This window comes from Cibotium barometz, chromosome 15, assembly GCF_041138505.1.
Source record: "Cibotium barometz isolate CiBa-2024 chromosome 15, ASM4113850v1, whole genome shotgun sequence".
NCBI lineage: Eukaryota > Viridiplantae > Streptophyta > Polypodiopsida > Cyatheales > Cibotiaceae > Cibotium > Cibotium barometz.
The window spans coordinates 38,128,140-38,200,228 of NC_141060.1; the positions used below are offsets into that span (position 1 = coordinate 38,128,140).

General features: G+C 40.1%; 2 protein-coding genes across 8 annotated transcripts; one reads left to right on the plus strand and one right to left on the minus strand.

Moving 5' to 3' along the window:
• Nucleotides 1–2,439: 2,439 nt before the first annotated feature.
• On the minus strand, nt 2,440–31,264 carry LOC147631269 (DNA primase). Of its 7 annotated transcripts, none has more exons than XM_086809616.1 (14): nt 30,939–31,212; nt 30,257–30,361; nt 29,941–30,133; nt 29,353–29,505; nt 29,167–29,218; nt 24,344–24,518; nt 23,083–23,165; nt 4,484–4,696; nt 4,156–4,236; nt 3,886–4,045; nt 3,673–3,780; nt 3,520–3,585; nt 3,119–3,441; nt 2,563–2,803 (listed from the first exon to the last, which is right to left on the minus strand). In XM_086809616.1, the coding sequence occupies exons 1-14, from the start codon at nt 31,018–31,020 to the stop codon at nt 2,723–2,725; spliced, it is 1,875 nt and encodes a 624-aa protein (XP_086665742.1). In that variant the 5' UTR covers nt 31,021–31,212; the 3' UTR covers nt 2,563–2,722. The 7 variants fall into 7 exon arrangements, with proteins under 7 accessions (XP_086665746.1, XP_086665742.1, XP_086665744.1 ...); XM_086809618.1 differs by having other exon boundaries at nt 29,941–30,118; nt 30,939–31,150; XM_086809617.1 differs by having other exon boundaries at nt 29,941–30,118; nt 30,829–30,950.
• Nucleotides 31,265–66,119: 34,855 nt separating this feature from the next.
• LOC147631270 (uncharacterized) lies at nt 66,120–67,420 on the plus strand. Its single transcript, XM_086809168.1, has 2 exons — nt 66,120–66,552; nt 66,585–67,420. The coding sequence occupies exons 1-2, from the start codon at nt 66,123–66,125 to the stop codon at nt 67,418–67,420; spliced, it is 1,266 nt and encodes a 421-aa protein (XP_086665294.1). The 5' UTR covers nt 66,120–66,122.
• Nucleotides 67,421–72,089: the final 4,669 nt, after the last annotated feature.

The window sequence follows — 72,089 nt, forward strand, 5'->3', positions numbered from 1 at the left end:
GTATACTTAGCTTTTCTTTGCCAGGTTGGTCATTAAGCCAGAAGAAATATCTCATCACCATATCCTTAAGATATCCTAAGATATATCTCCATATAGCTTGCCTGCAAGCTTGATAATATAATCCACAATATCCATATGGAAAGAGTACTAAACCTGTGCACATAAAGCCAACTTCACACTTCCACGATAAAATTCTGTGAATTCATAAATCCTTAGATCAACAAGCTGTCTACTGCTCATGCTCTTGCTTCATAAGCTATGAAGCGGCTGGCCATGCTTAACAACAATGATGGTAAGTGTGGTCCCCACTTGAGATCTTTTCTCTTCCTTATTGATAGAAGGAAGCCTCTGCTTCCAAGAAAGCCTATGCTTTGATACCAATGTAACGCGGCGGCAGTGCTCGGGGAACTAGGGCCTTTGACACACTTGTTGATACCATCAATGCATATTAAAACATTTAAACATGGCCACAACCTTAACACATATCCATCATTACTTTGCATAAAACATAAAAGTTGGACAAAACATCCACAAATGCTGAAAATGGAGCTTGCACACGTGACACCGCATAGAGGCCGGAATGAGCCGACCCCCCCCCTTGAAGTATTTTATTACCCAAGGAGAATAATATCATGTACAAGCTTTGAGGGCCTTACTCTCCCCACAGGAGATGCCGGATTATCCATATAAAAATGCCATAACACAGCCCAACTCGAGGCAACCAAGCCGGAACATAGGCTGTAGAAATGCCGAGCCAACAATATAATCCATATACCTCCGTGTGGGTACTGATTCTTCCCCAAAAACCACGGGTCTTCATGCAATAGAGAGGGTACAACAAGTACAACTCTCCATTCAGCCAGTACAGCAAGTACAATGGCTGGTACAACCGATACAGTGGCTGGAATAGCAAGTACGATGGCTGATACAGCAAGTACAACAAGTACAAAAGCTGGTACAGCCGGTACAATGGGTAGTGCAGCAAGTATAGAAGCTGGTACAACCAATACAAGGGCTGGTACAACAAGTACAATGGCTAGTACAGCCGATACGGTGGCTGGTACAACAGGTACGGCAAGTACAAAAGCTGGTACAGGCGATACAATGGGTGGTATAGCAAGTACAAAAGTTGGTACAGTCAGTACAAGGGTTGGTACAACAGGTACAGCAAGTACAAATGCTAGTACAACAAGTACAATGGCTAGAAATCATAATAAATGATTAAATACCCTTGCCTTCAGTATTTCTTTGCGATGGAAGCCTCCAAAACAGTCCCCAACAGCCGGTATTCTTCATGGGCAGCCTTCAAGTGAGAGAGAAAGAGAGTGGCCATCATTAGGGCAACCTGTAACGGTGGTAGAGGCTAGTGTGGAGCAAGAGAGCCTCCATTAATGAAGAGAGAGGGCTCCAATTTATAGATTTGGGCCTCCCATGAGCTAAAATGGCAAGAGAAGGTTACGATGACAAGTGGAGAGCCACACAATAGCTGAAGTGACAAGTGTGAGGCTACTTGTCTCACTTTGATTCTTTTTCTAACAAGTGTCAGGCCACTTGTCTCACTTTGGTCCACTTTCTTGCCACATGTCCCAATCTAAGAGATGTGTCCTTCCATAATCTTTACCTCTAAAAATATCCCAACTGGTAGACATTCTGTCATAGGCACTTTGTGTGCGTAGTCTGTACTAGGGGAGAACTTGCAGCCTGTCCAAGGCTGTACGGCTGGTTTGCACAGAGAAAACAGCAGCACCAACTCTTGGTATCTGCTCAATTCCAGATGTAATGACGCGAACAAAATTTCCATCGGAGTCGGGCCAAAAATAGCAACTCTCCTAAATTTTAGGAGTGTGGTCCTTTGTATTCTAGGATAATCCCCCATTCCCAAAGCTTGTACTTTCCAAATATTTAAACATCCTGGAGTCCACCAGACCCCTTTCAAACTAGGAAATGTCCAGGCTGGTGACAGAGTGCCATTAGGTTCTTTATGCCTCATAAACTGGGTGGAAAACAGAGGGGATTCTCTATTGCTGTGTAGGGAGCTCTTCTATGGAGATAATCAGAAAGGAGGTTAAAGCCAGCTTATTGGGCAGGTTGCAGCTCATGTATGGAGGAAGGATCAAGGAGAAGCGTGAGGGGGATCAGCAGACAGCAGCAAGAAGCTGATTGAATGTTCGGGCAATAAAATGTGAGTAGCAGGAAGTGTGCCAAGTACCCCTCCATAGTGGGGCTGGGCTGTTCTAGGCTGGAGCATTGCCAGAATCGCTACCAGGAGTGGCCACCTTCGTGGGCTAGAAAATTGGTGAAAGAGAGACTGAGATTCCATGCAATGATGAGCTTTAGTTCACCACTGCATGTGGAGAGGCCGTGTGGCCATGGCATGGGCTTACATTGCGTGTATGTTTTTACGTGTTTATTTTGCAGGTTTAATTTATGACACGAAGTGCACATTGTCACAGAACACCTTTTGCAAAGGGAATTTGCAATCTTGTTTGTTTTTTCTGCAAATATTTACCACACGAATGCAATAGCAGACATTTTTTTCCCGCTCAACATGCGCCTCATCTCGAAGGCAAATGCGATCTGAAGATCGCTTTACTAATCCACCAGCTTTGATCAAAATGAGAGCCAAAAGCAATTGACACAGCAGCAAGCCAAGTCTGAGCTTTCATAAGAAAATGATACTTCTAATCTTACAAGTGTGAACAGTAAACTTTAGCAACATTGCTCAAAAGCCTTGGCTCTCCAACTCTTGCTCCACTAGTTCCCACCAATCATCATCCATTGGAAAACTCTCAGCAGGTCCACACTGCAAAAATCAAAAAGCAAAACGCAGACATTGGTTAATCGAGTGAGAATGCAAGATAAAAGGTCATCCCAACATCTTACTTTGAGTGTGACATAAGTAGCTTAACTGACTATCTAAGCTGATCCCAACAGGTGGTGCCTGCACATGTGTAATGGTCTTGCCTATGCCTATGTGCAGGATAGTGATTGAGAGCTCTTTCATATCTTGGATTTCAGGCATGAGCTCCAACTCTTACACTTACTCTTTGCTGCACAGCACGAATTAAAGCTTGGTGCTCAAAATTCCCAATAATGTTTCCTGGACCTTTCGACTTACCTGCTCATTGATGCTGTGTGTACTCAGCTTCTTGTCTGCAGTCTCCATTGAGTTGAATGCTTCCTCCCACCATGCATTTTCATTATCTTCCACTTTGCCACTCTCTCTCAAAGCAAGGTCTTTATCAAGGAGGACACAGTCAAAGTTCTGTGAGTCTTCATTTGTTATGGACAGGTGAGAAAATATCCCAGCCGAGCATTCTTCATGTCCCAAGGATTCCCATGATGCCTCTGCGCTGACATAGCAAGACTCAACCGACATGGAGAGTGGAAAATTCAGAGGGATTGTATGGCGGGGGATGGGCCGTAATGGTGACTTGTAACCTACATACATAACAAAATCAAAATCCTTGGCTAAGCATATAGGCCTTTCACTTTTAGAGTGCCAATTGACCACATTACCTCGACAGTCAGGATCATGACACTTTTGATAGTAGCCTGCTGTTCGAAAGTCCACAATATACATCACTACAAAATTCAACGGGGCTGAATTCTCAGTACCAAAAATATGATGAACCAGAAAAAATCAAAATGCCAGCTTCTGATAAATGCTACCATGGTTGCTTTTATGCTGCCTTCCAATGTTCTCACAGTAACGATTCCCAATGATATTGTATACGAGAACACCATACTCTGAGAACCAGTACCAGCTCCGTATCTTGCCTGGGCAGCAAAATAACAACTTCTAACTCCTCTTCAGCATTATTTCAAAAAAAATAGAGCCTGGAAGAAAGTACACATGTACATTGGTTATCCTTTGAACATGACCTGGAATGCCTTCAATACACGCGATTGACTCTATGAACATGTTGATTGCTGGAAAAGGTGACCTCCCAGAGATGCAGAACTCTGCAGCCTTAGGCATCCTGTTCGGAGCAAGTGAACCAGTAGCATAGCCTGCTGCCAAAGATCCTCCACGCCCGACCGACTTTGCAAGTCCAAGATGTGAACAAGACAAAACATGTAAACGTTGATACAGGCAGCCATGGAGAAGAGAATCAAGTATATCGACTTGTTCAGAATGTAGGTTGTTGATACCTCGGAGCCGAAAGTTAGAAATCTTTCGCATTCTGGTCCCACTCTACAAATCAGAGAATCTTCAAAAACCTCACGCTCGCTCTGTCCCCAAAAAAAGGATTGTTGGCATGCTGATAGAATTCAAGAAGCATTGAAACGCACGATGTTTTTCAAGCACAACCCTAGCAAAACACCCCCCAAATAGCTTCCTCTATGCATTTGGCTCTTCATTTCACCCAATGCATCTTTTTATCTCATCAAGGTGATCCTCATGTCCTCTCTGACTCAGCATTATCCTTTTGGATTAACACCAAACTTGGCCATCTGCCTCTAAAATGAGCAAACTTACCAATTCTTTACAATTGAACCGCCCAGAGGGCAGGAGTCGTGATGTCTTCCCAGCCTTCGATGAGAATGGGAGGCGGAAGCTTCGGTTTCGAGAGTAGACAGCCTGATCTACAAAAAGCTGGGAATGGCAATCTCCACGAGAGTGGCCTTTCAAAACATAGAGCTCATTGACTCCTTCATCACTGTTCCGAAGCCTGTCTAGCCTGTTGCATAACTGAAGTGGAAGAAGAAAACTCAGTTCCAAAAACCAGCACTATTTGTAACCCCACAAACATACAGAGGACACGCTGAGAACTGCAGGGGCATATTAGACTTCTTTATTCATCCACATTGAGATTATCTACATACTCATGCATCTGGCTATTTGTTTATTTCTGGAGAGTCTTTTTCCAATCCCTCCAAGATTCTCATGAAATCAGAGGCCTTTCCTTCCAATAAGTAAAAGTGTTTTCCCACTGTTTTTGAACGGAGTAGTAGCTTCCAATTTGGGACAGCTATGAATGTATAATTTGTTTTTCTTAATGAGACACTGGTTTCACTATAAAAAAGAGTGTGTGTGTGTGTGTGTGTGTGTGTGTGTGTGTGTGTGTCACACACACACACACATATATATATATACACGTACACATACATACACATACACATACACATACATACATACATACATGTAAGTATGTATGTATGTGTACGTGTATATATATACATACATACATGCATGCATGCATGCATGTATGTATGTATGTATGTATGTATGTATACATACATACACACACACACACACACACACTACACATTAGTCAAGCAGGCATGAAAACGGCATGCAAATTCAATTTGCAAGCAAGCACATAAAGATGCTAAGCAATGCAATATTGGTATGGACAACCCTATTCATGAGACTATATCAAAATAGGCATGTTCCAGGCAAGTACATGAGGTACCAGAACCAATTAAACACCAATCCTCCACACATTTCCGGGCAAGTACTCACAAGCACAAGTTCCAACAGAAAGCCAAGTCCATAATATCACATGAGTGGCATCAAACCCGGCATATGCAATTGCCATGGATGCCAGTTCAATGTATATACATAATGAGAAAATACGGGTGGATCAGTTGAAAACTTGGGTGGCGAAATGGTGACCTCTCTCAAGCTTCTAAACAGTTATCCGCAATTGAAAAGCATCGAAGTACATCTAAAGCAAGTATGGGCAATCTTTAAAGACCTCTTCGTGTACTCATTTAACATCAATGAAAAGATAGTTCTTGAACTTTACAAGGTGTTTTCTTGAACTTCACAAGATAACACCTGACAACTTTGCCTACAACAAGCTTACTTCCTTGTGATACACAATCTGTTCTAACTCCAAAATCTCCTCAAGTTTATTAACTTCTAGTGAATCCTCAATAAGAGGTTCAACAGGCTTCGACCCTACATACTTGCGAAGGAGACTCACATAAGAAGCATTGTGTATATGCCAATGACTAGGCAATGCCAACCTGAAAGCCACTTTATTGATCTTCTCGATCACTCGAAAGGCCCATAGTACTTGGTTTTGCAAGCCTTGATTTCTCCAATTTCAACAATACCCAATCTTTCTCTTTGTCATCAAATTGCTTTCTATGCTTATCAACAACCTTTTTATGTTTGTTGTGTGACCTTGCAATGACTGTCCACACTTGAGCACAGGCAATATCCAAGTCTCTTACATGCTCAATTAGAAAATTATCTCATCCTTTGTGCGAAGGATGGGTGGAAAAACCACCCTTATCGTAAACAATCTCAAACGAGATCTTTCCCGTAGATAAATGCACCGTGTTGTTGTATGCAAATTCCACAAGCAGTAAGTCTTCTCCCAAGAAGACTTTTGATCCGCCCATACAATCTCAAGAGATTGAACACGGCTAAATTTGCAACCTCACTCTGTCCATCTGTTTGAGAGTGATAAGCTGATGAGAAGTCCAATTTGGTACCCATATTCTCAAATAAGGCCCACCAAAAGAGACTTATAGTCCTCGGATCTCTATCCCCTACAATGGATTTCAACATTCCATGATTCTTGAACACTTGTGCCAGATATATTTTAACCACATGCTCAACTTTGATGGTCTTCTTGACTGGCAAGAAGTGAGCTTGCTTGCTAAACCTGTATACAATTGTCCAAATAGCATAATTACCATGTTGGGATCGTGGCAAGTCCATAATAAAATGCATTGTAATACTTTCCCATGGATGTGTGGGAATAGGCAATGGCTAAAGCAATCCTAGTGTCTTTTGCCTATCAAATTTCACCTTCTAACAAGTGATACATGTACCTCTATGCCCTTCAACATACTTGGCCAAAAGAAATACCGCTCAATCATGTGCGTAGTAGGCATTATGTCTCTATGACCAACATATGGAAGAGTATGACACTCATCCAAAATCTTTTGCCTCATGTCGAAAACCACACATTGACAATTATCTTTCATAAGATAACTCTCTTTGATCAAATATGAGGCATGTGTATGACCAACCATCAAATCAACCCAAAGAGTGACAAAATCAACATCCGTATGATACAAATCACACATGGCAGACAAGTCTCCATGAGAGACAGTCGAGATAGCTGCTACATACCGTTTTCGTGACAATATATCTACCACTACATTCTTCTTTCTTGAGGTGTGCAAGATCTGAAAATGAAACATAGATGGAAAATTGGCCATCTTCATATGCTTCTATGACAATTTAGTTTAAGTAAGAAAAATCTCTAACTCTGGTAATCTATCTTCATAGTGAAATCAACCCCAAGAAGGTAATGTTTCCATATGGTTAATGCATAAATTATAACCAAGAGTCTTTTCTCATAAATGCCAAGAGAGAGCTCTGCATCATGCAATCTACGGCTCTCATAAACAACGGCATGTCTCTCTTGATTTAGAACAACTCCTATGCAATTTCCAAATGCATCACATTCCACATTGAATGGCTTTTACAAATCTGAAATGATCAACACTAGACCAGTTGCATCTTTCAATTTGAGGAATGCATCTCTCACCACATCAATCTATTTAAATATTGTCTCCTTCTTTGTCAAATCCTACAAAGGAGAAGCAATCCATGCAAAGTGCCGAATGAACCTACAATAGTAGGTGTGACCACGATACATTTGTAGTCTTGCTTTGTACACGGGTTGTAATCTCAATTGAAACCTTCTCTTCCTTTCCGTCTTTGGAACATGCATAAATGGAGACATCTCCAAACGCACTTTCCAAAACTTTTGCATATATGCATTCACCGTTTCTCCCTCATTCTGCTTCACCCAATCCCACTTCATTGTTATCTCATTTAATGCATTGGAAGGCAAGAACTGGACATAGAACCTCTCCTTGAACTATTCACATGATCTAACAAGATTCGGTGAGAGCTTGTCAGTAAACCACCAATGAGCAACAGTACCTTTCATGAACATGCTTACATACCGGATCATGGACTTCTGAGCGAAATCCTCATCACTAAAAGCAATATCAAACTGGGTAATAAAATCAAGTGCCTTTGATGCATCACATATTTGTCTCCGGCTTTAAAGTCACGAGACTTTGATGTATTAGCATGCATCTCAACATGTTTTCTTGCACGTATGTCCATTGGGACAGCCCTTATGATTGGCATCATTGTAGGAACAAAAGGTGATGCATTAGACATAGAAACATGCCCTGTAAGCATGAGGCATGGCTGGCCTCTCAACACATTGATGCATTTTCACCCATAACTTCTCTCAGTACATTAAAATAAGTCCAACCTGGCGTGTATTTACTTATAAATTATTAATTGTTGGCCCTCCAACTTTAGTAAGTGTGTACACATACACTTTATAAACCTTATAAACCATATAATCCAAGGACTTCCATCGCGAAGACTTCCGCTGTCACATCGACTCTACTTGCAATTGGTAAGCTTTTATGCTTAAATATGGAAGCAAGTAGCAAGAGGGAGAAACCGGATTACAAGATCACATACCCTGTGTAGTGTTCTCTTGTCCTACGTGCTCTCTTGCAGATTGTTGCTTCCATGTGTTGGTGGAACAATAAAGAACAGATGGCAATGAACATGGACACTTAAGAGGGTAGTGTGAGTTGCAAGTCTACATCAACAACCACTTGTTTGCAATATTGTATTCATATGCATTGGTATGGAAATCTGATCAAAAATGCCCATGACACTATGTATTTGATTCTCTCAAGATCAATATACTTTATTTGAGGGAGGGATCGACCGTTCCAGCTCATTGTGTGTCTCTTGTCAATTCAGCAAATTACTTCTTGTATTGAGCATGTGTCCATCAAATCTTAGTGTATATAAGTGTATTAATTACCATTGTGTGTAACCAAGTTACATCGATATCAGAGTATACGGTTCTCTTTCACTTCTATCGTGAGAGACGATCACCGTGAACACTAGCTATCTTTACACTTGGAACATTATGCACAACCATACAGTGAATGTTGGAGATGCTAACACAAGAGACAAGGACAATGAATTGCATGCCTCCAATGCTTTACGCGATGAACAAACTCATGTGGTGCATAATAGGAAACGTGAATTTGTGGGACAACCGTCTCGTGGGTGGCAAAGAGAAGATGCAAGAAGAAGAGTCCATAGTCTTGAGGGTTGAACTTACCCGTATACAAGCTCTCCTCCATGCACAGCAAGAAGAATTGCATCTCTATGGCCACGAGGATCCATTAGTATATAACCGTTTGAAAGCCAAGAAAACTAAATCTTATATGGATCATGCAATGGCAATGATTGCTCAAGAGTTGCACATGCAACCGAAGGATGCAGCACATGCATACTTGGCTCGTACCGAGAATGCCTATGCAAAAATAGCAACCATCCCACTTATCTTGGAATCCCCACAGGTGCCCAAACAAGCACTAATGTCTAAGAGGATGAATCCCCATGCTATGGGAGAGGAACAATCAGTGACTTCACACCATGCAAGAATACCTTATGTAGCCGTGAAAGACACAATGTTTATGACAATGGTCAAAATGTATGTCAAATGCCAGTGCCGGTTCAAAATGTGCATGCACAACACATGCAACATGGGCTACAATTTTCCATTGGTGCACGTATTCTGCGTATCACTCATGCCTTCGAGTGTCCTCATGAGGGAGAAGCTATAGCTGAAAATGTACCAATGCATGTTGAGGAGCCAGCCGTGCCTCATGCTTACAGGGCACATGTATCTATGCCTTATGCATCACCTTTTGCTCCTAAAATGATGCTAGTCATAGGGACTGTCCCAATGCACAAACATGGGAGAAAACATGTTGAGATGTAGGCACGTGCATCAAAGTCTCATGACTTCAAAGCCGGAGACAAATCTGTGAAGTTTGACGCATATCATGAAAAATATAATGCATCAAAGGCACTTGCTTTTATTGCCTAGTTTCATATTACTTTCAGTGATAAGGATTTCACTCAGAAATCCATGATCCGACATGTAAGCATGTTCATGAAAGGTATTATTGCACATTGGTGGCTCACCGAGAAGCTCTCACCGAATCCTGTTAGATCATGGTAAGAGTTCAAGGAGAGGTTCTATGCTCAATTCTTGCCTCCCAATGCATTGAATGAGATAACAATAAAGTGGAATTGGGTGAAGCAAAATAAGGAGGGAACAGTGAATGCATATATACAAAAGTTTTGAAAAGTGCTTTTGGAGGTGTCTCCATTTATGCATGTCACCAAGGCGGAAAGAAAGAGAAAGTTTCAATCGGGATTGCGACCCGTGTACAAAGCGGGACTACAAATGTATCCTAGTCACACCTTGCACCAACTAATCGCAGCCACCACTGCTGCCAAGCAATTGGAACTCAAATTGAGTCGATCCAACAAGGCTAAACCCTCATTTCAAGACAAAGAGAGGGTTGTCCAAAACTTGCAAAATAATGGACGACGACTTAAAAAGGACCAAAACCAAGATAAAAATGGTCCAAAGGCTAAAAATAACACTACCAAGAAGCGTCCCTTCAAAGTGAGAGACTATGGTCTCACTCCGAGCAAAAAAAGCAATATATGAGCGAGGAAAAATGCTTTACTTATGGTAGTACCGAGCATATTGCAATGACATGCCCAAACAAGAAAAAGCATGATAATGCAAATGCATCAAAGCCTAATATGCATATGGTTCCGGATGTGCAGGGCAACACTTCATATGATAGCAAAGACACAGTTGTATGTAAAGCTTGGGAACAACTTAAGGATCAACCCGCTTTGTTCATGTTTGATAATTGTGCAACTGAGAACTTCATATCTACGCAGATGGCAACTGCTTTGGGTATTGAGGAGAGAACATGGATCCTCAAATTGAAGCAAGAGCTGCCTTTGTTGGTAGAGAAGTGCAGGTCATGCCTATTATTGGCAAGTTGCGCATACACATTCAAGGCTATGTGGATCATGAGGATTTTCTTATGGTGCCTTCGAATGGCTGTGATGTATTGCTTGGAAAGCCTTGGCATACGCGTATTGATCCGTGCAAGGCTTACAAGACCAAGAGGATCACCTTCATGCATAAAGGACGAGAGCATGTAATTGATGCTGGTGAAGAGAGTGATACTATTCCCCTTGTATCTCATGTACAAATTAAGAAAGTAATGAAAAAGAGTGTTTTTACGTACTTGATTTTTGTACGGGATCATGTTAAGGAAAATAATGTACATGTAACCGCTCTTAGTAATGATAGGTTGAAACTCTTGCAAGAGTATAATGATTGCTTTGCTGATGAGTTACCAAATGAGTTGCCACCTGTACAACCAAAAGATCATCGCATTGATCTTGTGCCGAGTAGCTCACCACCTAATAGACCAGCCTATCATGTAAGTGCATCTCAAAAAGAAAAGATCATGAAGCAGGTGAATGAGCTTCTTAAGAAGGGTTTGGTTCAGCTAAGCAATTTCTCATATTGTTCAGCCGTCCTCTTGGTTCAAAAGAAGGATGGATCCTTTCGTATGTGTGGATTATAGAGCTTTGAATAAGCTTACCACATCAAGAATCGGTTTCCGATTCCACGCATAGATGACATCCTTGACAAGTTGGATGAATCGGCATGCTTTAGCCGAATTGATCTCAAGAGTAGGTATCATCAAGTATGTGTAGTATCTAAGGATGTCCACAAAACTACTTTCAAGACAGCATTTGGGGTTTATGAGTATCTTGTTATGCCTTTTGGTCTTACGAATGCCCCGACTACATTCAATAGAATGATGGATCACATATTCCATGGGTACAAGAAATTTACAGGTGTCTTCTTTGATGACATCCGAGTCTTCTCGAAGACCGAAGAAGAGCATAGAGCTCATTTGGCCATTGTTTTTTAAAAACTCCGTAAGCATAAACTCTTCATAAATACAAAGAAGAGTGAGTTCTTCTTGTCAAAGATACATTATCTTGGGCATATTGTGTCCAAAGATGGAGTGCAGATGAATCCTGCAAAGATTGATGCAATTCGGAATTGGCCCGAATTGAGTTCGATGCATGACATCCGTAGTTTTCTTGGATAATGCTCTTACTACCGCAAGTTCATTCGACACTTTGCATAGATTACTTCTCCTTTGCATGATTTGACAAAGAAGAAAGCCACATTCAAATGGACTAATGTAGAGAGGGATGCATTCCTCAAATTGAAAGATGCAACTACTCATGGTTCAAAGTTGATCATTTCGGATTTGCAAAAGCCTTTTAGTGTGGAATGTGATGCATCTGGAAATTACATAGGAGCTGTCCTAAATCGAGAGGGACATGTCGTGGCTTATGAGAGCTGTAGATTGCATGATGCAAATCTATCTATTGGAATTTATGAGAAAGAGCTCTTGGCTGTAATTCATGCACTTACTATATGGAAATATTACCTTCTTGGGATTGATTTCACTATGAAAACAGATGTCACGTGCATCCTGCACTTGGATGCCACGTAGACATTTCTGTACAGAAGGTGCAGGACCTGGGATGGTGAACTGGTCCCATGTGAGCCCAGTCCGGGACGAGTCAGCCAGGGATCCATCTCAGTCGTCCGAGGTCAGGTGTGCATTGTCTTGCACATGAGTCCAAGGGCAGGTGTGCACTGTCCTGCACATGAAGCAGTGCCAGTCCGCGCTATGAGTCTCCCTCTGGAATGATGTCAGATGTTCTGTGTATCTGGTTTGCAACTGGATGCCAGACCTCTGTAGGCATGTAGGTTTGCATGTAGAGATGGGGCCAACCCATAGGGCTACCCCAGTGCGAAGATTTGCACTTGCACTCTTAGTGTGGGCATGGGGGAGGTGTAGAACCACCCCCAAGGGGCCAGGAGGGCCCAAGCTGTGCCCACCAGCCATGGCATGGGCTGGAAGGGCTGTCGGCCAGCTCTAGAGCTTCTGGACAAGTAGCCCGACAGGGATAAAAGCCCTATCCAGCAAGTCGGCCAGGTGTAGGGGCAGTCCCACACCCATGCGCAGATGCCCAGCAGCCTGGTGCTGTCCCAGCAGGCCTGCGCAAAATGGCCAGCATGGTATATAGTGTGAAGTCAGTTTATTGGAAAATACCTAGTCGTGGGGCTTCATGAAGCTGGCCGACTGGATGCAAAAGGGAGTATAAATACTCCAGCCAATAATCATTGAAGTCATCTCATAATTCACCAAGTGCATCAAGCAAACAAGGGCCAGGACAGCCAAGAGGTTGCTAACGCAAAGGGGTGAAGGACTGAAGGTCAAGGGCAGGTTTTCCAGCCAAGAAAAGGTCAAGTTTCTGTATTTGTTTTCAGATTTACATCATTCTAATAAAGCAAATACACCATCCGTGGTGGGGGCCCTACAGAGGGTAATTGGGACCCAATACTGTGTCCTCTCCATCTCCCCTTTCTCTCTCTATTTTCTGCACATCTCCTTTCAGTTTGTGCATTAATTCCGTCGCGAAAAGAGTGCTGATTTCTGAGTTTTGAAGTACCGATCCTTCTCCGAAGCGTCCGCATATTACAGTGGTATCAGAGCCTACTTCAAGGACAAAGATTCAACAAAGAAAACCAGAAAATTTTTTCGCTCGTGTGGTTGGTTTTTAGACGCCGGTGGACTACCCCTTTCGGAGTGACTCCTGTCCCTCGAAGGACGGTTGGTTTTTAGCCTCCGGAAGCCTCCGGAAGTCTCCCACACAGATAGTGGATGGTCAAATTGCGTTCCGGAAAGGAATTGCATTTTCCCGCTATGGCGAGCTTCGGCGACGAGAGAGAACCAGAACCATGGGACCAGAGTGCACCAGGCAGCCCAACTAGGGCACCCGGCTTGAGTGTAACAGACATGTTCCAGCAGATGATGCGAAGACAGCCAAGTTGGATGAGCAGAAGGCGCGGATTTTGGCTCTGGAGGAGCGTTCTCGCTCTCCAGCGTCGTGTTTTCCATCTCCTCCTCCCTCTCCTTCCGTACCCCAGATACCAGATCCTCGTCACAGGGACCCTCTCGAGGGGTCACAGCCGCAGCCAAGCTCCTTGCTTGAGATGCAGATGCGTGCATTGGAGATTCGACAACGAGAAGACGACGCCATGCGACGAGTGGAACACGAGCGTTACCTCAGAGCTTTGGACGCCAGATTGACACCGGCGGCGCCCTCGAATCATTTTCCCGAGAAAATGAATTTCAGTAAGTATAATGGTAAACTCGATCCCACTATTCTTTATTCATGGTTACATCAATTTGAAGCTTACTTTGCCGCAGTTAGGAAAACAGATATTGACAAAGTGATCTTAGCTAGTTGGTACTTGGAAGGTGAGGCCATTCCTTGGTGGACTCAGTGGGCTCATGCCCACACCAGAGCAGGTATGGCAGCTTATGTGTGGGACGAGTTTGTCCGCGACCTTAAGCAGCGGTTTCTACCGCCCCACTACCTTGAGCGACTCGAAGACGAGTTCAGGGGAGCGCGTCAAAACGCGCAACCAGTCCTTCAGTTTGCCAATAAAATTTCGACCTTGTGTTTGCAATTAGACTTATCTGATACGGACAACAAAGGGCAATTTTTGTATGGCCTGGACACGCAAATCCAATGGGAGGTGCGTATGTTTAGGCCAGCCACCATGAAACACAATGGTGGCAAGCCCAAGACTTCCCAGCCAGCTTCTCCCAAGGCTAACGCCTCGGGGGGCAAAAGCCAGAACCAGACAGGGTCTTCCCCAGGACAGAGCCCGGAAGCCTCTGGCTCCAAGAACTCGAACAATGCGTCTAAGCTTACTCCAAACCAAAAAGCGGAGGGGCAAGACAGATGGCAAGTTGAGTGCTGAGGAGCTTTCTCAGTACAGGAAGGAGGGTAGATGTTTCTTTTGTCACACAAAAGGACATACTTCTCGGGATTGTCTGAAGAAGCCTCCAAAGGCCGCCGCCGCCTCCACAGCTTCCGTGGTGAGCACAGCTCCCACATAGACCCCAGCGGCTATCCCTAGTTCTTCAACCCCCGGTGCTTCAATTGGAGCAATTATTAGCCGGGAGCTCGAAGATAAGCAGAAGGGCGCCCATGACCAGGAGTATGAGCGCAACGAATTGCTCAAGTCCTTTGGCTACATAGGTGGCCAGAGAGTCGTTGTCTTGTTTGACAGCGGCAACACAGAGGATGTGGTCACGGAACAGGCCGCTAGGCGTGCCCATTTCGAGCTGACTCCGGTGGACAAACAGGTTGAGGGTTTTAGCACAGGTATGACAACGAGCATCAAGTATGAAGCTCTAGGTGCTAAGTTAGTGATTCAGGGCATAGAGTTTGTGCGTGACTTTATGGTTGCCCCTCTTGTAGGAGCAGACATAATTTTGGGTATCGAGTGGTTTCACAAGTTTCTTCCTGATGTCAAGTGGGACAAGCACACGTTCTAGATCGATCGGAATGTGTCAAACACCCCGGTGACCATTAAGTGTGAGCCAGGTATTCCAAACTTTCCGCTCATAAGCCACTTGCAGGCTAAGCGAGCAGTCAGGAAAGGCGCACAGTGTGCGATGATTTACATCCAGACAGCCCAGACGGTGGCCCGTGCTTCCGAGAAGTACTCGGTTCTCCATGAAAAGTTCCAAAAGATTTTTCTTCGGGACAGTCTTCCTCCCCAGCTCCCCCCGTCCAGACCGGAGGATCACAAGATTGACCTCCTCCCAGGCTCAGAACCCCCGAGCAAGTTTCCATATCGCCTTTCTAAGGCAATGGAATCGGAGTTGGACCGCCAACTCCAAGAATTGTTGCAAGCTGGCTTCATCCGCCCCAGCGTGTCGCCATTTGCAGCACCGATCTTGTTTGTCAAGAAGAAAGATGGGTCTTCTCGGTTGTGTGTCGATTATCGTGCACTCAACAAGCTGACTATCAAGAGCAGATTCCCGATGTCTCGAATTGACTATATTCTCGAGAGGCTGAATGGAGCTAAGGTGTTCTCCAAACTGGATTTAAAGAGTGGGTACCACCAGGTACGGATTGTAGAGGGGGACATCCCCAAGACAGCCTTTCGTACAGAACGGACCCACTATGAATTTGTGGTTATGCCTTTTGGATTGACGAACGCCCCAGCTACATTTAATCGCATGATGATGCGTATTTTCCGGGAGTTGATTGGAGTGTGTGTGTTCATATTTCTGGACGACATACTCATATTTTCAGCTACAGTTGAGCAGCATGACATTGATGTGGAGAAAGTCCTTAAGTTGTTGGAAAGCAACGAGCTCTATGTCAATGAAAAGAAGTCAGAATTTTATCTGTTCCAGGTACATTACTTGGGATATATAATTAGTGCCGAAGGCATTCGACTTGATCCGGCTAAAGTGGCCGAGATTGTTAACTGGGAAGTACCTCAGACTGCTTATGACATTAGATCATTTGTGGGTATATGCCAGGCATATTCCACCCACATTGACAAGTTTTCTGATCTCTCGGCAGACCTCACCGATCTGCTAAAGGGAGTGAAAACAAGGAGGCAAAAGATTCGAATGACTCCACGAGCGTTGGAGGCATTCCAGAACCTCAAGGTGGCTTTGTCAGAAGCGCCTTGTTTAGCCCTTGCCTCGTGGGACGAACCATTTCAGGTGATCACCGATGCGAGTAACATCGCAATTGGAGGTGTATTTTCTTACCCAAACTAAAATATCAAAGAAGCATATAAGGATGGCCAATTTCCTCTCTATGTTTCATTTTCAGATCTTGCACACGTAGGAATGAAGAATGTAGTGGCAGATGCATTGTCACGAAAACCATATGTAACAACCATCTTGATTACCTCTCATGGAGACTTGTCTACCATACGTAATTTGTATCATACGGATGCTAATTTTGCCACTATTTCGATTGATTTGATGGCTGGTCATGCACATTCCTCATATGTGATCAAAGAGGATTATCTCATGAAATATAATTACCTCTATGTGGTGTTCGACATGAGGCAAAAGGTTTTGGATGAGTGCCATATGCTGGTCATAGAGACGTAATACTTACTACGCACATGATTGAGCGGTATTTCTTTTGGCCAAGTATGCGAAAGGACATAGAGACACATGTACGTGCATGTATCACCTGTCAAAAGGTGAAATTTAATAAGCAAAAGACACCAGGTTTGCTTCAGCCATTGCCAATTCTCGCGTAACCATGGAAAAGTATTACAATGAATTTCATTATGGACTTGCCACAAACTCAACAGGATAATGATGCAATTTGAACAATTGTGGATAAGTTTAGCGAGCAAGCTCACTTCTTGCCGATCAAAAAGACCATCAAAGCTGAGCATATGATTAAAATATACCTTGTTCAAGCGTCATGGAATGCCTAAGTCCATTGTGAGACCCTCAAATGGATGTGCAAAGTGAGGCTTCAAATTCAGCCGTGTTGGATCTCTTGAGATGTTATGTGGTGGATCAAAAATCTTCTTGGGAGAAGAACTTACCGCTTGTGGAATTTGCACACAACAACACAATGCATGCATCTACAAGAAAGACCCCGTTTGAGATTGTTTATGGTAAGGTGGTTTTGCCACCCATCCTTCGCACAAAGGATGAGATATTCGCAACTAATGAGTATGTAAGAGACTTGGATATTGCTTTTGCTCAAGTGCGAACAACCATTACAAGGTCATAAGACAAGCATAAAAAGGCTGCCGACAAGCATAGAAGATAATTGGATGTTAAAGAGAATGATTAGGTATTGCTAAAATTTGAGAAAGCAAGACTTGCAAAGAGACCTGGCAAAGACGATACATATCCTAAGCTTGCAACTAGGTACTATGGGCCTTTTCGAGTGATCGAGAAGATCAATGAAGTAGCTTTCAGATTGGCATTGCCTAGTCATTGGCACATACACAATGCTTTTCATGTGAGTCACCTTCGCAAGTATGTAGGACCTAAGCCCAATGAAACGATCATTGAGGATCCACCAAAAGTGAATGAGCTTGAGGAGATCTTGCAACCAGAGCAAATTGTGTATCACAAGGAACGCAAGCTTGCTGTAAGTAAAGTTGTCAAGCGTTACCTTGTAAAGTTTAAGAACCGTCTTTCCATTGATGCTAAATGGGTAGATGAAGAGTTCTTCAAAGATTGCTCGCATGTGCTTCAGACATATTTGGATGCTTTTCAGTTACGGACAGCTGTTTAGAAGCCGAGGGGAATGTCACCATTTGACCACCCAATTGGTCCACCCATGCTGTCTTATCATGTATGTACATTGGATTGGTATCCATGGCAGTTGTATATGCTGAGGATTGATGCCACTCATGTGATACTATGGACTTCGCTTTCCGTTGGAACTTGTATCTCTCTGTACATGCCCAGAAATGCCTGGTGGATTGGTGTTCCATTGGGTCTGATACTTCGTGTACTTGCCTGGAGCACGTCTATTTTAGTAGTCTCATGAGTGAACGGAGATTATCCATACCAATGTTGCATTAAATAACATCTTTATGTGCTTGCTTGCAATTGAAATTGCATGTTGTTTTTATGCTTACCTGACCAATGTGTAGTTCCGGATAAGGAAACACTTGCCCGCGAACTATGTGTGTGAAACTGTCTGCTGACATGGTTATGTGGCATGTGACAGGTGGTATGTATTGGTCATAAACTTAGCCTCAGGAGTTAAGGCTATATTATAAGTGAGTGTGTACACACTTCATTAAGTTTTGGGTGACCAAAACTCACTTATAAATTATGACCAACCCGGTGTTCACACACACTGATGTCCCGAGATGGACAAAAGCCAATGTCCACCGCCCAGACCTTCTCCCCTTTGTACAAAGGGAGTAACCAGCCATGTGTCCTCTCTAGCTTGCTCCACAAAGCACTTGCCTTCGACCTACACTAGAAAACTCACCACCTCACTCCTCCTCTCTCTAGAGATAGACGCCTCCTTCATGAGAACATTTGAGCTGTAATTTCTGCACTTTCTCCTTCCCAACTCCATACCCAAGCTTGCTAAGGTGTTTCTCAAGCTTCCAAGAGTGTTTCCGAATGCTAATCACTCTCCTACACACTCCCAATCACTGAAATTCAACAAAATAGCTCTCCTTATTACTGTAATTTCTAGTCTATTTGCTGAAAACCCTAATTTCAACCCTCCTTTCTCAAGTTGAACCATGGGGAAAGCTTTTCCGAGGTTCCCTTCATCCTCTTGAAGACTTTTGTCACAAAGAAATGTGACAAATCGAAGATCTCATCACTCCAAGGACTTCCATCGCGAAGACTTCCGTTGTCATCAACTCTACTTACAATTGGTAAGCTTTTATGTATAAATATGAAAGCAAGTAGCAAGAGAGAAACCAGATTACAAGATCACATACCCTGTGTAGTGTTCTCTTGCCCTACGTGCTCTCTTGCAGATTGTTGCTACCATGTGTTGGTGAAACAATAGAGAGCAGATAGTAGAGAACATGGGCACTTGAGAGGATAGTGTGAGTTGCATGTCTACATCGACAACCACTTGTTTGCAATACTGTATTCATATGCATTGGTATGGAAATCTGGTCAGAAATGCCCATGACACTATGTACTTGATTCTTCCAAGATCAATAAACTCTACTTACAATTGGTAAGCTTTTATGTCTAAATATGGAAGCAAGTAGCAAGAGAGAAACCAGATTACAAGATCACATACCCTGTGTAGTGTTCTCTTGCCCTACGTGCTCTCTTGCAGATTGTTGCTACCATGTGTTGGTGAAACAATAGAGAGCAGATAGTAGAGAACATGGGTACTTGAGAGGATAGTGTGAGTTGCATGTCTACATCGACAACCACTTGTTTGCAATACTGTATTCATATGCATTGGTATGAAAATCTGGTCAGAAATGCCCATGACACTATGTACTTGATTCTTCCAAGATCAATAAACTCTACTTACAATTGGTAAGCTTTTATGTCTAAATATGGAAGCAAGTAGCAAGAGAGAAACCAGATTACAAGATCACATACCCTGTGTAGTGTTCTCTTGCCCTACGTGCTCTCTTGCAAATTGTTGCTACCATGTGTTGGTGAAACAATAGAGAGCAAATAGTAGAGAACATGGGCACTTGAGAGGATAGTGTGAGTTGCATGTCTACATCGACAACCACTTGTTTGCAATACTATATTCATATACATTGGTATGGAAATCTGGTCAGAAATGCCCATGACACTATGTACTTGATTCTTCCAAGATCAATAAACTCTATTTGAGAGAGGGGCCGGCCGTTCTGGCTCATTGTGTCTCTTGTCAATTCAACAAATTACTTCTTGTATTGAGCATGTGTTCATTAAATCTTAGTGTATTTAAGTGTATTGATTAGCATTTTGTTCAACCAAGTTACAAGCAGAGTGTTGTACATGCTCTTGAAGCTCTAGTAGCAATATCCAATATTTTTGGCCCTTGTAAGCACCCTCCTTTCTTCTTGTATAAAACGTTTACAAAACTTCTAGGAAAAGTATGAAACATTTATGAAACTCGTTTCATGAAACACTTGGCTACTATGGTCAAGAGGGATGAGAGGTTCCAAAGCATGGTTCCTAAGTCATAGAAAGAGGCAACAAAGATATATTATAAATTTGATGTCAGCATGCCACAAGTGAATGAGGTTGTCAAGGGAAAATTTCAAACATTGAAACATGATATAAAAGAGCTGGTCATGCAAATGTACAGAGGCTGAAAAACATACAAGAACATGGGCTGGTTATAGGGTTCTCCGTGTTCAAGGTGATTGAGACTCTATTTGCATGCACGTCAATTGGGTAACCAAGTAAGACATGCATTTCCCAAGGATGCTAAGTGATGTGAGAGATCTCTAAAAACAATTCATATATATGTGTGGCAACCAACACAAATAGCGTCACTTGGTGGATGCACTCACTATCTAGACCGACTCACTAAGACGGCAAGATTTATTCCTAAGAAAGAAAATCTCAACTATGCAACTTGCTCATTTGTATTAAGAAGTCGTTGAGCCTTTATGGATTGCAATTCATATTGTCAATGATCAAGATCCTAAGTTCACCTGACATTTCTGGCATGAGTTGTTCAACAAATTGGACACAATGCTAAGCACAAGCTCATCTGACCATCTTAAGTCTGATCAACAAACAAAGCATGTGCATTGTGAATCAAACCATGGAGGATGTGCTATATGCATGTCTCTATGAGACAGTCTGATTGGGAAGAGTATCTTCCGTTAGTAGAGTTTGCTTACAATCGTGCTTAGTATTCTTCTACTAAGCTGAGCCCTTTTATGCTAATGTATGGCTATCAGCCTAGATCCCACGGATGATTGGCTTAGAAGCTCGAGTTGGTGTGCTACGATTGACTTCTTGAATCCACAGTAAGAGATGATGTAGTTTGCAAGAGAGCATAAAGAGTGCACCAAACAAAGCCAATTTTTTGCCAACCAAAAGCGATCAGCTAGAGTCCTCAAAGAATGCCAAACTTGAGAATCCCAAAAGACTCTCATGTAATGTGGACTTGAAAAGTCTATAAGTTGTCTCCAAGATATTTTGTACCTTATATAATCTTGAAAAGGATTAATGAGGTTGCTTTCGAATTGTGTCTACCGGATGGAGTACGTGTGCATCACGTCTTTCATGTGAGTAGATTGAAAGAGGCGATGGGTACACGAGTTGGTTTCCAACCATGAACTTTCAAGACTTCAAGATCTATCAATCTACGTTCCCCATGAGCTGATGGCTGTTGTGGATCATAGGGACGATCATACGGATGAAGGCAACACTTGGGATAATGTTGCTTCACGCAGAAGCCAATATCCAAATTTTATCTTCTAATCTCTCTCATTAGCAAGGGAAGACTGTTATGTCTCGTGCTTGGACAAAACAAGGCTTATGATTAGAGACCGGCTGGACACAATTCTTATGACAGTGCGAACTCATTATTAGGCTATATATTGTGGCTCATTTGTGTGGGAGTTCATGTGTGCAACTCTACCTTGGGAGAGGGAGCTCCCAAGGGACCCAGCTTGTGGTTAGCCATATCAATGACAATCGTGAGGACCGAGTGCTTGGTATGGAACGTACATGCAATGAGGGTGTTGGTCTCTAGCTCGAGGGTGGCTTACCATTGCATATGGTTTGGAGCCTATGGTTGGGTAACGAGTGCTAATTGAATCTTCTACGTTCTTGTGGATATTTGTGAGCACTCATTGCTTGGTGTACGACGATCATTGCAATGCTTGGGACGTGCTTCTTGGGCATTCTTTTGTGAGTTTCGGTCTTCGGCAAACACACATGTAAGTGGATTCTTACTATGGGATGTTCCAATATAGGACAACATGATGTTGATTATCCGTTTGAATGAAACAGAAGAGTGGAGTAGAAGTGTGTGGAGTTAAGAAGAAGAAGAAGAAGAGCAGCCCTTTCTCCACATTTGTGTTGATTCTTTATGTATCCAAAAACCCTAATCTCATAAACTAAGTTGAAATTTGCATGTCTTGTTGTATGAGCATGAAAAGTTATTCCTAAGTTGAGTCATCAAACCTTAGGTTTCTCATATAAAACTACCTAAAGACATGATTAGGGAGGATTCACAAGCGTTTGGAAACATCACCATTCAGAAAAACAGTCAGTTTTCCTTTGCATGTTGGTGCTGGCTGGAGGCTTTTCACAAGCCACATAAGGACACATATGCCATTAGAGTTCAAAAGCTGGTTGGCATAGTGTTGGGTGAGAGAATTTTGTTGGGTCCACCTTTACCCCTTGTCCGCTGCATGGGTAGGGTCGTGAGTTCAAATCTTGATTAGCCTACATTTAACCCCTTGTCTACTGAGTCCACACCAATCTCCCACACACAATGGGCCTCCAGTGAAGTTCAATGCGGTCTATGTGAGAACCATTTCCCACAGAAACAACATCCATGTAGACTTTGGATTCTATTCGTAGAGGCTTGTGAATGCCCCCCTTAGCAACACAGCATATGACTTTACAGCCCAGTTTTATGTTTGATTCAGCAACAGTATGAAAGGTGGAAGTTCGGGAGTCGTATGAAGCATTAGTTCGCACCACACTAGGAACACCAAATTTGAAATGATACATTTGTGATTTATTCATTGAAAAGGAAAAAATAAGAAAGCAAAGGCTACCAAAATGCTGAGATTTGTTGCAGAAACAAGTTGTTCTCACCTCCGCAACAAAAGCTCCCACGTGTGAGTTGTCCTTAAAAGCAACCTTTGGCATTCGAATAATAATATGCCTTGAGAATTTTGCTGTGCTGTCAGAATCAAAATAGTGAGCATATAACATCAACTTTTGAGTAAGATGCTTTCTAAGTATACAAGTGTAGCTTGTAATTCTAATGCAAAAGTAAGACAGCTAAAATAAGGCAATTCACAAACTAAGTCAATGACAAGGTGTGTTATGTACTTGGAATCTAATCTACAGATTATGGACCTATTAGGATTAAGGGGACCCGAGATTAAGGATTGGCAGGTAGATAATTGGTTAGGGTTCCTTGATTGATAAAACAGGCTCAATGGTTGTTTATAGCAAGTTAGCTATCTATGTCGTAGTTATCACTATATGTACCATAGAGATAGAAAGTAATGCATGCATTCTATGCTAGTCCTGAGCCCTCCTGCATCCTATCAGATAGCCTTCCAACATCATGTGTCCCCAATCTCTTTCAAGTGTGAACAAGACCTGACCAAATCAGATTTAACATGATGCATATGGCATGGTATGTTGTAAATGATATATATATATATATATATATATATATATATATATATATGGTGTGTGTGTGTTTGAGAGTGTACTTACACTTCAAATTTCCCTTTAAAAGTAAAAATAAAAAATAGACAGAAAGAAACTGCATGGCCTCCCTTCTTTTTGGTAAAGTCAAACACACCATTTCAAGGCATCTGCTTCAATAATATATCGACCCTAGCTCTACAACAGCCCTTTTGAGCATCATGTTGCTCCCTTGAATCCCCAAACACTTCTCCTACCATAACTTTCCCTCAAACCCCTCCCTTTGTATATCCTAAACATAACAGGTCATCCTCTCCCTTTTTGTCACCACGTTTTTTCTTGAGGTTACTCCACTCTAGTAGGTTGAATCGCAGGTTGTCCCTTTCACTGAATCTCTTTCACTGAACTTATAGAGAAAATCTTCACAAAGTGCTTAGTTCTTTTGGTCAAAGGATGAGCAAGATTCAGGGCATACAAAATGCACGCATGTACAAATAAGGTTATATATACTACACTGAAGAAATCTTGAAAAATGCACAGCTTAAGCTCAGATACATGTTGCATCTCAAATACCCATTGATAAGTCCAGTATGGAATCTATAATCTTGAAGTTAGAATTTACTGGGCCAATAATCTACCTTTCACTAGACCAGAAGTAGAATTGCCCATGGATGAGATCAGTTTTGATGCTAACCTTCAGTTGTTGAGTCAAGCTCTACAGTCCATGATGGATCGTATTCAAGAGAATAATTGTCATACAAAGCTTCAGCGATCTTCAGTAACAACAAGTCAACAAGAGCATCCCCGTTCAGTCCACTATTCACTTCCCGATTAAACTCCAAATCGAGATAAAGATGGCATGGTGAGCCCTGCGAGGCAGTTTCAGTATTCCAAGCAATGAGGAATCTATGTAGAAGTTCCCATCTAAATTAATTAATTTCCTACTATTCAGGTCACTGTTTCTGTACAGACAACCAGATTTGGGTATAAAGGAAAACAACCATCCCTTTCATGCATCCATCATTGAACAGTCCCTTCATGGAGTTCGATTGTATGAGCTGCCCATATGTGGAAGCTGCAAAGTATCCAAATATAGGAGTCGTCCTCTCTCTAAAGCACTGCACAGTCTCTGCATGAAGGTCCTGCTAAGGTTATGGCAAGTTGAAATGTAAACAGGCATCCATGCAAACCATACAGGCAGGGAGTTGGAGCTGTTGCTGCTGACAACCTTCCACAAAGAAGGTTAGATACACACACGTGCAAGCTGCTAGTCAATTGGGATGTTATAGGAAGGATGATCAGCACTAGCCACTGAAATTGAAACTGACCCCAATAGAGCGTAATATACAACAGATTTCAGGCTGTATATAAACCCTAGGATAAGTAGATTAACCAGCGCTTATGACTGAGATTGAAACTAAACCCCATAGATAACAAGAAATCAACAATAGCCTTTAATGCAAGGAATTACAATCCCACAAAAATCGAGAGGTGAAGACCATTACAATTTGAAGCCATGTGTGGATTATGTACCTAGAATCAAATAGATGTTTGGTAAATTACCACAAGTATTGATACAGGTTTTTGCATTCTATCTGTCTTATAAGAATAGAGCTACATGTATTTGAATAATGCCTGGTGGCAATAAGCATTGACTTCTCAATGAGGAAATATATCATGCTGATGCTTCAGATTCCTTTCATGTCTTGAGATGCATATGATTTTGACAATTTTCCCAAAAACGTATATATACGCATCAATAATGTTGGTCAGCAAGTATATATTGTTGTCGGCCTACCGTCCAATGCATGCATGCCACATGGCACTACTACACGTGCTTGAGGATACACTATGGGTGGTGGATCATAACGATATGCAAAAACATGTAGGTGTAGCTACCATGGATGTCTGACCACTTATTTTGCAGTGGTGCCATTGGTGTTGGTGCCACTCGACCATGGTGGCATCACCATGCCACTTTGTTGGTCTTTGGTCATCATGCCACACCATGCACCATGCGGTGCTACTTGGGTCACCATGCACCACTTCCCATCCTTTTCGGGTACCCATGTTTTGAGACACCTCACTAGTAGCAAGGCATCACAATATGCCTCCACTGTGAGGCTTGGGATTTCTATCCGGCCTCACATGGCGCTCTAGAGGTGAGCTTGGTTGTACAGAATTTTTTGCACCTATATGGGGGCACCTTGAGGTATAGTAACGTGGCATTGCCCGACCTCTCCTACCTACATTTTGATACATGCCGGCTTGTGGGACAAAGAATCCCGTGCCTCAAACACCCATAAGCCTACTCTCATCACTTTTGTGACCTCTAAATCCTACCTACGTTTTGATACATACCGTCTTGTGGATCCCGTGCCTCGAACACCCATAAGCCTACTCTCATCACTTTTGTGATCCCTCTAAAGTGATGAAAGTAGACTTATGGTTGTTCGAGACACGGGATCCCTTGTCCCACAAGCCGGCATGACAAATGTGATGAGAGTAGGCTCATGGGTGTTCAAGGCACAAGATCCCTTGTCCCACAAGCAAGCATGTATCAAAACATAGATAGAAGAGGTTGGGCAATGCCACATTATTAAGGTGCTCTCATATAGATGCAACAAATTAGGTACAACAAAGCTCACCTCTAAAGCACCATGTGAGGCCGGATAGAAATCCCAAGTCTCACATCAACACATCCATTAGACCATAGTGCAAAGGGATACAAATACCCTCGCCATGGTCATTGGTGATCCTTATATTACAAGATACTCTCCCCCAACACCTACATATGAACCCAAGTACACCGAGAATATGCTTAGGATGGCACAATCAAAGCCAATACACACTCTAAAGTTGATGACCAAATTTAATGATGCAAGTGATCCAAGGCAACACGTTGAGACATTTGATTAAATTTGCAAGGCTCTTGAACATTGAAGAAATCTTACCATAGTCACAAATAAACCCGTTTGTTCCTACAAAGTATGAAACACACGAAACGAACGAAGTATTTTGAATGAAGTGAAACACTCTTAACCAAAATGCCATTGGGCCCAAATTTGATTTTTCTATATATATATATATATATATATATATATATATATATATATATATATATATATATATATATATATTCTTCTCCTCTTCTTCCTCTTTACTTTCTTCTCTTCTTCATCTCAATTTATTTATAAAAGAAACCTGAAAAGAAAATCAACGAAACTTTTCTTATGCCTACGTATAACAATTCCCAAATTTGACTTCTTGGTCGATCTGATCTAATTATTGATGAAATTTCTTACAAATATTTTGCTAGCTCTTCAATTTCTCACATTTACCCTTAAACAAGTGTTCTACTAGCTCTTTAATCTAACACTTTCTTTCAACTTATAAATCCGAATTTCACACTTCTGTCTCAATTACACTTGATTTCCTACCGAATTGTTGAAATTTTCTACAATTTCTCACTTTCCAATTTATAAATCTCAATTTCATACTTTCACATCCAATTGCTAAAATTTCCCTAATTTCTCACTTTTTCCCAATTCGACTTGAAAGGTGTCACTTCGAAACCTATCAATTTCATCCATAGAGACAAAACGAAACAAAACATGTCAAAATGACATGATAGGAAGTATTACGATGGAGAAGCTAAGCGCTTCTTTGCTAAATCAAATCACCCAAAAATTGCAAGCAAGACAAGGTTGAGAACCGCAAGGTAAGTTGTGCCTACAGAGAGTGGCAGAGTGACCAATCAAACACACTCAGCTTTGACACCCACTACTCCCTGTGAAGGGTTGCCAAAACCTTCAAAACATGCAAACAATACAAATTTCGAACAAGTTTCAAAAGTGTCAAGCCCCAAGGAAAGGTGCTATATGCCTGTACAAATGTGTACATACATACAAGCATGTGCATGCATACATACAGAATGTATGTGTATATGTACATATGTATGTATATGTATATGTATGTAATATGGATGTATCCATTGTTGGGTTTCTAAGTCTTCACATGTGTACCCACTTGTGTCTCTGTGTGAGCAGCCCTAGTATGTGTGTGCACTGTGAACACCCACTTATGTGGGTCAATGAGTAAGTCTGTGTGAACAACCTCCTATAGCCATTTTATGTGTGAATGTGATAAGCAATGATGTCATAGGCCTAGCCATGTGTCATTGCCCCAATAAATGTGATGTGTCAAAGATAAAGCTTTTAAGCATGTACTTAGTGTAAGCTAGAATCATCAATCAATATCATCATTCAATGGTGCATGAGGAGTTTTAGCAAACAATTGGTGTATGGGAGGTGAATTTACCTGATTAAGTCCCCAAAGGACAGTCAAGGACGCAGTTTGGACCACGTAGTTGGTGGAGCAGAGTGTGCTACCAGGGAGGAGCTGATCTTCACCACTGCGAGCCAAGCTGCCTGAGGGTTCGGACGCATCCCCCACAGCCCCCCTATTCCTTAGATTGGGCCACCAAGACTAGGGTCCCAATATTGCCCGGTTCAACCATTTTTATCTAGATGAGTGGCATGCAACCAAAACGGCTTCATCAGCATCCTGGCTAGCACCACCACCTCCAACCATGCTCCAGTTTTCTTGCGTCTTGGTGACCCTTTGCCAAGAGTCTACCATGATCCCAAAAGATCCTCTCAGATGAATGAGACCATTGACCACTTGCTGTATCAATACCCTTCCCAAGCTTGCAGCTGGGAAGCATTGACCACATTATTAAACAACATTGGGCACATATTTTAATCAAGAGTTTTACGAAAAGGCTCAAGAATGACACGTGAAAGGTTCTCTGTTTTTCTTGTCGTTTTTATAGAAGCCTACAAAGGGAGCATTCCAATTGACTCGCTCAGCTTTCAGCCTTACCTTCTACAACTACCTCTTGTGAAAAGACACTAGGCCAAGCATGACAGTGATGACCAACAAAGGCTCTTCACGATGATACTTTGGAACACCCATACAAAGTACAGTAAGCGCTTTTTCATTCGCTTACAGCAATCCATGGTTAGCTAGTGGAGAGCACTATGAGGTGTTAACCCTAGCTTCCCCATATGCAAAGTACACTCAAGACTGTCCCTGGTTGTAGCCTTGACCATTCAATCAAGCTAACAAGGCTTGAGTTCTACACGCTAATCCTCAAATCTAGACAAATAACTCTTTTAGACCAGCCTAGAGGGCTCGGCTACAATCTATCCTTCAAGACTTTGATAGCCTAGATTGTCTCAGCTAAAGCTATAACAATAAACAATCTTAACTCGAGGGCCAGTAGTGTCTTAAATAGCAAGCCACCCAACCATGCATGGATGCATATTTAAGCCTGCAGACTGCCACCTGCCACTGTACTGATGACATTTGATGTACTGACGTGGGCCCCCTCCAGACCCTTTTGGCCCACTCCATCCGAGCTACATCCCCTTGTTTAAAGTGTACCTTAGAAGACTTGATGAAGCACATGTTTACAACCACATGATGCAATTAAAAAACGGCAAAGACCCTCACCTCAGTGATTATCTCATAATGATGTCGATAATCCTGTGGCATAGTTTCATACCTGGAAAAGACACATATACTGAACTTTAACAACTATTTGATCAATAGAACTGTTCAGAGGGAGATGGTTACACAAGCACGTAGAGTCAAGTATGATAACCTCATTGTGTCAAAGGCCACGTAATATCCACTAACCTGCACCAAAATTCTTTGTACGTAGTTGCTAGAAATCGCCGCTGTCCAGTAAAGTGATCTTGGTAAGTAAATACAGCAATGTCCCTGCTGCCATGACTTTCCACAAATTGCATGGCTTGTTCCTGCTTTGCAAATGTTGCCCATACTGCATTCCTGAGAGCCAAAAATCATCAGCAACAGATTAAAATGTACTGCAGTTTTGCTAGTGTCATATGGAGATGAGACGGTTAAAACAAGAAATACATTGTACAAAAATGACTTGGAAGGCTAGATGCACTAAGGCGATTGAGGGCACTTTGGTTTATGAGTCACAATGCATTTGCAAGATTTGGAGTGATAACATCCACACCCTCATGGCCACTTGGGCCAGAATCCAGGGATCTTAGAGGGCTGCGGAGAGAAAGCGCGGCCGGTGTATGAGAGTGGGATTATGGCATCTTTTTCACTACCACTCATATGTGACTTGTTGGCAGCACAAGGCACCTGATTGGTTGAGATTTCCCCCTTGTTTGGTTTGAAAACTCCCTTTTGTATATATTTTCATACTTAATTAATAGAAGTCCCTTTTCCAGGAAAAAAATGACTTGCCTTGAAATGGAGTATCCTTCAGCTGCAAGGTCTCTACGAATTTCATGCAACAAGCGTAGCACTTGTGGTGCTCTCTTTGTACACTTGCCGGCAGGAGACCCATAAAAGACCCCAGGACTAACTTCCTTGGTAAAAGATATCAATTTTAAACTCTTCAACTCTGGTGTAACGAAACCATCTGCAGAATGTGTTGCTGTGGCAGAATTTGAGATCCATTACATGTAACAAACTTTTAATGATCACAAAGTCCAATCCAGCAAAATCAAAAACACCTTGAATTTTTGAAAAAAAACATGTAGATTCATGGTCACCTCACCTTTAAGTGAAGAGGTTGGGGTTTCATCATCTTTCCTTACTGTGTCAATGCATGCTTTCATCGTGGGGCTTCTTGGACTTCGAGAAGCGTGGCTGGTTTTAGCACCTGCAGCAAGGTAACATCAAATATGAGCTTATAATTTAGAACTAGCAAACACAATTAATAGAATACAAATGGAGCATTCAAGGCACCACCCTGCTTCTAAACATGTTTCTTGCCTTAATCACATCAATGTATACATGTAATCTATAACCTTCCCTCCATGATGAGGCATTTGAACATGATACTGCACACATAGAGTATTGCCACACTGAATGAATATGTGATAACGCACCCGACTCATATGGTCTGCTTATAAAAACCCAACAGATCCCAAATATCATGTGAGATACCAAAGAATTGAAAGACCAGAAGAGATGCATTGCCTGAGACAGATTTTCTGCTGCGGGTAATGACAGCCAGACAGGGGGGAAGGGTTATACGAGGCGATGTTATGCCGGCACAACATTGACGTATTGCATACAAAACATCAAAGTCTTAAACTGCCCAGAAGTAATGGAATCGAGTGTTACACTGAGGTATTGTATGTCTAGTTCGGGCAAATGCATCCATGTTGGTGGTATTACTTGGAATCGCAGAACAGCAATCAAACGAACAAGACATGGGTTAGCAGAGAGCTTACGCGGGAGCGCAGGAGAGCGGCCCCGGTGGAAGCAGTGCAGCAGGCGCTCCGCATCCTGACTGGAGCTCTCGCTCTTCTTCATTTGGGCAGTCTGTACCTAGACAAACACACCCTCTTCAGTACCTTCTTTGCCGCCAACCCCATTTCAAATGGTGGGCGCCCACACGAAACTTTTGTAGAGCCAATTACATGGGCGCCCCTATCAACCAATAGTATCCAAAGATGGGCTCTGTTCAGCCAATCAACAACTCTCAAGGAAAGAAGAGCATCCTACAGTGAAGCACCCCAAACTACCATCAAGGTGGGGAAAAAAAAGTGATTGTGAAGGTATCTAGTAGGCACGGAAGTGGAACATATGCATGTTGTCCAACAATTGTTGTGGGCTAGAACCTCGAGCTTGAGTCGATACTCGATCATTGTTAAGAATACGAGCTAAAGTGCACCCATGAAAAAAGGGTAAGCTCGTCGTCTAGGATAGTCTATGAGTGGATACTCGGTCATTGTTAAAAATACAAACTAAGGTGTGCCTATGAAAAAGGTAAACTCGTCGTCTAGGATAGTCTATAAAGTTCGTAAAATCTTGCAAATTGGACACCCTCTTTGTTGTGAGGGGAGTTATAATATTTAATTTATGGGCTTTCTGTGAACTCCCTTCTAGACACTCCTGCTCGTCCATCTGCCCTCACCTCATCCCTATCAAGCCTTCCAATCAGCATGTTTTGAACCTAGCCTATAGTTTCAAAACATAAAAGGAGAAGGGTGTTTCTCGTGATATTACATGTACATGTTGTTGAAGGCCCACTGGCTACAATGACTAGGGGTGAAATGACTCACAACTAGCTTTAACTAAGGAAGCCGATGTTGGTACTCGAGTGAAAAGGGGATACAAATCAGTAATAGTAAGATTCTCCTCTTTTCTCTTATGGGTGTTAATTGTGCCACTTTTGACTAGCTTGTGATTCAGGTTTGAGGACGACAAGTAACCTTAGAGTTTAACATCCATGACAAGGGTCCTTTACTAAAGCACTAGAAGGCTAGCTTAAGGACGACAAGTGACCTTAGAGTTAAAAATCCATGACAAGGGTCCTATGGGCTCCCTCTAGCTTGAGGCTAGAGAGAGCCCAAAGAAACTGAATGATGGGCGAAAGGCTTGATCTTTAACAGTTGTCACGCTCATTTTTGGCATTCTGATCGTCACAAATACACCCAAAACGATTTATGGGCTACCCAAAAAATACATTAAATCTTGAAAAAAAAATCAAAACTTTGTGGGCATCCCATTATTTTAACGAAGGGAGACCTCGCTCATCCTCATAAAAGTTTTCTAAAAAGCATGCCGTCCTTTTGTTCTCTCTTCAAAAGACTTCAAAAATAGCATTACTTTTTGTTTTAGTTTTCTACCGATTTCTCATACAAAGTGCTTTTCCTTTTCACACTTCACATGCTTTTTAAACTCCAAAAAATGCATCCCGTCTTTTCCTTTCTCACATGCTTTTACATACGCCAACATGGCTTCAATCTATTTGGCCTCAATCGTCTACATTAAGAATATCAAACCACTCATTTACACATCATCACTAATGAGGAGGTGAAAATATTACACCTTTGGTTGACATCAATTGATTAAGAAACAATCATCCAAGAGTTACATTTATATGATTTCTTGAGTTATTGAAATCAATGTTCCTATGAGCCTTATTGGGAGTCGTTCTCAATTAGGAAGAGAGACAACGCTTGGTTCCTTGACCAAATCATAGTCTACCATGAATTCATTACATAGTGGACATAGATGAGTACCAAAGTATATTGATGGCTTTTCGGGTATGTTATCCCTAAAGAATTGGAAAAAACTCAAGAGTGCAATATAAGACCCCTAAAGAGCAGCACACTACGAGTTATAATTTATGGTTAGCCCAACATGTCACAAGCCAAGCTAGTTCCTAATATATTGGGCTAAAAATTTCCTCCAATTGACCAATCTACAATGATCTTTGTGATGATGCAAAGGGTGTATATAGACCTCAAATCAAGGACACAACATTGGTTAACAACTACATACAACTCTAAGCTCAAGCCTATGGGGTTATTATGTTCCACCCTCATATTGTACTGTCCAGTACAACCCTCGTTATCAGAAGTAGCCAGAAGTAGCCATTATCAGAAGTAGCCATGGTTGAGCAGCATGGGCGCCTGTGGCATCCCCTATTTGGCCTAAGAGTCGAGATGGTTTATAGAGACAACTTAGATTAGAATTGGTACACACATGCTAGTAGATCGTTGTCCCATAATGGAGTAGGTAGACTTTACTCTTGGACAACCTATCTTAACATTGTAGGACCTAAATGGGACCCAAACTGTGCCCCTGAATGGTCATGGAAGAAGTGGGAAAACTACATATACACTACAAAAGATGGCAACAACTATGACCATGGACCCATGCAATCATGTGTCATGGCCACCCCATGTATGCAAGCCTATAGAAATATGGGCAGCCCCTTCTCTACATATTTCATTCAGTCATCATTGTTGTGAGTTTACTCCATGTCTTCTACTTACATAGAACCTTCATTTTAGCTGTTTCGAAGCAGTCGAGCATCTCAAGATGCAGACTCTTTCAAAGACATGGGCATCTTAGTATGCAAAATCTTTCAAAAATGCACAAAGGTAAGCTAGTTGAGTATTTGCCACCAATTTTTTGACAGTCTAGATGTATGTAGAGCTTGCACGATGGGTAAGTACCACCATAAACCCTTTCCATAAGAGGCCAATTTTAAGGCCAAGGCTCTCTGTGGAAAGATGAATACAATTATGCTTAGAGGTGCACTAAAAGGATCTTACTATTTTTTTCACATTGGGAGACAATTATAATAGGAAGATTTGGGTGTGTGTGTTATCTTAACGAAAAGTCAAAGGCTTGTGGAAGAATGGCCTAAATTAGTTGAAACTAACACATGAAGCAGTTTATAACAGACCAAGCAAGAGAATTCATGTCAGATATCGGTTTTCTATAAGAAAAGAGGCATAAAGCAACAGCTCACTATCTACACTCCACAACACAATGGTATTGTAGAGTGCAAGATTGTAGAATGATATTACACTACTGCATGCACTCCACAACACAATAGTATTTCATAATGGTATTGTAGAGTGCAAGATTGCATAATGTATTACAAAGCACAAGATTGCACTATTGTAGAGATGGTAAGGAGTAAGCTTAATGGCAGGAATCTGCCTAACCCCTTTTGAGCTAAGGTAATTAACATGGTTGTGGTACATTATTAATGGAAGTGCAACAAAGGACATTAAAGTAATCACTATATTACAAGCCTACTCGTGTAAAAAACCTTCAGTTCAATACTTGAAAGTTTTTGAGTGTGAATGATATGTGCTCTTCTAGATGCTCAGAGAACCAAATTGGATGCCAAAAGCCAAAAATGCATCATCTTAGGTTATAGCATGGAGTCAAAGGGATATCAACTCTATGACCCTCAAGCAAAGAAGATCATAATGAGCGGTGATGTGGTATTCTAAGAATAAATAACCACGTTAGCAAATGGAGGAGGAACTTCCTTTTAATATGTGATCTAGTATCCATACATACGTGTGTATCCATGTGTTCAGGCACATTATCCGAAGGTGGTATTAATACCTTAGGGTATTGTTGTTGGTAGAAGGAGTAAGGTTATCTTTAGTGCCTAATTTTCTAGGTTTAGCTAGCCAATCTTGCTAGGTGGGCCACTTATCCTTGATCAAGGGAGGTGGAGACATTTATGGGATAATTTCTCATAAGGATCTATAAGGACTTCTAAGATTGAAACCCTAAGGATTGATACCTTTACTCTTATTTGAGTAATTTTGAGCATCAAAGGTTGTCTATAGCAACCTTACTATTCCATATCCACATCCAAGAAAGTAGGATGCTCCCTCTGCACGCACACTTTAACATTAATCCCAGCTCTCAAGAACTGCCTCCTTGGAACAAAGATGACTCTTCCCAAAGAGCTAACCAACCTTTGGAAACGACTTCTTATAAAAATTGGAAGCCCTCCTTTGAAAGTAACCCACACCACAGGGTTAAAAGATACGAGATCCTCCTTTGGGCAAAACAACAGAGATCATAGCATGGATAAAGAATTGTCCTTTGTAATAACCACCTTTGCAAACTAGATCATAAACAAACTCCTCAAAATCACAAACTTACCAATGATACCAAACTCTTGATAGCGAGCTCCCTATCAAGATCCCCCACTGCCCACACTTGTAAGGAGGCTTCCACCATTGGTCTTTCCATGAAGGGTAACTCCTATGTGCATCAGTTCTTCCAAATATTAAGGAGAAGCATTCGTGTTAATCCTTTATACAACAAGCAACCCTTGAGGATGATGACACCATTGGCTCTCCATGTTCACCTCACATAACAAATCATATACATCCTTGATTATCGATGACCATGAGATGAAAAACTCCCCTCTAGGTCCCTATTTCCTAAGTAGCCCCCTTTTTCATTAATTTAGCAGACCCATCAACATTATCCCCAACCCATCTCAGCCTACTTCTGTTTGTGGCGGGCGGAATCCTCTAGTTACACAACTTGAAACTCAAACAAGGTGCTCACATGCTTGCTCCTACATGTAGGCCTCCTTTTTGCATTTAAAATGCTCCATTTGTGTGTGTGTGTGTGTGTCACACACACACACACATACATATGCTTTTCATGTTTTTTTTTAAATTTTAAAAACGCACTAAAAAATACTCCTCTATTTCCACCTCCCACAAACACACACATAAACACTCTCACTTGCACATCTTATTTTGGGTGTATCCCTTAGCGTTAATCCTTGATAAGTTGATTCATACATACAACCCTGAAATTCGGGACCATTCGCATACAACGACTCTTTAATGATTAACCACACCTAATCTCATGCATACGAGGATTAACTCGATTGACAAGGTGTTCATCTCCACTGAGCCAACTCTAGCCACATGATAGTGCTTTCTTTCTAGTGAGCCGGCTCTAGCTAACTATTGTTTATGACCCTGCACATAATATGGTGGGAGCCGACGAAGGCGTGTTATGGTTCTGCAGATGCACTGGTGGTGGCGACATGCTATTATGGTGTTTTGGAAGCTTCCTTCAAGCTCTACCTATATAAATGGAGCAAGGTGAGTGCTTAGACACTCACTTAGCCCGTATATTGTGTCTTATGGTTGTTGGCCATGTCTCTTGTGCTAGCATCAGCCGGGAGTTCCTCCTCTCAAGTAACTCTTGTTGATCTACCTCACATGATGATTGAATCCCTTTATAATTAGAGATGGTAACTCTATGCTTAGTATAGACTTATGGGTTAATGACTGTATAGAAACTTACAGACTTATTGTGCTATGTCCATACGCATATGTATGACTTTTATTGCGTTATTGGATGATGACCTTCGGGGAATCCTACATGGAATATATATCCGATTTTGGATAATATACATGCTAGTTTTTAGAGACATTTCTCAGTTCTGATGCCACAATCAAGTCTGGATTGTTTTTCTAAAAAGATTCTTAGTCTTTATGCAAGCATCAAGTATTAAAATAATCGAATTTAACTTATGTTACTTGGCTGTGCATATCTTATGAATCAAACAAAATACGTTGATATATGAGTCTTGTTATGCACTCTGTTTTTTCAAAAATTTTAAATAAATTTGTGCACGTCTCATTACATGGATTCAATATCATATCTCTGGTTTTTTGTACGTGATGATCATGTATTACCGAGGGATGAACAAGGCTAATGACGTGGATTCAGTATCATTTATGATATATTTTATGGTTTTTTGGGTCGTATTAACTAGGGATTCAATATCACTTATGATATTTTTCGGGTTTTTTATTGATACAAACTGTTTAGCAATAGATGAGGATTGATATTGGCATATGGAGATTTATCTTCAAAAGCTAAATTAACCCTAAATGGATGGCACACCAAATATGGATGTGTATTACTTTTTCTATGATAACCAGCATATAGTTAATTGGCATGTGACCGGTCATGCACGGCTGATGGTACCCAATGCTGATACACTAGGCGAACTCTGGAAATTCTATTAGACCTCAATATAGGCCAAAGAATTAGTTAAAATAACTCACAATTTGAGAATTTAACCCTCAAGTTAGTTAGATAAAAAGAGATCACGTGCATATAAGAATGAACATAGCTTCTTTTGTCAAAATAGGGTTGCTTGGAAGCCACCACTAGAATGTATTTCATAATACTATTGATATGGATTGATGATGATGATTTTTTACATATAGGTAGTTTTTTAAATTCTCCTAAGATAAGTTTATCATGATAAACAATACGAGGATTGTTGTGATAGTTTCTAGGGACTATCCTTTGAGATACCCGAGTACCTATACCTTGATAGGCTATTCTGTTGATATGATTAGAGATATCTATTGATTCTTTTTAGGACTACTAAGATGTTTCTTGTTTTTTCTTAGGAAACAATCTTGGATCTCTCTAATTGAGATCACTAGGTAGCCAATTATTTTTCAATTGGTGAATTATCCGTTTACTTTGGATGATACTATATTCAAGATGTATCAAGGGGATTGATCCCATCACTGTATAAACCATAAGCTATTTTGGGTGACATCTATAACACGTGATAGGTCCTTTGACACCTACAAGACACACATGGGCTAACTTTTTGTTTGTATGTTTGGATGGATGCAGTAACAGGATCTATTCTCTCAAAATATCTTTGGGTTTATGCTCTACACCAAAAGTTTTCAAATAATGGAGTCACTGGCTCCACTTACTTGTAACACGATTATTGTATATAAATCGGTTGTTGTATAATCATGTTTAACATTTTCACTGGTTAAGTTGGATAAGGTTTTTGGATTTTTCTGACTGTTGCTGATATAGAAGACTAAAAGCACACACACACATGTATATGTGTGTGTGTGTGTGTGTATGTACATACATACATACACACACACACACACACATATATCTATATCTATCAATATATCTATATGTGTGTGTGTCTGTGTGTGTTACATATATGTACATATATGTAACACTATATATGTACATTATATGTGTGTGTTACATATATGTACATTATATGGGTGTATTTTTTTGGCGAGCAATTTTAGCAAGTGTTTTTTGGTTTTAAGGCAAGCGATCTCTCTCTCTCTCTCTCTCTCTCTCTCTCTCTCTCTCAATTTACTACAATTTTATAGCAACTTTTTTAAAAAGACACCATACAAAGATGAAACTTCTAGTATATTCCAAATAAAATTACAAGAGTTTTGAATATTAGGACCACCACCTACGAGATGCAACAATACAAGAAAGTATGTGAGACCTTATAATACCATTGGGCCTCAACTATCATCTATCTCTCACTCACACACTTCTCTCAATTTACTACAATTTCATTGTAACTTTTTAAAAAAGACACCATAGAAAGGTGAAACTTCCTTTATATTTCCAAAGCAAAATTACAAGACTCCAGTATATTATGATAAACACCCACGAGATGTTAAACACAAGCAACAATATATGAAAGCATGTGAGACCTTATAATACTATTAGGCCTCAATTATCATCTTTGACTACTCCGACTACCGCAAATTTACAATGAAGGTGGCAACTTCTCCTCGAAGAGGAGCATCTTTTGCCTCTTCAATGATGCCAAAGGCTCTCCACGTCCCAATGGTTGTTGCTGCTTTCACCTCTAGCATGTTCTTGTCTCTACAAGGTCTACCACCTTCTCTATATTATGAGCTTCTTGTAGAGCTCCTACACTTATGATGTAGTGTCCATGCCTCCAAAAGGGCATCCAATTTTAATTCCTTTTCTTTGAGGTGCATGAAAGATGCAATAGCTTTAATTAAGATGCTTTGCAAATGTATTATTGGAGGGAATGGTGGATGATGCCATGAAAATAAAGTGTATGTCCAACCCATGCCAATACAAAGAAATAAGGGGTGGGTGGCGTGGGATGTATCCCTCAAATAAGAGTAGTGGTTAATGACAAACTCTATTCTAATTATAGGTTTCAGAAATGTAATTTATCTTTCGCTCAATCTCTCTCTCTCTCTCTCTCTCTCTCTCTCTCTCTCTCTCTCTCTCTCTTTGCATCTCGCTTCATCTCTCTCTATTGTTAACTTAATTAACTATAATTTCATAGCAACTTTAACTACAATGTTATAGCACCAAGCTAAGTGTACAATATTGCATCAAAATAATGTGAAAATTAATAATTTTTTGTCATTTACAAGAGATGGATTACATCAAAGAGGTTACTACAGGGCTGATGATTGAAGTAAGGTGGCTACATATGCGGAGCTCTACCAAATGGTACATGTGGGAATATCGACCTTGCTAGTTTGGGACGTTGTGCCCGTGGATGAGGACATCATATGAGGAACCATGGGGGACATATGAGGCATTATATGTCGAAATGGGGTCTCTAATGGAAACCGGGTGGACATGATGAAGCACTTGATCTTGTTGGGATTATGGGTAATGGGATGGGTGGAGGAAAGTGATGGTGATCATGTGGAGATGAGGTCCTCTCATGTCCCTCTATTGCTCCCATAGAGCATAATCAGTGATGTCTCCCTTGAAATACGATTGCCCTAAATCATCAAGAAGTCCAAAAGAGGTTGTATAGAACTAAAGCACACCTCATCCAACTTCACACTAACACAATGCCTATGTAGTCCCTTGCATGCTCTAGCAAGGATCCGAGTTCCGACAAAGCAATTTAGAACTGCATCCCCTCGATCGGTGAATGTCCCAAGTAACCACTTGCCATACACGCTTATTTCATTTACTTATATATATGGATAAACAACAATACAAAAGACAATGAATATAGAATGATTACATTACTTTGAAACAAATTGCAATAAAGTGAATGCCATATACAAAGCTCTAGTCTCACCTTGGAAAAATCTCACTATGCTTAACAACATATCGAATGGGATTCTCGTCTACATCCAACATGTATGGGTGGATTCCCTCGCGCGATTTAGGTTCTATGAAGACATTGTCATCCACCTCAAAACCTAGGTGTCAGCACAGCTACCTTATCGCCCTACCTTTCATACTTAGTTAACTAGACGTCGCTAGCGTCTTCTCTCAAAATTATGGGGAGTATGCACAGCGGAAGCAATAGTTGATGGCAAGATAGAGCAACATATATGAGACTGAGCAAGAACACAAGATGTATAGAAAGCTTCTATATTACCTTCTATTTCAACCACTCCAAAGTTGGCTTAACCTTCACCTTCAAGTGTTGTGTTACTTGTGTTACAAAAAGTGAGGCCTCCTGCTCTTTATATAGGGTTCACCAAGGGTTAGGGTTGGGCCAACCCTAGATCCCTTTTCCACCCACATGCCCACTTTATTTGTAGGTGTGTTCACACCTGCATGACCTCTTTCTCTCACCCTTTCACTTGTAAATCATATACTTCAATACCCCCTCTCAATGCCACCATGGGACAATGCCAAACATGGAGCAAGGTGAGCATTGGACATACAAGAACAAAATGACCCCCCTCTCAACCTAGGATAGATGAAAAGGTAGATAGCCTTTATAAATTAGACTTTTACAAAAGCGATGAGTTATTAAGAAATGTGGTTCACTCCCAATTCTAGTAAACATGCTTTACTACTCAACTAGAAGAGTTGCTTATCTAGAACATTTGACGAATTTACATAATTTCCCTCAACCTTAGTAATATCTTTGGTACCATCTCTTCCATAGTGGCTTCGTGCACCACCCTTGTTGCTCCTTTGCTTTGATGAAACCATCTTCTTGCAAAAGACAATCTTCAAGTGGGATTTGGATGTACCATTCTTCATTACATTGGCTTTATTAGTTGCATCTTCGTGCTTCTCGAATCCTTTCTCATGGGTGCTAGACACACTTCATACGTATAGTCTACTTCTAATCATGTTAGCTTCCTTAGTCCAACTGCCACATAGAGTAACACATGGTTGCCACCCATGTTTCAATAGCTTATGTTTGTACTTCTTGCTTCCACCTTCCACTTCATCATGATCATACATCAATGTGAACATTAATTTAGGAGAGGTCTTACTACTTGTTTATCAACACAAGGGTAGTGTCTTGATTTAGGAGAGGTCTTACCACTTGTTTATCAACACAAGGGTAGTGTCTTAATTTAGGAGAGGTATTACCACTTGTTTATCAACATATGGGCCGAGTCTAACTCCATTACAATATGGTAGACGACTTCCATGCACATGAGTTCATCAAAATTTTTTGGATTGGAGTTCATGCTTGATGCATTGATTTTGCTTAGTTTCCGAAATTGTGCATACCTTGCACTTCCCAAGCGAGAACGGTATAAATAATTTCTTCATCCGCTCACCTCTAGCTTGAGAGAAATGAGGGAAAACCTTTGTACAACCTTTGAGAAAAAAGGTTTAGAGAGAGATCTTTAAAGAAAGGTTTGAAAACCTTTAGAAAGAAGTTGGTTTTTTTAATTGGAAAAAACTTTTGATAGAAAGGTTTAAAACAAAACCTAAGATAGAAAGGTTTTAAAACAAAACCTTAGAAGATAGAAACCATAAGGTTTTTCTAAAAAAAATTACGCTTAGCGTTTTTTTTCCTTGTGAAAAATGCACGTTGTGCGCTGCTATATCGGCTGCCGTCCAGTCCCGTCGACGGATTGTGATGGAAATGACAGTGGGACGTTACAGAGTGATGACGGCGACAGACGGAAAACGCAATAGGGTGCTGATGGCCCAGTAGAGGCGACCCTTGCGACGACAGCTCCTTTGATGGGGGGACAAGAGAATGCCAACACACCTTCACACGCTCATAAAATAGCTCCCTTACCTCTTCTTCATGGCTCCAAACTTTGAAGAGAGATCGTCGACGAAAAACACTGTCGAATTTTTTTAACGGAAAAATGTATTTTTCATCATCTTTAGGATCTTCTTCTTCTTCTTCTTCCAAGCTTCAAGATCTTGTTGATGATAATGGAATCTCCTCTATGATGAAGCTCTGTTGTTGCCTTCCTTCTTGACACCTTTTTGCTTCTCACATTCTTCTACCACTAGTCCTTCTCGATGAGGATGTGAATGGCTTATGATATATATATATATATATATATATATATATATATAGAGAGAGAGAGAGAGAGAGAGAGAGAGAGAGAGAGAGAGAGAGGAATAGAAGGGAAACTTGCCCTTTACAAGACTATGATACCATGTCAAAATTATGGGGAGTATGCACAACGGAAGCAATAGTTAATGGCAAGATAGAGTAACATATATGAGAGAGAGAGCAATAACATATATGAGAGAGAGAGCAATAACACAAGATGTATAGAAAGCTTCTATATTACCTTCTATTTTAACCACTCCAAAGTTGGCTCAATCTTCACCTTTAAGTGTTGTGTTACTTGTATTACACACTCAACAATGTTAAGCATGCTCTCCTGAGCTTGCTTTTTGCGTTGCACATATGTGATGTGATCATAATTTTCAAGTTGGGGTGGTTGGGCAGGTTCTAGTTTCTTGATTGGTCTGTGAGATGACTAATTAGAACTTGTTTCATCCTCACTAAGTGACATACTAGAACTCGTATCATTTTATGGCTTTCCTTGGATCGTCAGGTTTTCATTATGTTTGCCCATGAGCGATGAGAACGAACTTTCTTTTATGTTTTTTTGTTCTCTGTTTGAGTGGTAGTCTTTGAGGTGGTTTGAGTGGTAACCTATGAGGTTGATGCTTCTACATCATGTGTAGCTTTTGGCCCTTTTGGGGTTAGGTCATTCACATACTCCTTTCCCCTGTCCTTTATTTCAACCTTGGTTTTGATAGTTTGTTGTTCCTTGTTTTTCTTGGGTTTAGAAGGTTTTGTTTTACCTTTTGGTTTTTGTTTTAAAACATGCTTTTCTATCCATTTCGAAGTGTTTTCTTTTACATTCTTTTTTATTGTTTCTCGTGCCTTGTCTTGTAAGCATGTAAGTACATTCAAGGGTACGAACAATTGCCCATTTTGCACACTCAAGATGTTGAGAGTTATATTTTGTGAGACAAGTTGTAGTGAAGCAACTCGCCTTGGGAAATCTTGGAATATGTGATCAATGTCACATCGTTCACATATGGGTTGCAAGGTAAGTGTTCCAATCTGTACATTCTGCCACTTTGTGTGGTCCATGACAATAGAAACACCGAAATGTTTGCTTAACTACTTCTTGAGTAGTTTCTTCCCTTTAGACTGTTTCTGCTTGGGACACGAGATATTGAGGTAACTGTAGGTGAATTAGGACATTGGGGTGTGTCGTGACCAAAGGCTTTGTAATATATGGAGTGCATAAAGATAGGCCTATTGTACACACGTTGGGGATTGGGATGGATGTAGTTATGGTATTAAACACAATGCATTTTGCCCATGACTTTGAGAGGCATTAAGGATGTCTGGTTTTGAGGAGGCTCATCCTCTTTTGGAGATTCTAGTTCAAAGCTTTTAAGCAAGGCTGTATAGAAATCAGGGAATGACAATTTCGAGATCAAATTTTCTTTAGCCATTGCTTTACTTGGTTTAGATGAGGAACATCTCGTATTGTGATCATCTTCTATCATGTTGTCATCTAAACGTATTGCTTCCTTACAACATTGATCGAATGTTTTCGGATTGAATACAATAATAAAGTTATGTAAGCTGTTATTCTTTATGCCCATCATGAAACATCTCTTCAATTGAGCATTGTTTAGTTTCTCCCATGGCTCACATCTTAAGTCCAAGATTTTGATAAAGTCTCTAATGACTTTGTTTTGTTTTCGCTCAATCGAATAGAGTTCTTTTTGTTGCACTCCACGGATCATCTTGTCTTGAAAAGCCGTGGATAAAGGCTATTTTCAAGGTCCAGAAGTTTATTTTGATCACCGGCATCAATGTGATGAACCAACGACTGGCCTTTCCCATTAAAAGTAAAGGTTCAATGTATGTACCTTGGTGGGGCAGTTTGGATTTCCAAAGGCTTCGCATCTCTGTTCAAACATTTGTATATGAATTGAACATAATTAGTCATTCCATCGTATTTTTCCATGATTTTGGAAATCTGTGTACGGCCATGTTTTTGTATGAGCCACTGAGATTATGTGTGGGCGCTAATGTGGGTAGGGAGACTCACTTAGTCCTTGGGCAACCCCCCTTTCTAAATTAGTCAATATGTCCAAGGTTTGGGTATCTAGGGGTTGCAAAGGGTTGGTATCTAGCATTTTTAAAGGTCTAGGTCTTGTAGTAGTGTTAGGCAAGGGACCAGATCCAGGAGGGATTGATGTGACAGGGGATGTAAAAACCCGATGACACGCTTGTTGTCGACATGGCAAATGGTATTGGAAGATGCATTTGGGGCATGGATCTCAATGGCTTGAAGGTATCAGCCATTGGGTTCAGTTTGGGTGTGAGTCCTGGTAATCCCTTTATCATTGTCATATCTTGACATTGTCAATTACTCCTTAATAAGCAAGCACAAATTTTTTTTCTTTTTAGGTTTTCTTACAGCCCGTTATACAGCCTCAAGAGGCCTGGCGCACCCTTCGTTGGGTCAACACGAGTGTCCGTTTGCTCTAATTAGCTTAGGTGCTACACACATATGAATGCTTTCCTAGAGATATTTTTTCAAAAAATGTACATGCAAGTAGCATCCCAAATGGAAGAGGAGGTCTCAAAACCTATTTTCCATCACTATCTCAAGATGATTTTTCTCTTGGAAAGTTTTTCCTGTTTCGCAGCCCATTTTTGAATGTGTTCTAAAAGGGTTTTGAAAAAACTATGTATGAGAGAGTTGTAGTATTTTTGGAGTACTGCAACTTTGTCTCTCTGATTTTTTCGTGATTTTGTTGTTTAGACACCCAAAAAGTAGCCCGAATATGGTTCACAATCATTTTCGAGCTTTTTGGGCGATTTTTAGTGCTTTAAGGGCGTTTTCACCTTGATTTTTGGCTCGAATTTTGAGGCTGCTGGTCGAAAGCCAAAATGATGGTTTTTTTCCTTAGTTGCTCGAGTTCAATTTCAAAGAGCTTGATGTCAGCTTTCTGATGAGCATTAGAGCGCGTTCATCGGATTCACGGTTTAGGAGATGTCGACCTCCAAATAAGGCTATTTTTTAGACTATTTTTTTGGACAACGGACCTGTTTTACGACATGAACCAGCAACATTTTAGGACGCAAAATGGACTTCACGCGTAAAAAATTTAAATTAAATTAAATTATTATTATTTTTGGGCGGCGTGAAACGTCAATCTGTGAAACAATCTTAATCCATGAAACACCAATGCATGAACTGGGGTTTCACGAATTTATTTTTGCCACGGGGGTTGTTTCACGTCGTGAAACGTTAACTCATGAAACGCTAATTCAAGAAATTTTTTTTGGGCAATGGGGGCTGTTTCATGCCATGAAACATTAACTCGTGAAATACTAATTCATGATTTTTTTTTGGGAGTCTAGTGGGAAATTCGAGTTTCTTTGTGTGGAGGGAATATTTTTTGAATTTTAAAATGGAGACATATGGGCATTTTTCCAAAAAGGCAAGTGGGGATTAAAAAAGTCCACTTTTATGACACCCCCTTACACCCTTCATAAATGACCTCCAAAATGGATAATTTGACAACTCATTGGTATCTTTTCATTCAATGCTCATTAGCCTTAATGAGTTATGGAAAACAGTTCTTAAGAATTAATTAAAGATTATTCCTTTTGAATTGCCTTCACTTGGCAAAGCCATGGCCTACCCAATATCAATGGGTAAGCCCTAGCATCAGGCTTTGTAGGAATGACCTGGAAAGTTGTAGGCATAGAAATACCACATACATCCACTCCCAAATTCCTGACAATTCCTAAGGTTTTCACCCTAGTATTATCAGCAAGTTTGATGCGATAGGGAGAGTTAGTAGAAGATAACTTTAAATCGGCATCTTTCATTGTTTTTTCACTCATGACTTGACGCACCTCCATCAATGTATGCATTAGAAATTATTTGCTCCTCAATGATGACATCAATCACAGGCACATCATCTTCTACATCAATATCCACCTTTTGAGCCATAGGAGTCTCATTATCCCTCTTCTTCTTTTTCTTAGATTCCCTTGTGCTAGCCAGCTTACTCCATTCCTTTCTGAGCTTTGGAGAGAGTGCCAAAAGCTGCCCAAATATGATTTGTGCCGTTTTCTCCCTAAGATCTGTTAGAGGTCATAACTAAGAAATCCTTGTCCAAGAGGAAAGTCAGATTGTCCAATTTTTCTCCTAGACGACTTCTTCTTCTTCTTATTTTTCTCCTCTTCTTCAGATTTATCTTCTTGTTCTTCTTCTTCTTGGCCCCTAGTTTTACGACCCCTTTTTGCCATTAATGGCATCAATGTTTCCTCTTCTTCTTTTGAGCATGTTTCCTCTAAAAGTGCTAAACTTTTATCATCTCTTTTTCTCAATTTTGGACACTCAGTGCGATAGTGCCCCTTCTCTTGACATTCATAGCATGTGACACTACTTCTATCCCTAGGTTTATCCTCAACTCATGGAACCCTAGGTGGCCTTGCGTTGACTAAGTGTAACTTCAAATCAACAAATTCTGCCATAAGTTATGCAATGTTATGATCCAAGGATGGAGCTTGTACCTGAGATGTTGAGGTTATCTCTACTTGTGGTGGGTCGGCACACTCGAAGAAGATTGGAATGTGGACTCAATATGAAGAGTGGCCTCCTTCTTTTCAAAGCAATACGAAGAGCCTCGTTAAAATTAGTGGAATCTTTGTTAAGAACTTTTCCATGCAAGTGGGAATCCAAAGCCATGATAAACTTACTCATCTTAAGGTGCTCCATTGTTTAAAGAACTCTTTGAATCTCCCATAGAAGGTGAAAAAGAAGAAGCAACAATATGTAAAGTAGCTTGTTGATATCATACCTCACTAAAAAGGTAGAAATTGACTCTCCTTCCTTTTGGAAAATCTGATCCAATTGCAATAGTAAAGCATTTGGTGACTCCACTGTCATTGCTTTGGTCAACCTTTCCTAATCATTCTTGGACTCCTCTAGCAAAGCCTCATGCCAAGCTAAGGCCACACCCTCCAAGAAATCTGGAAGTATTTCTACCCTCTCCTTCATAGACCAACCTGTCAAGTGGCATGCTCGGTTAAACTCTCGGAGATAACTCCCCGAGTCTTCTCTTTCCGATCCTTGGAACACCGGAATGTTGAACATCTTGCACCAAAAGATGAGTAGCAACAAGGAAAATTTAATTATTTCAAAATTACTTTTCTTTAATCATGTGAGACCTTGAGGTTAAAATAGAATAATTCTAAGTAAAACTTGCCCATCATCTCTACCAAAAGATGTGACACAAAGTTGGGGTTTTGACTTCGGTCACTTCTTAGAATCCAAAAACACACTTGTATGAAACCTCACAGCCTCCTCACCTTCCTTTCTCTCCCTAGATTAAGATAAAGATAAACACATCAAAGGTGAGATCATAATTCATGGAAGGAAAGATGACAGGCTCAGGAGAAGCAAGAATTTCTGCCAGTCTTGTAGCTCCAAACAAGAGGGCAATTCTTTGTTGGAAGAAAATCTTCCGACATAGGATTATGTGAATGGAAACATACCGGGAATGTTGGTAAGGTTCATCCGTTCGAATTGGACGATTTGGACGGAACATCTTAAAGTAAAAGAATATAGCAATCACTTACAAAAGGATAAGATACATGGGATTTGCTTTTTTGATAAGAGATTAAGAGGAATTAATCATTATTAAGAAGAAATAATGGCCAAAAGTCTATAAAAACAAAGATACACAAAGAATTACAGTTTTAAATTCATATAGATTATACAAAAGAGGATTACATAAGTACGTAGAGCTTGAAGAGAGCTTCGCGCCTATATAAAAACTTTCAAAAACGGGCAAGCGAGTGAAAAGTTATGAGCATTTTACTACAAGACTATAAGACTACCAAAATTCGCCTAAAAGTTAGCAACTTTGGGAGAAATTCTGATCATCAATGAAGTAAAGGATTAAGAAATTAGTTACATGAGTGGAAAGATCATATAAAGAGCTTCCTAGCCATATGATCAATTTTAGAAACCAATACCCGAGTGATGAGTAATTACCGGTTGAAATTTGGGTATTAGACCACAAAAACTGCACTTCACTCTCTTTGCATGAAACCTCAATTTTCACATAGCCTCTTGCCTTTCATCTCCTTCATGATTCAAGCGAGAGGGTAAGGGTTAACATTGCTCAGCGGACAATCGTAAAGATTTACCTATGGTCCCCAAAGTCTTTCCACATACTCATTACCGCCGCTAAAACCATTGGTACCTCCAAAGGAGGGCGGCAATAAGGCAAGGGCTACCTTGAGAAGTCACAGGCCCACCAAGATAATAACTGCTTATCCCACTTATCATGAATCATCAAAGAGGTCCAAAATTGGGTTAAGCATGAGGAGCTAATGCTAAATGAGACATTCACATGTAAAGAGAGTGTTTGAATAAGAGTTTGAAGATAAGAGAATGGCAATGACACAAAATGCTCAATTGAGGAGGCTTCATTCATTGATTTGAAAGGGAGAGGAGGGCTCCTTTTATAGGTGGAGAATCACCCTCTCTTCCATTGTTACAAATTACAACATAAAAATCTTTAACCCTTCAGTGACATAAGGGTAGATGTCACCATCAGGGGCTAAGTCTTCTATTGATTATTATTAAATTGAAGACTTTTTGACTTTGAAAGTGTGATGAGATAATAGCCAAGTCTAAGTGGCATGTAGGTGGAGATCCCACTTACACATGGCAAAATTCTTCTCTTCCATGTAGGCATTCTAGAAGAATCTTTCCCAACTATGCACCTACACACACTCCTCCATATGCTTTTCACACTCCCCAACTTGTAGCCTTATAGTGAATACTATATTAATAATACAATTAAAATCCATGTGAGCATAAAGGCCCACTTTTATTTTCCACGTCACTAGCCTATCTACCATACCAAAGTATTTATCAAGCATACTTGTGGCATTTACAATGTGTGCACCCTAAATCAAGTAAAACCATTATATTTGAAGATGGAATGCTGTTATTAGGGTAGCCGCCAAGCCGTTGCATCACCACGCCGTTATTCCATTGTGGGCACTGCAATCTTCTTGGACAAGCTTCCACCTTATTACCATTGAGAAACCATCAAAATATGTACAAAATTGAAAATTAAAGATATCAATTTTTCATGTCACAGTAGCATTGCTTATGTGCATGTGCCAGATGAGAAGAGGAAGAACCTTGATCCAAAGGCAAAAAAGTGTATCTTTGTTGGGTATGCACAGGATCGCAAAGCATATAAATGTTACAATCCACATACTAGGTAAGTGCTTATTTCACAAGATGTGGTGTTTGATGAGCTTGCTAGTTGATCCTAATAAAATTGTTGGTGAGAAGCTTGACAGGCAGAACTTCCACATATTTGGAAGTATCGTATGACAAATTTTCTCAAAGGCAAAGGCCTATGGAACTTCAAATTGGATAGAGAGAGCCTTCAAAGTGTTGCATTACTTCTCGATATGTGTTACCAACACCATGTTATGTCATATATAGGACACAAAAAATCCCAAGGATTCATGGGATACTTTGGTAAAGTTGTATATGATACGACTACAACACCAAAGAAGATGCAATTGAAGTAGAAGATTCATGGTGTGACTCGAAGCAATAGAAGTGTAAATGATTATGTGCAAGAGATCAAAGAATGTGCTGATGCACTAGCATCTATTGGTGCTCCTATGGATGATGATGACTTGGTAGCCATTACATTGAATGGCTTGGGTAAAGAGTACAAGGCATTTGAAACCTCTATCAGGGTTAGAGGTGGAGACTCCCCAGACTTTGATGAGCTGATTTCATTGCTTATTGTGGAAGAGATAAAAATTGGAATAGATGCCTCATCTAGCACAAATGAAAATGAAAGGGATCACGTATTTTACACTTATCGTGGTGCTAGAGGTAGGGGGAGATTCAGTTGAAGAGGATGTGCAGGTGGCTGTGGTTGGGCAGGCTCGATTACCACAATCTCAACAGAACTTTCAGCCTTCATTTGGTGTTAGAGGTGGTCGTGGTTATACCCCTCAAAGAGGTCATGGTAATGCTCGTGGAAGAGGACGTTGGCAAGGCCAACAATCATCTATGCAGCATGTGGATTGTCACAATTGTGGAAAGTTTGGTCACATGGCACGCGATTGTTATCGCAAACTGCATGATTTGAGAGGAGGTAGAGCACAGGGTGGCAATTATACACATGGTGGTAATTTTGCATCCAACAGTCATGATGGTAGTGCAAATCATTTGTTTGCAATAAAGCATGTCGTGGGTTTCATGATGACACATGGAGACAGTGAGATAATACATGGTATATGGATTTAGGAGCATCAAATCACATGGCTTGCCATGGTGAATAGTTTGATCATATGAAACCAATGGATGAAAAAGGATTTGTGGAGACAGGTGATTACACTCAGCATGCTATCACTCATGTTGGGAGTGTGCCATTGGTGATGCATAATGGCGGGGTGAAATCTATGTCAGATGTGTTGTATGTGCCTTCCATTATAAAGAGTTTGGCTTCTGTTGGTCAAATGGTTGAGCAAGGATTACAGGTATGCTTCAATGAGCACGGATGCTTCGTTGAATACTTTAAGAATGGCTATAAAGTTGTTGCTAAGGGAGGCAAGAAGGAAGGAATGTTATTCAAATTGGATGCAGGTATTCCAGAGTTGAAGTTGACTATGTTTTCTAAAAGTTGTAATGTGGTACAAGATATTGAGATGTGGCACAAACGTATTGGGCATGTGAATATACAAAGGTTGAAGAATATGTAATCAAGAGGCATATTTGGTGGGCTGCCCAGATTCAAATATATGATGGGAGTATGCATGTATGTGATGCTTGCTAGTTTGGAAAGCAAGCAAGGTTGCCATTTCCTAGAGAAGGCAACATGAGTAGCAGGCCACTAGAGATTGTTCACAGTGATGTATGGGGGCCTGCACACAAAGCCCATCCATTAGTGGCAGTAGGTACTATGTAACCTTCATTGATGATTATAGTAGGATGATTTAGATCTACTTTCTCAAAGAGAAGAGTGAAGTGTTGGCAAAGTTCATGGATTTCAAAGCATTTGTAGAAAAGCAATATGGTTGTTGGATCAAATGCTTGAGGATAGATGGAAGTGGTGAATACAGCTTACATGCATTTGAGGACTTCTTGAGGAAGAATGGCATTAGAAGAAGGTAGCTTTCATGCAGATACACACCTCAGCAAAATGGTGTTGCTAAGAGAAAAAATAGGGTCATTGGTGATGTGGCTAGGACAATGCTAAATGAGAAGAGCATGCCAAAATTTTATTGGGCAAAAGCATGTGCCACATCGGTGTATTTGCTTAACAAGACACCTACAACTGCCATACATGAGAGTACACCGTAGATGCGCCTTATAAGATATAGGCCATACATTGGGCATCTAAAAGTATTTGGTAGCATTGCTTATGTGCATGTGCCAGATGAGAAGAGAAAGAAGCTTGATCCAAAGGCAAAAAAGTGTATCTTTGTTGGGTATGCACATGATCGCAAAGCATATAAATGTTACAATCCACATACAAGGCAAGTGCTTATTTCACGAGATGTGGTGTTTGAGGAGCTTGCTAGTCAAAGGACGAGGATGCCAATGATTCTAGTTATGATGATGTTCATGCAGACTTGCCATAAGCAAGTTCTACTTCTATGTCTGAGCCACAAGAGTCAAGTGGTAGTAGTGTACGTCCATGGTCAAGGCATTTGAGGCATGATGGTGCAAGCACTAGTAGTAGTGCTGTGAAAAAAGGAAAGAAGAAAGATGAAGGTATTGTCATTACAGGATATGAGTCATCTAGTTCAGAGATTTTGGATGAGGAACTTGGCATACCAATCTTACGCAACCAGGTGCAAAGCAAGAGAGATACATGCCTCCACATGCTATAGTGACAGGTGTCCATAGTGATCCACAAGCTTCGAGAGGAGATCATAGAGAGTCAGGTTTCAAGTTGATAGGTTGACATACCGTGGTTATGCTATGCACTATGCATATATGACTTCCTTGGTAAAGCATGTGGAACCTACATGCTATGCACAAGCTATTGGAAAACATGTATGGGAAAAGGCAATGGACGAGGAGATGGACGCATTGGTTCATGAGATGATACTTGGGAGTTGGTTGTCTTACCACCAATAGAAGTGTATGATTATCTGCAAGAGATCAAAGAATGTGTTGATGCACTAGCATCTATTGGTGCTCCTATATGGATGATGTAGCCATTACATTGAATGGCTTGGGTAAAGAGTACAAGGCATTTTAAACCTCTATCAAGGTTAGAAGTGGAGACTCCCCCAGACTTTGATGAGCTGATTTCATTGCTTATTGTGGAAGAGATGAAACTTGGAATAGGTGCCTCATCTAGCACAAATGAAAATGAAAGGGATCAAGCATTTTACACTTCGTGGTGCTAGAGGCGGGGGGAGATTCAGTCCAAGAGGACATGCATGTGGCCGTGTGGTTGGCAGGATCGATCACCACAGTCTCAACATAATTTTCAGCCTTCATTCGGTGCTAGAGGTAGTCATGGTTATACCCCTCAAAGAGGTCCTGGTAATGCTCGTGGAAGAGGACGTTGGCAAGGCCAACAATCATCTATGTAGCATGTGGATTGTCACAATTGTGGAAAGTTTGGTCACATGGCACGTGATTGTTATCGCAAACTGCATGATTTGAGAGTGTAAGATTCCTCCCTCTAGCTTTTGAGGTGCAAAGGTGTAAGAACCTCCCTTTCTGTTCCTGTAATTATTTCCCTCTTTGAAATAAAAGAAAGATCTTGTTTTACCCTGTTTTGGGCTAGAGAGAGAAAATGTATAGAGAGAGGTAATCTAAAATTGAGATATCTTTGGATATAAAAATCCTCCTAGTGTCTGAAATGGTTTCCCTTGAAACAGAAGTTCAAAATAAATTCTCCAAAGTGCATTAGGAATCAATTAAAAATGATTTAAAAGACCTTAGCCTAAGGGTCAAGATTTTTTGAAATTTTAGATTATGGTCCAATTAAGGTTCCTATGGGCCAATAGGATTAATCCAAGTGTGGGGATGAGATAAATCCAAAGAATAAAAGAAAATATCCAAAAATGAGTAAATTCTCACATAAGATGAAGAGTTGACTGAGTATAAGGTTTATTAGTTAAAAACTATGAGATATTACTAAAAAAATGAGATATTTTTAAAATAATGATACATTTTTGACACCTTGGTAAGGAGGGAGGAGATTTTAAGGAAGGTGCCTATTTCACACATGTGGATGAGTTTTTAAATCAAAAAAATTGTGATATTTTCTCTCCTCTCTCCTAGATCAAACTGGATCAAAATGGGAGCTAAACTGGTCCAAATCTTGTCCAAATTCAGCCAAACTGAAGCTAAAAAATTCTAGAACTTAGTTGGACTCAGTTAGTGGCCTCCCTTACTTATAAAAAGACCCTCATTCTTTGTATTCTCATATGTGAACTAGACCATGCCAGTATTACATTAAAATAAGTATATTTTCTATTATCTCTTAAAAATCCTCTACTTTTGGAGAGAGTGGAGCTTCTCTCTCTCTTCAACAATCCTTGGGGATTTCTTCTCAACATACTAAACCAATTGATTGGTTGGGGGCTTCCTTCTATGATAAAGAAGCAAGAAAAATCAAGAGGTAAGATGTAATTTCATGGTTTTTCTCTACTATTCTCAATGTTTTCACTTCTCAACCCCTCTCAAGCTTGAGAAGTTTCTAATTAAGTGTTTATAATGCAAATCAGGCTTTTCTTAAGAGTTGTAATGAATAATTAAGAAAAGTTTATCTTTATGCTTAATTTAGGATGTTTTTTTATGTATATCTCTCTTTCCCCAAAAGAATGGTCATTCCTATGACCAATTCTCTATTCAAATGATGCTTCTCATTGATAAATTCTCAATTCAAAAATCAAACTCTAGGCTTGTGAAGCTAGAGGTTAAGAAAATGGCTTTTTATGGTTTTATACTAATAAAATTATGATAAACTTATGATTTAATTCCATAAATTAGATTTAGATCTAATGATAGTTATTCTATCATAATTATATTACTAAGTCTTATTCTTTTCAAAAATATTAAAAATTATCAGTAATAGCAGCGGAGCTATGGTAAAAAATCTAGAAATTAATACATAATTCATTTTTGTACATAATGTGAAAAGAGGACTTCCTACCATATTCTAGAATTAGTCATCCTATGCTATGCTAAAAGAATAATTTTCATTACATTCATGGAAAACTAATTTTTAGTATTTATGCATAAATAATTAATTAGAGAAATAAGAAATTTTTGGTATTTCTATTTTTATGCAAAAAGAAGAATTCCCATGATAATGGAGATCCATGTAATTAAATGGAAAAGGAGAAATTTTGGTATATTAAAATAATAAATATTTTATTTAAAGATAAATTTATTTTATGCATGAGAAAATTTTAATGATAAAAGAGGAATTCCCATGACATTTGGAATTCAATCATTTAAATAGAAAAAGTGAAATTCTTGGCATATTCGAATTAATGGATATTTTGATTTAAATTTGAAGAGGAATTTTAGATAAATTTAATTTATGCATGAGAAAATTTAAATGATAAAAGAGGAATTTCCATGACATTTGGAATTTAATCATTTAAATGGTAAAAGTGGAATTCTTGGTAAAATTGAAATAATGGATATTTTATTAAAGAAAAGAGAAATTTTAGATAAATTTATTTTATGATAAAAGAGAATTCCCATGACATTTGGAATTCAATCATTTAAATGTAAAAAGAGAAATTCCCATGATATTTGAGATCCAGAAAAATTGAAAAAAAGAGGAATTTTAGCACAATTCAAATTATGAGTATTTATCAAAAGTGGAATTTTGAGCATTATTGAGAAAATATGGGTAGAATTAATTTTTGTAAATCCCATGAATCTTTTACTCAAAAGAAGAATATTGAATATATTTCACTTGAGGAATTTGAGAAAGAATATGAAAATATCCGTTGAGAAAAAGTACCTTTAACTAGGCCAAGCAATTGGTAGAAATTTAGAAAAGTCCCATCGGTATCAAAAATAGAAAATGTTACTAAATGTGAATAGATGTGAATAAGATGTGAATGAAGAGATGAGAATGAGATGTGAGGATATGTGAGATGGATGTGATGTAAATGGATGTGGATGTGAATGTGAATGAAGAGATGAGAATGAGATGTGAGGATAGGTGATAGGATGTGATGTGATATAAATGAATGTGGATATGGATGTGATAAGATGTGGTGTGATGCAAATGAATGTGGATATGGATGTGATAAGATGTGGTGTGATGCAAATGAATGTGGATGTGGATGTGATGTAGATGGATGTGGATGTGGATGTAGATGGATGTGGATGTGAATGTGATGAGATGTGGATGAAATGTGATGAGATGTGGATGAAATGTGATGTGATGTGAATATATGTAGATATGAATGTGAATATATGGATGGATGTGGATAGACGTGCATGTGAATGACTACATGGATGTGGATGAATGAGATGGAATGTGTATGGATGTGAAGAGATATGGATGGATGTGGATGTGATGTAATGTGGATGGAATGAATGAGATATGATGTGGATGTGATGTAAATAGATGTTAATGGATGAGATGTGATGTGAATGGATGGAATGAATGAGATATGATGTGGATAGATGTGGATGTGATGTAAATAGATGTGAATGGATGAGATGTGATGTGAATGGATGTGATGTGATGTGAAATATATGTGATGTGATGTGGTGTGATGTGAATCGGGATAGATGTGAATGAATGAGATGTGATGTGATTGAATCGGGATAGATACGAATGGATGAGATGTGATGTGAATGGATGTGATGTAATGTGATGATGTGATGAGGATAGATGTGATGGGATGTAATATAATGTGATTGGATGAGAATGGATGAAGGACGATGGGAATACATATGATTGAATATGGATTAAGCAATGTGAATTGATGTAGAAGAATGTGGAATAACGAGAAATGATGTGGAACAATGTGGAAAGATGAGAGTTCATTAGAAACTGTATTTATGACCTGTTTTTAAAGGACTGTTTTATGTCAAGAATGCTGGGAAGCATTTTGACCATTTGTGAATGAGGTCGTGGAGACCTAAGTGATAAAGTTGCAGCAGTTGACGGAGAGTCAACGAAGGATGTCTCGCGTAGCAAGGTCGGCCGAGGTCTTGACCAGCCTCGGTTCGATTTAAATGGTAAGCTTCCGCCGATATGGTGGATGAGGGACCAAGGACGCGGCCTATGAGTGAAGCGCTAGGTGACCTGTGAAGGATCCTAGAGGGTGCTGACTATACGGTGCTCGGGCTCTGGGTCACCGAAGATACCCACGCGTGCATCGAGGAAGAAAATGGAACAAGGTGTTAGAGTTGTTTTCTGAACTCGGGCATGGAACTGGTTGATTGACCTTGCTGGTCCTCAAAACAGATGAGTCCATGGCTCTTTTATATGGATCTGTTTGTTGATCTTGCTGATCTTCAATGGAGAGTCCATCTGGTGTTTTATAAGTGAATATATTTCCAGGTACTATGAGCTAGGAACTATTGAAAAGGCCCCTAAGTGGATAGGTGGTGAGCGTTCTGGTTGCCAATGATGCCATAGGTACACCGATGAAAGAATGATTGAAAATTAGAATTCAACCGGATATTTTGGAGGATTATGATCAGTGATACTATGATTTCATTAAAAGATTGTTTTAAAGATAGCCGAATCTGTGAAACATGCAATTTTATATTGGGTGTGTAAGTGGTCTGACTATCTTGAAGTTTGCATGAAGCGCCGGCTAGGGGGCCTGGGAACTCTTTTCCCTGGTACCCGGGACCAAACATAACCAAATTCCTAAATGGATCCTATCACTACAGTGGCTGGGCAGTTGGCTAACCCATGGGACTGGATGGGGTTAGGCTGGACTGATGGATCCCTAAAATGAGACTCAATTCTATTATGGTATGATAGATGAAGTAAATCTCGGATAGTCTTGTTCTATGGAAAAGAATCAACGGATGTGCCTCTCGATGAGGAAAAAAGCGTTAGTTTCTATGATCCAAGTGCAAGTTTCTTCCTTGATCTGACCATGTGACTTACGGGTTCGGTCAGATCAATTTGGTTAGTTAAGGCTCTTGACTACGTTAGAATAAAAATATCCTGGAGGAATCGCCCGTGCTTTCATGGGCAAGGGAAGTTTTTCTGGGTTTGGTTTTGGAAGAATTGAGGGATTAGTCTCTTGTCCGGATATCCGTGGGCGAGGCCTCGGGTGAGAGGCTCTGCCTTGCCCAAGAAGTGCTATTTCTGCTGCTAGCACCCCCGAATTTGTTGCACGGAGGGGGTAGGGATCTTTCAGAGAGGAGGTAGAGTACATGGTGGCAATTATGCACACGGTGGTAATTTTGCATCCAACAGTCATGATGGTAGTGCAAATAATTTGTTTGCAATGAAGTATGTAGTGGGTTCCATGATGACACATGGAGACAGTGATGATACATGGTACATGGATTCAGGAGCATCAAATCACATGACTTGCCATGGTAAATAGTTTGATCATATGAAACCAATGGATGAAAAAGGATATGTGGAGACAGGTGATGACACTCAGCATGCTATCACTTATGTTGGGAGTGTGCCATTAGTGATGAATAATGGTGGGGTGAAATCTATGTCAGATGTGTTGTATGTGCCTTCCATTACAAGGAGTTTGGCTTCTGTTGGTCAAATGGTTGAGCAAGGATTACAGGTACGCTTCAATGAGCATGGATGCTTTGATGAATACTTTAAGAATGGCTGTAGAGTTATTGCCAAGGGCAAGAAGGAAGGAAGGTTATACCACTTGACTCTTGTGGCCCAGACATAGAAGTGGTACTTGCTTGTGGCAAGTTCACATGAACACCATCATAACTAGAATCATTGGCATCCTCATCCTTTGCTTTGTACCAACTAGCAAGCTCATCAAACACCTTATCTCGTGAAATAAGCACTTGCCTAGTATGTGGATTGTAACATTTATATGCTTTGCGATCCTGTGCATACCCAACAAAGATACACTTTTTGGCCTTTGGATCAAGCTTCTTCCTCTTCTCATCTGGCACATGCACATAAGCAATGCTACCAAATACTTTTAGATGCCCAATGTCTGGCCTATATCCTATAAGGCGCATGTTTGGCGTACTCTCATGTATGGTAGTTGTAGGTGTTTTGTTGTTAAGCAAATACACCGCTGTGGCACATGCTTCTGCCCAAAAAAAATTTGGCATGCTCTTCTCATTTAGCATTGCCCTAGCCACATCACCACCAATGACAACACCATTTTGCTGAGGTGTGTATCTGCATGAAGGTTGCCTTCTAATGCCATTCTTCCTCAAGAATTCCTCAAATGCATATGAGATGTATTCACCGCCTCCATCTATCCTCAAGCATTTGATCCAACAACCATATTGCTTTTCTTCAAATGCTTTGAAATCCATGAACTTTGCCAACACTTCAAATGCTTTGAAATCCATGAACTTTGCCAACACTTCACTCTTCTCTTTGAGAAAGATCCAAGTCATCCTGCTATAATCATCATCAATGAAGGTTACATTGTACGTGCTACCACTAATGGATGGGCTTTGTGCTGCATCTCCCATACATCATTGTGAACAATCTCTAGTGGCCTGCTACTCATGTTGCCTTCTCTAGGAAATGGCAACCTTGCTTGCTTTTCCAAACTGGCAAGCATCACATACATGCATACTCCCATCATATTTAAATCTAGGCAGCCCACCAACTATGCCTCTTGATTGCATATTCTTCAATCTTTGTATGTTCACATGCCCAATACGTTTGTGCCACATCTCAATATCTTGTACCACATTACAGATTTTAGAAAACATAGCTGACTTCAATTTCCAAGGGTTATGCATAGACCCAAGGCTTGGATTATGATGAGACATTTAGTCCAGTGGCAAAGATGGGAACTGTGAGGTCTCAGTTATTGCCATGGCTGTGGAAAATGGTTGGGAAATGCATCAAATGGATGTCAAGAATGTATTTCTAAATGGTGATTTGCAAGAGGAAGTTTTTATGGAGGAGCTAGAGGGTTATGTACACCCAAGGTACCCCACTCATGTATGCAGGTTGAAGAAAGCACTTTATGGGTTGAAACAAGCACCTCGTGCTTGGAGTGATTAGTTAAGCCAGAGGGTTATGTACACCCAAGGTACCCCACTCATGTATGCAGGTTGATTAGTTAAGCAAAGGGTTATGTACACCCAAGTACACCCAAGGTACCCCACTCATGTATGCAGGTTGAAGAAAGCACTTTATGGGTTGAAACAAGCACCTCGTGCTTGGAGTGATTAGTTAAGCCAGAGGGTTATGTACACCCAAGGTACCCCACTCATGTATGCAGGTTGAAGAAAGCACTTTATGGGTTGAAACAAGCACCTCGTGCTTGGAGTGATTAGTTAAGCCAATATCTTATCTCTATTGGTTTTCAGGTTTCTATGGTAGATTCTTCACTATATATGAAGAAGACAGATCATGGGATTGTTGTGGTTGTCATCTATGTGGATGACTTAATCCTGACAGGTGATCATACTACAGATATTATGCATGTCAAGAAGGCATTGAGTGGGCAGTTTGATATGAAAGACGGGTGGTTTGAGGTATTTTCTTGGCATTAAAGTGGTCAAAGATCATGGAGGAATATGGCTAGTCCAGCATCAATATGCATTGGGATATGTTAGCTAGACATGGAATGTTGGGAGTACCACCCTTGGAGCAAAATGTGAAGTTGAGGGGGCTGATTTTGGTAAAGAGTTGGAATATCCATCTATGTACATAAAGATGGTTGGCAGCCTCATTTATATGGCTATTACACGGCCAGGCTTGAGTTATGTTGTTAAGCTTATGAGTCAGTTTATGCAAAGCCCTAGAAGGCCTCATTTGGACGAAGTGAGACGGATCATGTGTTATGTAAAGACCACATCACATTATGGTCTTCTTTATGAGCATGGTAAAATATTAGATGTACATAGCTCCACAGATGTAGATTGGGCAGGTAGCTCTTATGAGAGGAGATCTACTAGTGGTTATGTCTTTACATTTGGGAGTGTTATGGTGAGTTGGAGTAGCAAGAAGCAACCCACTATTGCTTTATCCAGTACAGAGGTTGAGTACAGAGGAGCAGCCATAGCTGTATTTATGTGAAGGAGGAGGTGGTCATGGTTATACCCCTCAAAGAGGTCGTGGTAATGCTGGTGGAAGAGGACGTTGGCAAGGCCAACAATCATCTATGCAGCATGTGGATTGTCACAATTATGGAAAGTTTACTCACATGGCACGTGATTGTTATCGCAAACTGCATGATTTGAGAGGAGGTAGAGCACATGGTGGCAATTTTGTATCCAGCAGTCGACAATAGTGTAAATCATTTGTTTGCAAAATGAAGCATGTAGTGGGTTCCATGATGACAAATGGAGACAGTGATGATACATGGTATATGGATTCAGGAGCATTAAATCACATGACTTGCCATGGTGAATGGTTTAAACATATGAAACCAATGGATGAAAAAGGATATGTGGAGACAGGTGATGACACTCAGCATGCTATCACTCATGTTGGGAGTGTGCCATTGGTGGCGAGGTGAAATCTATGTCAGATGTGTTGTATGTGCCTTCCATTACAAAGAGTTTGGCTTCTGGGATTCCATACAATTGCGGTACTTCCATCTGAAGACCCAATTATCAATTTATGAATTTTTATTTTGAATATCAATTTGTATGAATTTCATCACGATTACAATCTTTTACTGGTACTTGATAATTTTTTGACATTTCTTGCTTCTCGATTGATCCACTTTAACCAATTCGCTCTGATACCAGCTGAAAGATCCTTGCCCCCTCCGCGTAATGAATTCGGGGTTGCTAGCAGTGGAAGTAGCACTTCTTCCGCAGGGCAGAGCCTCTCACTCGGGGCCTCGCCCACAGATATCCGAACAAGAGACTAATTCCTCGGTTCTTCCAAAACCGAACTCAGAAAAACTTCCCTCGCCCAGAAAGCACATACGATTTCTCCAGGATATTTTTATTCTAACATAGTCAAGGTCATCACTAACCAAACTAATTCGACCGAACCCGTAAGTCACATGGTCAGATCAAGGAAAAGACTTGCACTTGGATCATAGAGACCAACACTTTTTTCCTCATCGAGAGGCACAGCCGTTGATTCTTTCCCATAGAACAAGGAATGTCCGGGATTTACTTCATCTATCGTACCATAACATAATTGAGTCTCATACTAGGGATCCATCAGTCCAGCCTAACCCCATCTAGTCCCATGGGTTAGCCAACCGCCCAACCACTATAGTGATAGGATCCATTTAGGAATTTGATTATGTTTTGTCTTGGGTACCAGGGAAAAGAGTTCCCAGGCCCCCTAGAGCCGGCGCTTCATGCAAACTTCAAGATAGTCACACCACTTACACACCCAATATGAAATTGCCTTTTTCAGAGATTCAGCTGTCTTTAAAACAATCTTTTAATGAAACCATAGTATCACTGATCATAATCCTCCAAAATATCCGGTTGAATTCTAATTTCCAATCATTCCTTCATCGGTGTACCTATGGCATCATTGGCAACCAGAACGCTCACAACCTGTTCACTCAGGGGCCTTTTCAATAGTTCCTAGCTCATAGTACCCGACAATATAATCACATAAGAAAATCCAGATAGACTCTCCGTTGAAGATCAGCAAGATCAACCAACAGATCCATATAAAAGGACCATGGACTCATCCGTTGAGGACCAGCAAGGTTAATGAACCAGATCCATGCCCGAGTTCAGAAAAAAACTCTAACACCTTGTTTCACTTTCTTCCTCCACGCACGCGTGGGTATCTTTGGCGACCCCCAGAGCCCGAGCACCATATGGTCAGCACCCTCTAGGATCCTTCACAACAGGTCACCTAGCGCTTCACTCATAGGCCGCTTCCCCGGGGGGCTCACTATAGATGTTGTATGGTATCACGTGGGACACTTAAGCATATACATTAGAGGTAGACCCCTCTTAATTTCCTATATTGAACTTAAATTTAAGGAGGGGATAGAGGGAAAAAAGAAGGGTGGGGGCGAGGGGGGGATGCATTTGATCACCTCTCTCCATAGATTGGTTTCTCCATGGCATACAAGAGACCTTGACAATGTACACTATTCCTGCACACCACATCTAAATATCTTTTTGAGCACCCGTGGGCTCGGGCAGAGGACCCTTATAAACATGGGTGAGAGAAAATTACATCGATTTTATGTCAATGCAAGGGTAGGGCACCCGCAAATATTGATCACAATCAAATACATCCACAGTTTACCACACAAGCCAATATTGTGCCATTTTTCATGTATGATAGGGGTTTTCATATGCACCATATATTCATAGGGATTTTCCATCCACAAATAATAGGGTTTTTTAAAACCCGTAGGTTTTCATCACAATGAAGATAACTTCTTCTTCTCCACAGAAAGATTGGCCGCCACATTTGAGCTTCACTCTAGCAGCAGGTTTTTGTCGATTTGTCCATTGTTGTGCAAGCAACAATTTGGCCAACCTCAAGCTCTTCCTTCTTTGTATCATCTGCCCTATCATTGCCATAGCCAAAAGCTTCTCTGGGCTTCCGCCACCATCGCCAAAGCTAACAATTCTTCCTTGTTGCATCCATGGCTCGCACCAAACAAAGTGCCTGAAAATCCACTGGTGATAAAGCTCCCCGTAAAGTAGCTCGCTACCAAAGCTGCTCGTAAATTTGCCCCTGCCACCGGTGGCATCAAAACGCCTCACTGTGCTTCCTTTTTGCTCCGCAAATCGTTGCTTCTTCTGAACTTCTGAAGTTTCCTACTACCTTGTTCAAGACTAGCAACACTTATTGCAACTCGTCTTCGACAAGCATTGTGACATAGACTTGTGTCTCTCTTTCAGCTTACGATCTTCAGGTGGTTTCTTCTCAGTCCTCAACGAGTTTATCACCAGTTGCTCATGAGCATGATTTCCTCTATGCACATTGTTCGCAAGTCTTCTATGCCGTCTTCCTGTCTGCAACTTCTACAGCCAAGGTACATTAGTAGCGGCCTTAGCAACTTCTCTTTCAAGCATAGAATTTGAACATTGCCAACTTCTTCACATCATAGGCTTCTCCATGATTCTTGTGTACTGGCCGGCTTCCTTTTCATTCTGATGTAGGTGTTGAAGGCTGAAATCTATGAAGACCTCTTAATTGTCAAGGTACATGAGCTCATCCTGTTCTGCTGCGCTTTTCTCTTTTCTGTCTACATTAGAATGTATTGCTACCTTTCATTGTGGTCATTACAAAAATATCAAAGCCTCCTACTTGAGGTAACATTATTTTAGTGAGTTCACAAGGCTTGTAGGGCCATTATGGTCTTCATCGACACTGGTTGATAGAGGGCATTCCCTCCACACAAGGCTTTCTTCACAATCCTTCCAAAAATGCCAACCCCTTTGCATGCTAAACTGTCTTTCTTTCTTCTATGAAGACACCAAAGCATGCTCAACTAGGAACGAGAAACTCATTGAAACAAGCAATAGACCTAATATTGTAGCATTTGTAAAAACAACCATAAAACTTGCAACCATGCCGAGAAAACCCCATTTGTAGTAGCTTCCTTTTCTCTTCAACAACACAACAATCTGAAATCTGCAGATTCCTCCTCCTTGGGCACCAATCTTGACTTTCTCAAGAAGCAAAATTATCATCTTTGAAGCAACTCCTTATCTTCCTTTGCAGCAGCTTCATGTCTTCCACAACAACAGCATCTTCTCTTCACCTACAGCTCATAGCAGATCTGTTTACAGATCTGTTCAAACAGATCTGATTTGTTTAAAATAGATATGATCTATTTTAAACAAATCAGATCTGTTTGAGCAGATCTGTAAACAGATATGCAGATCTGTTTTGAACAGATCCATAAACAAATATGCAGATCTATTTTGATAGATCTGCAGATCTGTTCAAATAAATCTGTGTGTAAACAGATCTGCAAACATAACCTTTCTACTTATTTGATTGTTGTTTTTTAAGGTTCTGCTGCAATTTTTACATCCAGTGTGTACCTCGAATTCAGATTCTTTATCCAACTCATCTGCCATGATAGGTTGGAATTGCATTTGTCTGACTCTTGCATTTAGATCCCCCATCACTATGACCCTACCTTGGTCGTCCTGAAACTCAGCAATGTCCAGACAAAGTGCCTCAAAGGCCTGATCTTTATTCCATGCTTGTAGTAAAAAGGACAGCTGTGCCAATGTTGTATCCTGATGAGTGGACAGCTGCTTTCTTGGTTTGTCTACATTGATTTTGCAGCATTCAAAGTGGGAATCTCTTGCTCTATAGTTTGCTAATCTTGGATAAGTATGGCAAGAAAGGAAATATTGATTCCTCTAAATGAGGGTACAGATCAAAGCCATGTTTTGGGATTTGTATTTCTCAAAGAAGGAGGAACCTATAAAGATTTATGAGAGGAGATTGTCCTTGATAGTCTCATCTCAAATGACTTTGTCTTTTTGGGAGGTTCTAGAATGCTTCCTGTTGGATCAAAGCAAGAGGAGAGATGGACAGTTGATGTAGAAGAGGTCACCACTCAATTGAGAGAGGAGAGTGAGTCATCGTGCAAGCGTCAAAGAGTGAATTCAGAGGGGGCTAGCAATGAGCCGGAGCCATCCATGGAAGCTAGAGCTAGTGATCTTCATGGATGGAGTCGACAAGGGATAATGTGAGTGTTGTCCAAGATGTTCCAAAAAATAGACTCTCTCTCCCATGAATCTTCAAGGTCCACATCTTTCAACTACATCTAGGGGATGTAGTTGAAAAGCTCTTTGTTATAGGACCGGATTGAGAGAGGATGTATTCAAGCATGTGGCAGAAACATATAAGCATCATATGTTGAAAAATGGGCTTTGCATGGGAAGTGTACCTGTCATTGTTGCTGAAGATGAGACTATGATCAAGAGGATGGTGAGATGGATAGCAAGAGATGACCAACTTGTTGGTTTTTGTGGAAAGAAGATAGATCACACATGCATTTCAAATTTCATAGTACATGTTGGAGATGGTGAAAATGGTTATCATAGAATTGTTGATGCATTTGAGCATAATGTGATTGCCCACTATGCAAGAGTATTGATTGCAAATCCTCTTGCTGAATGCTTGCAAAAGTTAGTTCTTCTTATACAACTAACTTGTAATAGGTTTGCCTCTATGTCCATCAAGGAGCAATGGAAAGAAGTCAATTTGCATTGGAATATGTATGTGAAGGATGTGATTGGACCAATACTTGGTCATGCTTTTGATGGAGATTCAAGGCGAAGAAAGCTTATGGTTGAAGATTATAGCTCTCTTACAGGTGTTCGATACTCAATTCCTTGGAAAAGTTGGCCATTCACAGCTTCTATGGAAGATGATGGAAGCATCATTCGATTACATGACCAAGATTATATACATAACGGAAAGAAGATGATTAATCCTCTAGATAATGCATCTAAAAGATTAGTGCTTGGTAATGATCTTGTCACTTTGAATCATGTAGCCTTGCTATATCACAGTTTCAAGGTTGATGATCATGGTTTGCAAGAAGGAGATATAGAGAGAAAAGATAGACAAAATTGGAGATCAGCACGGAGGATAGCCGGACGTAAAGTTCAAAATTGTTTAGAGCTCTTGCAGATGGGATCCAATCATCGTCAAGAGCGAACACTTGGTACAAAGGTGTATCTCTCAATTGTGGCAGCATACATTGATATTTTTCTATCTCCTACGCTCAACTTGTATGAGCGTGTGAAAGCTGCTGGAATGGTATCCTTCTTTTTTAGGTACAGAATTCATGTTATCTATTGAACATATATAAATAATTAACTGATATTGTATGTTCATGTTGTTGCTATGGTAGCACCATTATGTCTTATTAATCAATTGACTTATGATGTTTTATTAGGATTTGGCGCATGTGGATCACCAAGCATGATGTATATACGCTCAAGCAGAACTTCATTAGTAGAGAAACTTTCATGGACATCCAATTGTCATGTCACTTTGTGGTTCTTCTCATAAAGATCTTCAGAGACAGATATAGTCACTTGGCAGTTCCTTTATCTTCTACGGGATCTGATGCTTGTGAGAATTTCTTTAGTAAAGTAGGTGGAATGGTTAGCAATGAGAGGTGTTATGATGGTTGTGACTTGTTGAGTAGTGCAGGAGCATTGAATAGAATTTCAGAGTTTCAAGCAGGTTCAAATCTAAGTTTTCCGGCAGCTCACTCAAAGCAAGAAAACATATGGGTTGATATGAACCATATGCCTGGCATTCCTTTGGCAAATTTAAATGACTACACGGTTGTGAGTACTGATGAGCAGATTGTATATGCATTAAAGGAGGGTTTAGCAGGAGGGTTTAGCAGGAGGGTTTAGCAGAAGCAAAGGTCATGTGTCGCGAGCTTGTTGATATGGAAGGTGAAGCTTCATGGGGTGCCTCATGGGAAGAAAAAGATATCTTAGAGCATCTTGAAAACAATGCACATGACAATCTTGAAGAAGAAGAAGTTTCATTGGATGATTTTGTTGGAGATGTAATCATGGATACAGTATTGGATGTTGATGAAGAGGATACAATTGCACAAAGTGAGCTTCGCCATGTCATGGATTCTATAGTTGACAATGAGGAGAATGTGGTGAGCCAAATATCACCTTTTGTGGAAGTTGATGGGAAGACTTTGTGCAAGAGCACACTTGTGAGCCAATTGAATGGAAATCCAACGTTATCAAAGGATAGATTAACAAGGGTAAAAAGTGGAGTATCTTTCTCATTTGAGATGAAGTCAAAACCTCAAACCAGTACTTGCCTTGGAATAGGATATGATTGTGCGGTTGTATTTGAAGATATTATACTTAGAGATAATACAAAGCTCAAAAGAAAAGGCAAGGTTGCAAATACTAGTCAAGGGGTCAAGAAAGGCATATGGTACCTCGGAAGAGTAATGAGTATGAGAATGAAGCTAGGAAATGGTATGAAAGAGACAAGGGGCCCTTTTGATCTTCTAGATCGTCCTCCAAATGTGGAGATTCATCTAGCATGGTATCAAAAAACCAAAGGAAGTAGATGCTACACATATGATCTTGTTGATAATCAATCAGTGTCCTTGGAATCTATAATTGCTCTGGCAAATTTGAGCTATGATCCAATATCAAAGAAACAACTTGATCCCAATGACTATAAGATCTTTAACGACTATGTAAAAGATACATAAGGTAATTTGAAGCGCATAGAGTAAAATACAAATCTATAATAGTTTTAATGTGTTGTCCTTATGCATTAGTATTAAATTAATAATCTTGTTTTTCTTTGCAGGTTGAAAGCTGCTATGTATACATCATACATGCTACCAAGAAATATCAAGTAACTTTTGTGGTCATCTAGTTATTGTGTAATTTGAGTTTAAGAGTCATAAACATTTATGACCATTTTGGGTGTAATTTGAGTTTTAAGGTCATAAACTCTCTCCATCACTCATGTGCACGAAGCAGCTTACCACACTTGGCAATAGCCAGTAGTTTTGGGTCCATCTCAACCACCAACATGCAGTAGAAAAGGCATATGGCTGCATTGGCAATCCTTTGATGGTGAAGAAAAGTATATGTATTGATAATCTTATGGTAATGAAGCAAAGTACATTGCAGCATTATAGTTTTGGAGGTATCTTCAACATGTATTTCATTCAAGGATATCTATGAAGGAAAGTACTTTTAAATACATACATGTGATGCTTGTGTTGTTGCTACTCTTTGCTAAGTTCACTCATACATGTACTGTAATTTGTGACTACTAACTAGATGTTAGTATCAGGAGTTTCAAGGTGCTTGGTAAGAGGTTAAACCCAAGTTTTTCTTAAAGCAAAAAATTAAATCTTTAATTTTTGTTTGATTTTTTTTTCTTGATTTGTATTAATCATAGTGTGGGAGGGGGGGAGTTGGCACTCTCCCATGGTTTTGGTAGAGAGATTCAACTCCCCTTCTTCCAAAGAGAGCTTGGTGTCCGCTTGGTGTAGTCACTTTAAGTGTAAAGGGGTTCGATTCCCCTACTCTCTCTCCTCATGTGGTAAGGGGGCACGGGCACTCAAAAACATTGCGACACATACTTCGATGGTATCCAAGTGCCACTACATAAATCACTTTGTGATATGACCATTTTGATACTTTTATTTGCTTAGGATAATTCCAACTTTTAAAAAGAAAGTTAGTATATGTTTTATAAAGACTTACATTTAAGAAAGGAGATACATAAAAAGTCATACATGTATATATCTTATAAGCTTAAATAGGGGGATATATTAGTCTTACAAGCTTCATAAATAGGGGGTTTTTTTAGAAGTCCTTGCACGCAGGTGACATGTCTTCTTTACTATGAACCCCCTGTGGGGCCGCTTCCTTGGTCCCTCATCCACCGTACCGGAAGCTCACCATTTAAATCGAACCGAGGCCGATCAAGACCTCGGCCGACCTTGCTACGCGAGACGTCCTCCATTGACTCTCCGTCAGCCATTGTAACTTTATCACTTAGGTCTCCACGACCTCATTCACAAGACGATCAAAATTCTTCCCCAGCATTCTTGACATAAAACAATCATTTAAAAACAAGTCATAAATACAATTTCTATAACGAACTCTCGTCTTTCCACATTGTTTCACACCAATCTACATTTCTTAAACCACGTCCAATCATATGTATTCCCATCGTCCTTCATCCATTCTCATCCAATCACATCATATTCCATCTCATCACATCTATCCACATTTATCCACATTTATCCACATCTATCCACATTTATCCTTATCACATCTCATCCATTCGCATCTACCCATGTCCACATCTCATCATATTACATTCATTCACATCATATTCCATCTCATCACATCTATCCACATTTATCCACATCTATCCACATTTATCCTTATCACATCTCATCCATTCGCATCTACCCATGTCCACATCTCATCATATTACATTCATTCACATCTTATCCATTCATATCTACCCCGATCCGATTCACATCCATTTCACATCACATCTCATCCATTCACATCTATCCCGATTCACATCACATCACATCCATTTCACATCACATCTCATCCATTCACATCTATCCCAATTCACATCACATCCATTTCACATCACATCACATCACATCACATCCATTTCACATCACATCTCATCCATTCACATCTATCCCGATTCACATCACATCTCATCCATTCACATCTATCCCGATTCACATCACATCCATTTCACATCACATCTCATCACATCCATTCACATTCATTTATATCACATCCATTCACATCCATCATATTCATTCTCATCACCATCCCATCACCTACATTCTATCCACATTACATCAAATCCACATCTATCCACATCATATCTCATTCATACACATCCCATCTCATTCATCATCATCCATCCAGTCCTTCACATGCACGATTATTCACATCCATCCATTCATTCACATTCACACCTATCACTTCACATCTTATCACATTCACATCCACATCCCTTTACATCACATCACACCCACATCCCTTTACATCACATCACATCCATTCTTATCCACATCCACATCCATTTACATCACATCCATCCTATCACATCCACATCCACATCCATTTACATCACATCACATCCTATCACATCCACATCCACATCCATATCCATTTACATCACATCACATCCTTTCACATAACCTCACATCTCATTCTCATCTCATCATTCACATTAACATTCATTTACATCACATTCTTTCACATACACATCCATATCCATTTACTTTACATCTCATCCTTTTACATAATCTCACATCTCATTCTCATCTCATCATTCACATCACATTCTTTCACATACACATCCACATCCATTTACTTTACATCTCATCCTTTCACATAACCTCACATCTCATTCTCATCTCATCATTCACATCCACATCCATTTACTTCACATCTCATCCACATTCATTTACATCACACCACATCCCATTCACATCTTACCACATCCATTCACATCCTATCACATCTCATTCCCATTTAGTAGCTTTTTCTACTTCCATACCGACGATGGTCTTTTTTCTAAATTTTTACCAATTGCTTGGCCTAGGTAAAGGTTCTTTTTCTCCAGACGGCTATTTTCATATTCTTTCTCAAATTCCTCAAGTGAAATATGTTCAATATTTTTCTTTTGAATAAAAGAATTCATGGGATTTACAAAAATCAATTCTACCATATTTCCCAATAATGCTCAAAATTCCACTTTTGATAAATACTCATAATTTAAATTATGCTAAAAATTTCTCTTTTTTCCATTTAATTTCTTGGATCCCAAATATCATGGGAATTCCTCTTTTTACATTTAATTGATTGAATTCTAAATGTCATGGGAATTCCTCTTTTATCATTGAATAAATTCATCTAAAATTCCTCTTTTCTTTAATAAAAATATTGATTAATTCAATATGCCAAGAATTCCACTTTTACTATTTAAATGATTGAATTCCAAATGTCATGGGAATTCCTCTTTTATCATTTAAATATTTCTCATGCATAAAATAAATTTATCTAAAATTTCTCTTTGAATTTTAATAAAAATATCCATTAATTCAATATGCTGAGAATTCCACTTTTCCCATTTAAATGATTGAATTTCAAATGTCATGGAAATTCCTCTTTTATCATTTGAATAAAATTACCATAATTTTCTCTTTTCTTAATTATTTAATTATGCATAAATCTTAAAAATTAGTTTTCCATTGAATGTGATGAAAATCATTCTTTTAGCATAGGATGACCAATCCGAGAATATGGTAGGAAGTCCTCTTTTCATGTGATGCATAAGAATGAATTATGTATCGATTTCTTAGAAATTTTGCCATAGCTCCGCTGCTATTATTTACTGATAATTTTTAATATTTTTGAAAAGAATAAACTTAGTAATACAATTATGATAGTATAACTATCTTCTAAACTTAAATCCAATTTACGGATTTAAATCATAAGATTATCATAATTTTAGAAGCATAAAAATATAAAAAGCCACTTTCTTAATCTCTAGCTTCACAAGCCTAGAGTTTGATTTGTGAATTGAGAATTTAAAACAATCATTTAAAAACAGGTCATAAATATATTTTCTATAACGAACTCTCGTCTTTTCACATTGTTTCACATCAGTCTACATTTCTTAAACCATGTCCAATCATATGTATTCCCATCGTCCTTCATCCATTCTCATCCAATCACATCATATTTCATCTCATCACATCACATCATATTCCATCTCATCACATCATCCAATCACATCATATTCCATCTCATCACATCTATCCACATTTATCCTTATCACATCTCATCCATTCGCATCTACCCATGTCCACATCTCATCACATTACATTCATTCACATCTTATCCATTCATATCTACCCCGATCCGATTTACATCCATTTCACATCACATCTCATCCATTCACATCTATCCCGATTCACATCACATCACATGACATCCATTTCACATCACATCTCATCCATTCACATCTATCCCAATTCACATCACATCACATCTCATCCATTCACATCTATCGCGATTCACATCAGATCCATTTCACATAACATCTCATCCATTCACATCTATCCCGATTCACATTACATCCATTCACATTCATTTATATCACATCCATCATATTCATTCTCATCACCATCCCATCACCTACATTCTATCCACATTACATCATATCCACATCTATCCACATCATATCTCATTCATACACATCCCATCTCATTCATCAACATCCATCCAGTCATTCACATGCACGACTATTCACATCCACCCATTCATTCACATTCACACCTATCACTTCACATCTCATCACATTTTAATCAT

Bases quoted from the DNA above. Each gene is read 5' to 3' on its own strand.
- LOC147631269 (XM_086809614.1), bottom strand. From the start codon at position 30,919: ATGTCTTGTTCGTTTGATTGCTGTTCTGCGATTCCAAGTAATACCACC. The intron at 4,237-4,483 runs GTAAGTTTGCTC...TTTTGGGGACAG, and splicing joins GGTTCAATTGTAAAGAATTG to AGCGAGCGTGAGGTTTTTGA. The intron at 2,804-3,118 runs GTAAGTCGAAAG...TGATTTTTGCAG, and splicing joins CACACAGCATCAATGAGCAG to TGTGGACCTGCTGAGAGTTT.
- LOC147631270 (XM_086809168.1), top strand. From the start codon at position 66,123: ATGTGGATCACCAAGCATGATGTATATACGCTCAAGCAGAACTTCATT. The intron at 66,553-66,584 runs GTTTAGCAGGAG...AGGAGGGTTTAG, and splicing joins TGTATATGCATTAAAGGAGG to CAGAAGCAAAGGTCATGTGT.